Source organism: Oncorhynchus keta, chromosome 1 (assembly GCF_023373465.1).
Source record: "Oncorhynchus keta strain PuntledgeMale-10-30-2019 chromosome 1, Oket_V2, whole genome shotgun sequence".
NCBI lineage: Eukaryota > Metazoa > Chordata > Actinopteri > Salmoniformes > Salmonidae > Oncorhynchus > Oncorhynchus keta.
In genome coordinates this window covers 50,881,371-50,939,488 of record NC_068421.1, presented here as the reverse complement: position 1 = coordinate 50,939,488, position 58,118 = coordinate 50,881,371, and the positions used below count along the sequence as shown (strand labels likewise).

At 44.1% G+C, this 58,118-nt stretch overlaps 1 protein-coding gene across 4 annotated transcripts; it reads right to left on the bottom strand.

The window, feature by feature from the left end:
- Positions 1 to 20,649: 20,649 nt before the first annotated feature.
- ccdc50a (coiled-coil domain containing 50a) lies at positions 20,650 to 53,670 on the bottom strand. 4 transcript variants are annotated; one of them, XM_035775100.2, is made up of 12 exons: positions 53,313 to 53,660; positions 45,201 to 45,263; positions 38,146 to 38,275; positions 34,542 to 34,632; positions 33,721 to 33,823; positions 29,410 to 30,381; positions 28,551 to 28,711; positions 28,036 to 28,080; positions 27,357 to 27,494; positions 26,969 to 27,048; positions 22,416 to 22,525; positions 20,650 to 22,080 (listed from the first exon to the last, which is right to left on the bottom strand). In XM_035775100.2, exons 1-12 carry the CDS (start codon positions 53,359 to 53,361, stop codon positions 22,061 to 22,063), a joined length of 1,962 nt encoding a protein of 653 aa, XP_035630993.1. In that variant the 5' UTR covers positions 53,362 to 53,660; the 3' UTR covers positions 20,650 to 22,060. The 4 variants fall into 4 exon arrangements, with proteins under 4 accessions (XP_035630993.1, XP_035631010.1, XP_035631001.1 ...); XM_035775117.2 differs by lacking the exon at positions 29,410 to 30,381 and having other exon boundaries at positions 53,313 to 53,645; XM_052526846.1 differs by lacking the exons at positions 20,650 to 22,080; positions 22,416 to 22,525 and adding an exon at positions 22,553 to 22,951 and having other exon boundaries at positions 53,313 to 53,670.
- Positions 53,671 to 58,118: the final 4,448 nt, after the last annotated feature.

Genomic DNA, 58,118 nt, shown 5'->3' with positions numbered 1-58,118 from the left:
AACCATTTCTGTATGAACCTCACTTTGTGCAGTGGGGCATTGTCATGCTGAAACAGGAAAGAGCCTTCCCCAAACTGCTGCCACAAAGGTGGATGCATAGAATAGTCTAGAATGTAATTGTATGCTGTAGTGTTAAGATTTCCCCTCACTGGAACTAGCCCGAACCATGCAAAACATCCACAGACCATTATTCCTCCTCCACCAAACTTTCCAGTTGGCACTATGCATTGGGGCAGGTAGCGTTCTTCTTGCATTCGCCAAACCCAGATTTGGCTGTTGGACTGCCAGATGGTGAAGCGTGATTCATCACTCCAGCAAACGCGTCTCCACTGCTCCAATGGTGGCGAGCTTTACACCGCTTCAGCCAACTCTTGGTATTGTGCATGGTGATCTTAGGCTTGTGTGCGGCTGCTCAGCCATGGAAACCTATTTCATGAAGCTCCCGATGAACAGTTCTTGTGCTGACGTTACTTCCAGAGGCAGTTTGGAACTCGGTAGTGAGTGTTGCAACCGAGGACAGACGATTTTTACTCGCAATGGGTCCCGTTCTGTGAGCTTGTGTGGACTACCACTCTGTGGCTGAGCCGTTGTTGCTCCTAGACGTTTTCACTTCACAATTACAGCACTTACAGTTGACCGTGGCAGCTCTTGCAGGGAGAAACGTGATGAACTGGCTTGTTGGAAAGGTGGCATCCTATGACGGTGCCATGTTGAAAGTCACTGTGCTATTCAGTAAGACCATTCTACTACTGTTTGTCTATGGAGATAGCATGGCTATGTGCTCAATTTTATACACCTGTCAGCAACAGGTGTGGCTGAAAGAGCAGAATCCAATCATTTGAAGGAGTGTCCACATACTTTGTATATATAGTGTATGAACTGTCCCTTGGGCTGAGCGATATACCATATTTGACTATAAATCCCTTTTTTCATCAGCAGATGTCACACAGTGCTTATACAGAAACCCAGCCCAAAACCTCCAAAGAGAAAGCAATGCAGCTGTAGAAGCACAGTGGCTAGGAAACACTCCCTAGAAAGGAAAGAACCTAGGAAGAAACCTAGAGAGGAACCAGGTTCTGAGACGTGGCCAGTCCTCTTCTGGCTGTGCCAGGTGGAGATTATAAGAGTACATGGTCATTAAGGCCAGAATGTTCTTTAAGATGTTCAAATGTTCATAGATGACCAGCAGGGTCAAAGAATAATCACAGTACTTGTAGAGGTTGCAACATGTCAGCACCTCAGGAGTAAATGTCAGTTGGCTTTTCATAGCCGAGCATTCTGAGGTCGAGACAGCAGGTGCGGTAGAGAGGAAGCAGTGGCGACGCGATATTTTGCATGTTTTTGGGGAATTAATATGTGTCACATATCAGTTTGCAAACAATGTAAAAAGTTAATAAAGCCGCCCGCATACCAACATGGTCTCTTTTTTGTTTTCTTAAGTAAGGCAGCTTCAAAATGCAGGGGTTTCAGCCTATCTCAGTACTGTTGTGGTGGGGCAGCCAGCAGAAAATATGGAGCACAGGGGTTGGTAATGTTCTCTAGTTGCGCCGTGATTGACTCAGTGTTCTGTCACTCGTGGGGACACGACATCACTGAAAAATCTACGGGAGAGCTCGAAAATTCAACCCCCTTGGGTGATGCCATTGACTTACATCAGAAGTTGCCATCCAAGAAGGCTCAAGGTCATTGGCCACAGATAAAACAACGTCAAATCGCATTATTTCTACCGTAGCTTTGATTGGACAAATCATGTCAACACCATACTTTCAAAATCTTAGCCAGCAAGGTAGACAAGCAGTCTTAATCATGCATCAGGTCGGCAATCTACTGGCAAAGCCTTTTCAATATTTTTCATATGAAGATAAATTATAGATAAAACGTATCGGTGCTCATCGGCCATTGGACATAAACATTACACAAGTTGAAAATCTCAAATTCAACAATGAGTGCGAAGGTGCCACTTCAGTCCTGGGACATGTCCCCCCACATTCTTAAGTTGCATTTTTGTCCCCACCCAGTTTAGCATTGGAGTGTGATACAAACCGAGACAATGGTGTGCTTTAGGACCATGCGGATGCCTCAGAGCGGTCAAGTAGGCTGTTTGGAGTGTTTTTCTGACTGGATAAAAAAATATATATAATAATTATGCCCCCCCACTTCTAAAACCAAAGTTGCACCCTACTAAGATTACATGATAAAATCGCCACTGAGAGGGAGAAAGATTCGTCCCTCTCTCATTTCAATTTCAACTTTAAGGGGCTTTATTGGCATGGGATATGTTTACATTGCCAAAGCAAGTGAAATAGATAATAAACAAAAGTAAAATAAATAATAAACATTTACAGTAAACATTACACTGACAGAAGTTCCAAAAGAATAAAGACATTTCAAATGTCATAGTATGTCTATATACAGTGTTGTAAAGATGTGCAATTAATTAAACTACAAAAGGGAAAAGAAATAAACATAAATATGGGGTTTGTTCTTCACTGGTTGCCCTTTTCTTGTGGCAACAGGTCACAAATCTTGCTGCTCTGATGGCACACTGTGGTATTTCACCCAGTAGATATGGGAGTTTATCAAAATTGGGTTTGTTTTCGAATTCTTTGTGGATCTCTGTAATCTGATGGAAATATGTGTCTCTGATATGGTCATACATTTGGCAGGAGATTAGGAAGTGCAGCTCAGTTTCCACCTCATTTTGTGGGCAGTGTGCACATAGCCTGTCTTCTCTTGAGAGCTAGTTCTGCCTACGGCGGCCTTTCTCAATAGCAAGGCTATGCTCACTGAGTATGTACATAGTCAAAGCGTTCCTTAAATTTGGCTCAGTCACAATGGTCAGGTATTCTGCCATAGTGTACTCTCTGTTTAGGGCCAAATAGCCTTATAGTTTGCTCAGTTATTTTTGTTAATTCTTTCCAATGTGTCAAGTAATTATCTTTTTGTTTTCGCATGATTATGTTGGGTCTAATTGTGTTGCTGTCCTGGGGCTTTGTGGGGTCTGTTTGTGAACAGAGCCCCAGGACAAGCTTGCTTAGGGGACTATTCTCCACGTTCATCTCTCTGTAGGTGATGGCTTTGCTATGGAAGGTTTGGGAATCACTTCCTTTTCGGTAGTTGTAGAATTGAATGTCTCTTTCTGAATTTTGATAATTAGCGAGTGTCGGCCTAATTCTGCTCTGCATGCATTATTTGGTGTTCTACATTGTACACAGAGGATATTTTTGCACAATTCTGCATGCATAGTCTCAATTTGGTGTTTGTCCCATTTTGTGAATTCTTGGTTGGTGAGCTGATCTCAGACCTCACAACCATAAAGGGCATTGGGTTCCATAACCGATTCAAATATTTTTAGCCAGATCCTAATTGGTATGTCAATTTTTATGTTCCTTTTGATGACATAGAATGCCCTTTTTGCCTAGTCTCTCAGATCATTCACAGCTTTGTGGAAGTTACCTGTGGCGCTAATGTTTAGGCCAAGGTATGTATATTTTTTTGTGTGCTCTATGGCAATGGTGCCTACATGGAATTTTATTTGTGGTCCTGGCGACTGGACCTTTTTTGGAACACCATTATTTTTTGTCTTACTGAGATTTCCTGTCAGGGCCCAGGTCTGACAGAATCTGTGCAGAAGATCTAGGTGCTGCTGTAGGCCCTCCTTGGTTGGTGACAGAAGCACCAGATCATCAGCAAACAGAATACATTTGATTTCAGATTCTAGTAGGGTGAGGCTGGGTGCTGCAGACTGTTCAAGTGCCCTCGCCAATTCATTGATATATATGTTGAAGAGGGTGGGGCTTAAGCTGCTTCCCTGTCTCACCCCACGACCCTGTGGAAAGAAATGTGTGTGTTTTTTGCCAATTTTAACCGCACACTTGCTGTTTGTGTACATGGATTTTATAATGTCGTATGTTTTTCCCCCACCATCAATATGTATAGCAGACCCTCATGCCAAATTGAGTCAAAGGCTTTTTTGAAATCAACAAAGCATGAGAACACTGCCTTTGTTTTGGTTTGTTTGTTTGTCAATTAGGGTGTGCAGGGTAAACATGTGGTCTGTCATATGGTAATTTGGTAAAAAGACCATTTTACATTTGCTCAGTACATTGTTTCCACTGAGGAAATGTACAAGTCTGCTGTTAGTGATAATGCAGAGGATTTTCCCACGGTTGCTGTTGACGCATATCCCACTGTAGTCATTGGGGTCACATTTGTCTCCACTTTTGTGGATTGGGGTGATCAGGCCTTGGATCCAAATATTGGGGAAGATGCCAGAGCTAGGGATGATGTTAAAGAGCTTAAGTATAGCCAATTGGAATTTGTTATCTGTATATTTTATTATTTCAGTGAGGATACCATCAACACAACAGGCCTTTTTGGGTTGGAGGGTTTGTATTTGGTCCTGTAGTTCATTCAATGTAATTGGAGAATCCAGTGGGTTCTGCTAGTCTTTAATAGTTGAATCTAAGATATGTTTTTGATCATGTATATGTGTTTGCTGTATGCTCTTTGTTGTAGTGCCAAAAAGATTGGAGAAGTGGTTTACCCATACATCTCCATTTTGGATAGATAACTCTTCGTGTTGTTTGTTTAGTGTTTTCCAATTTTCCCAGTGGTTAGAGTCTATGGGTTCTTCAATTACACTGAGCTGATTTCAGATGTGCTGTTCCTTCTTTTTCCGTAGTGTACTTCTGGATTATTTGAGTGATTCACCAGAGTGAAGACATGGACTCAGGTTTTCTGGGTCACTATGTTTTGGGTTGGATAGGTTTCTCAAATTCATCAAACCATTTGTCAGTGTTGTTCATTTTCTTCGGTTTTCTGTTTGACCTTTTCAGATTAGATAGGGAGGCTGAGAGGTCACATATACTGTTTAGGTTTTCTACTGCCAAGTTTACACCTTCACTATTGTGAGTTGTGACCCGGAGATCTGGGAGAGTGTCTCGCTGGTCTGGTCGAGGTGTGTATTGATCTGTTGCTCCTGTGTGACTTGTTGGGGCTGCTTTTGAGGGCGATGCCCTTTAGGGTCCGGGCGAAGTTGGGAACTGCTGCCTTGTACAGGTGGACCTGGTCGTAAAGGCTGTTGAAGTCCAGGGTAGAGCGGTGGGCCAGGTAAACATTTGGTTTTGAGGCACAGTCACGGGAAATACTTGCGTTTACCCGCTGCACGGTAGACGGGTGGAAGTCTTTTCGTGGTAACAAGGTGGAGATAACCGCTTGTAGAAGAAGCTTTTTCAATTACTCCCTTGAGTGCTGTGGCCACCCTTTCCTGCTGTGCTCTCAGGTCGTTTGTGCCTATGTGTATTATTATGTGGCTGGGTAACCCTACCTTGTCCATCAGACAGAAGATCTAGGTCGCGCTGGGTGTTTGGACACCAGAGTTTAGACACTGTGTTTGTGAAAAAGTGTATGTTCTTGTATATATTTCCCATTTTCCCATCTCTCTCACTCTCTCTCTCTCCCTCTACACGCCGCTTTCCACGGAGACCCGTCCCGCCCCCCTGTCACTCAAGGAGCTCATTTGGCTCGGTTCACGTAAAATAGCCGCATCATTTGGCTCCCAACCAGCTGTTCATTCAAAATGCTTGAAAATCTCCCGTGTAAAGCTCAGAAAGTAAGCTACCATTATGCTAGATTGTGATATACACGTTCAAAAAAATGATAATAATAATACCTGACCAAATTATTAGAATGGCTGCCTAAGCTATAGCCCATGCTGATATTGTGTGTGTGTGGGTGGGTTCAGAATGTTCCCGCAGGAGAAGGACACAGTGTGGCATCCGTGCAGATCACCATGAACTTTATCTAGTTACACCAGCCAATACAGTGAGTTGCAATCTGACTTTTGATTGTTGTGGGTGTAACTCATGAACCTATTTCCCTGCTTACTGAAAGGCAGATGTAGAAAAAGCACAATGGTGAGGATTCTACATTGAATTGCTACAACCGTTGGTCTACTTTTCTGAATGCAAACCTAACACCTTTTCAGGGGGGGGGGGCTGATGATCAGTGATATGGAGAAAGTCTGATATTACTTGATTACTGACCCCCCCCACCGCCACCACTCTCTCTCCCTCCCTCTCTCTCATTCACAGTACCATTCACACATTCCAGTCACTCAGCCCTATCCAGAAGCTCTCAAGGTCCTACACTACTTCCTCCTACAACACCCTAATGCGAAGTAATACACTTGGCCCCATGACTGTATGTTTGCATATCTCTCTAACTCTGCTGTAACCTACCGTGCTGAGACAATCTGACTCTGGAACAGTATTACACTAAAAAAAATGATTGAATGCTCAACATTGATAATTCATCTCTCTCTCTCTCTCTCTGCCATCCTCACAGTTCACTCACTCAGATGGTATGTAAAGGCCAGTTGATGGCACCTACAGGCCTGTTTGAGGGACAACTGGACAGAGCATATCGGAACGCTTGAACCTCAGCTGAGACCCTCCTGTCCTTCCCTGCATGATGCTCTCAAGGTGTGTCTCTTTCTCATGTTGTGTGGTATTAACTATAGATGACTCCTTGACACTTTCACATAGTTTCCCGCTGAACTGGTGTCCACATCAGGCTAATTTCTTGTTTCCTGTGTGTTCAGAGTACTCAATCCCCTTTCACATCATTTGAACGATCCCTCCACTGCCACCTGTTCTCTTTCTCTCCAGGTTACATTAGGGGAAGTTGTTTTGCTGTCGGCACCAATCCCACGCTGCCAGACAACAATCGGCGACTTTATCCCCTTCATCCTAAACTTTGCCAACTCTTGTTCAACTTTGATTCAATCGGTTTAATTAAATGTTTACGGTCGCTTCAAGTGCGTTTTTTTTTTTTTTTTTCACTGAAAGTTGACAGATGACACTTGTATTGAGTTTGACATTTCAAAGGGTAACTTGAAGCACAAACCCCATTTTCCAGTTGGTTTTGGCTCAGTAAGACACATCAAACCCTGTACTAATTTCAACAATGTGTACCACGTGGTATATCGGATATTTCTTGTAGTAAATTTAGCTCATTTGTGCCCTTGGACTGGAAAGTTCAGTATCCAAAATGTTTTGGCTGCTCCCATAGGATATAGTAATTCCAAAAGTGTACAAGGCTGAAAGTAGGGGTTAGGTATAATAGATCTAGTATGGTATTTGTCATTAGAATTTAGATGGGCACTATGCTGGCCCAAAGAAACATGGCCACAAAGAAAAGCTAGATTATGAATCAGAATGTGATGGGAATGTTCTACCACAATTCATTTGACCAGGATAACAGAGGACCTACTGCCTGACACCTCTGGATCTGCAAATAGATACAGAGAGGATATTGGCTCAACACTCACCCTCCAATCGGTGTCGGCAACTCGATAGCATTGGAAATTACACCCTTCATGTACCGAGCAAATGTTAAAATTAACGAAATGCCCTTCATTTGCATGGCAAATGTTGCTTTGATGGTTGTGATGAACATTACGAATGTAAGAGTGGTAATGGAATGTAATACAGTGGCAGTATTTTTATGATCCAGCAGATGGCAGTAATTCACCTTCAATAACTGAGCAGCAGAGAGCAGGAGGTTCTGCTTGAGATCCAAAGGCTTTGAGTTCACACAAAATGTGCCTATTATCCAGGGTTTCCCAAACTTGGTCCTCGGGACCCCAAGGGGTGCATGTTTTGGTTTTTGTCCTAATACTACACAACTGATTCAAATAATCAACTAATCGTGTGGAAGACGACGGGATTATGTAGCTTCTTCCAACTCACTGCAGTCAGCCAGTAAATTAGTCTAGGTTATATTTTGCTGGCATTGTTTCAAATCACTTTTAACCTGATTTGATGTTTAACTCTGTTACAGTAATAAACTGAGTCCACCGTGATATGGAATAAGGGTTTATTCAACACATACATGATGTCACGTGTACTCCCTCTCCAGCCTCTAGGTCAGCCTCTAGGTCACTCTAGGACCGACAAGAGCTTTATGGACGATACCCTGGTGTTGGAGCTGGAATCCCCACACAACCCGTCTCCATTCCCATGGACGTCAGAGCGCTGGATGGGCACTCTATTGACAGTCACCCATACTACGTTTCCCATTAACCTAAGAGTGTCAGGTAATCACAATGAGTCTTTGCATTTCCTGTCCATTGAATTCCCTCATGCACCCGTGGTTTTGGGGTTTTCACATCTCCAGAGGCACAATCCTCTGATCGACTGGGCTAATGGGTCTATCATGGGTTGGAGCCCCTTCTGCCATGCGCATTGTCTGAAGTCAGCGCAGCCTGCCCTGGGACGTCTTCCTACGGGCTTGTGAGAAGTCTCAGATCTCTCCACCATTCCCGCGGAATACTAGGACCTTCGGGAGGTTTTCAATAAGGCCCACGCTACTGTACATATATCCCTCGAGCATACAACTGCACTGTCGACCTTCTCCCGGGTACTAAATCACCTCGAGGGGTGGCTGTATTCCCTGTCAGGTCCTGAGATCAAGACCATGGAGAGGTACATTGAGGATTCTCTTGCTGCAAGCAGTATTCGTCCATCTGCCTCCCCCGCCGAGGCTGGGTTCTTCAATGTGGAGAAGAAGGACAAAACCCTGCGTCTGTGTATCGACTACCGGGGCCTAAATTACATCACCGTTAAAAAACGTTACCCTACACCACTCATCTCCTCGGCTTTCGAGCCAGGAGGCAAGGATCTTCTCAAAGTTGGACCTTCGGAACGCCTACCATCTGGTTTGGATAAGGGAAGGAGACGAATGGAATGGACAGCTTTTAACATGGCTAGCGGGCACTATGAGTACCTTGTAATGACATTCGGACTGACCAATGCTCCCGCAGTGTTCCAGGCCCTGGTCAACGATGTGCTCCGTGATATGTTGAATCGGTTCATGTCTGTCTACCTTGATGACATTTTTCCCGATCAGCTCGTTTTTTCCCGGTCAGCTCAAGAACACGTCCTCCACGTCCGACAGGTCCTTCAGCGTCTCCTGGAGAACCAGCTTTTTGTTAAAGCAAAATAATGTGAACTGCATTGCTCCACCATCTCCTTCCTAGCGTACGTTTTTGCTGCTGGAAATATTCGGATGGACTCTGACAAGGTGAGAGCGGTGGTGGATTGGCCTCAACTCAAATCCAGAGTGCATTTTCAAAGCATCCTGGGGTTTGCTCATTTCTACCACAAGTTTCCATTCTCGTGGTCTTCAGCAGCTGACCGGGCATTCTCGGACCTCAAGCATCGGTTCACCACAGCTCCCATCTTAGTCCATCCAGAACCTTCCCATCAGTTCGTGGTGGAGGTTGATGCCTCGGACGTCGGAGTGGGGGCCGTCCTGTCCCAGCGTATAGAGAACCAGGGGGGGCCCGGCTAACCGGATGTTTGTCCCGGACTCTGCTTGTTCCCCGGTCCTGGAATGGACTCGTTCCTCCAGACTTGCCTGCCATCCTGGCTCCCGTCAGACCCTGGCCTTTGTACAACAACACTTTTGGTGGCCCACCATGGTTCCTGATGTCTCCGCGTTCGCCACCCCCTGCACTGTGTGTGCTCAGAATAAGACTCCGCGGTAAAGCCTCTTTCAACCATTCCATGTTCCTCACTACCCCTGGTCTCATATATCCCTGGACTTCATCAATGGTCTCCCTCCATCAGATGGAAACACCACTATCCTTACGGTGGTGGATAGGTTTACCAAAGCCCCCCATTTAATTCCCCTTCATAAGTTACCCTCAGCCAAGGAGAATGCCCAGCTCATGGTGCAGCACGTCTTCCAGATCCATGGACCCAAGCAACCTGGGTCTCTGATCGCACTACTCAGTTCTCTTCCCGGTTCTGGAAGGCGTTCTGCACCATCATTCGGTCGTCATCCAACCTATCCTCCACTGTTTCACCCCCAGTCCAATGGCCAGTCGGAGCGAGCCAATCAGGACCTGGAGACGGCTCTTCGTTGCCTCGTCTCCAACAAATCCTACCACCTGGAGCCAGCAACTCTTGTGGGTGGAATACACCCGCAACACCCTTCCCTGCTCGGCCACTGGTCTCTTGACTTTCGAGTGTTCCATGGGATATCAGACTCACAGGAAACAGGAAACTATTGGCCACAACAGGACACAATCAAGTCCTATCAAGCTGATATTTATAGACACTTACTCTGCAATATAGTTTTAAGGTTCCAGTAACTTTCCTGCTTATTCCCTCCAGGCTGATTCTGGGATCTTTCAACCAGTATTTCTGGAAAACCTGGACATTTTGAGAGTTATAGAATGTTGCAAACCAACTCTGCAGCGTTGTACTGTATATTGATAATGGTATATTATCAATATACAGTAGACATTGGCAATATTAGTAGATTCCTTACTGAATGCACTTACTTACTTTAGGTTGAAAACACATATGGCAATGGTAGGACTCCTTAAAAAAAATACTTTCAGGGGAGCACACCGACTTCCCAAATGAACTCTCACAATCATAACACAGTGTAAGCGAGTCACACACAGTTTCGTGCTTCAGTAATTACACGTATTCGGCTCTACACCTCCATAGTTTGGCTCTACACCTCCAACAGCTTCTGCCACTCAAAATGGAATTGATCTGGCTACAGTATCAGCATTTTCAGTCGCACAAGTGGCCTAAGGCAGCATTGCAGTTAGGTCGATGGGACAGAGCTGAGTTGTGTTACACCATTCGATAAAACTTTTGGCATTTCACTATGTAGCATGCACTGTTCAGAGCTAAGTAGATTGAACGCAGGCGATCACACAACAGCCGTTACTGATATGAAAAAGCCTACTGTACCTATGGTGATGAAGAGCACTTCTCCAGCAATGGCCACTTTCTCCTTCTCGTCCTCCTCCAGGCATCGGGTGCATCTCGGCATCGGGTGCATCTCACCCCCAGTGTAGGCACCAGTATCAAAACGGCTAAAAACAGGATACTGAGGATCATCAGCACTCGGGTCGTCTGAATCTCCGCTACTCACACACACACACAAGGCAGAGGTCATAATTCATACTCCCCACACTCTCACACATACCCAAATATTGAGTACGGCTACATTGAACACATCCATATCAAAGTCAGTCGTGTAAAACTGACTGAGAGAAGATATATACTTAAACTATTACTATTTGTAACAATAAATGGTTGCTGTCATCAGTTATATTTCTCAAAATGTATAGTGTATTACTCAGCTGTGTCTTTTACATTGCAATAGGACGTCAAGTAACTTAGCGCACCATTAGATGCTATATCGTGAGTGGCCAATGACCTTAAGGCTTCATGGATGGGCACTTCTATGTAAATCCATGGCAGCAACCAAGGGGGCTTGAACTTTCTAGCTCTCCCTGTAGATCTTTGCGGTGGATGTAGTGTCCCCATGAGTGACAGAACACTGAGCCAATCATGGCGCAACTAGAGAACATTACCAACCCCTAAGCTCCGTATTTTCCTCTGGCTGCCCCACCACCACAGAAATCACTGGACTAGGCTGAAACACCTGCATTTTGGAGCTGCCTCACTCAAGAAAGCATAAGAGAGACCATGTTTGTATCCGGGTTTGTTAACTCAATGTTGTTGTGTTTTTTAAAAAAATTTTTTACATTGTTTGCAAACTAATATGTGTTACTGCCAGATTATATATATATTTTTTAGCTAAACAGGTGGGGCTCAACAGAGGTGGGGCTCTGCTCCACCTGCCCTGAATGACGGGTCGCCACTGGGGGGCAGACACGTAGGAAAACTTACCCGGCGGCTGAAAGAACGACCTGTAATTGGCGCACATCGTGTGTCTGGTGGCGTCGACAGGCATGTTTCCTTTGATGTTACCGGCTGCTCTCTTTGTTAAAGTCCATTTCTCAGTCATTGAGCCACAGAGACCGATTAAAGCAAGAACATATCTGAGAAGCTGGTCATGGTATTCAGATGAGATGACAAGCTTCAGATAATAAAGGGTAGGCCTACTAAAATGTGAGTTGATAAAAAAAAGACACAACAGAAGGACAATAGGAAAAAACGCTGACAGATTGATACAATATCCTTGACTAAATGTCTATTAAATATCTTGAAGTAAACTCCTCTATAGTAAAATTCCTGACAGGGTGTGGACCATTGTCTTGCGCTCTGCGTTGCACCTGTGTTCAGTGAGTTATGCACTTTTGGCTGGATTGAAACCATCTGTAGCACAGCTGACTTGAGCCTGCAGGTGGTTATACATAGTTAGAAACTGGGTGATTCGAGCCCTGAATGCTGTTTGGCTGACAGCCTTGGTGTATCAGATCATATATACCATGAGTATGACAAAACATTACGTCTAATTACGTTGGTAGCCAGTTTATAATAGCAATATACCACAGGCTAAGGGCTGTATCCACGTTGACATGGGAGTCACCGTAGACTTTGTATGTTGGCCATATACCACACCCCCTTGGGACTTGCTTGAATATATTTTTGAATGAAAAGGTTGGCAATTTCTCAAAATGGGTGTCTTAGAAAGGGAAAGGCAACTCATGAATTAATTTCTTAAGAGATCAATTCAAATGAATTCACTCACCACTATACAAAACTGAAGTTGTAATACAGTACCAGTCAAAAGTTCGGACTTACCTACTCATACCAGGGTTTTTCTTTATTTTTACTATTTCCTACATTGTAGAATAATAGTGAAGACATCAAAACTATGAAATAACACATATGGAATCATGTAGTAACCAAAACAAGTGTCAAACAAATCAAAAATATATTTTATATTTGAGATTCTTCAAAGTAGCCACCCTTTGCCTTGATGACGGCTTTGCACACTCTTGGCATTCTCTCAACCAGCTACACCTGTAACGTTTTTTCCCAAAGGTCTTGAAGGAGTTCCCACATATGCTGAGCACTTGTTGGCTGCTTGTCCTTCACTCTGCGCTCCAACTGATCCCAAACCATCGGGTGATCGGGTGATTGTGGAGGTCGGTTGATTGTGGAGGCCAGGTCATCTGATGCATCACCTTGTTTTGACACAAAATCTAAATTCTACCAATGTGGATTGTAGGCTTACACTATGGACTTGATTAACATTTCAGGATTGCCCATTTTGATGCAAATTGATTGGAGATAAGCATTACATGTATGGTAGGCCTCCAGCTGTTAGAACTGGACAGCTTAACGAGGCCTAGTGACACATACCTAAAAGATTGTGTTAGTCTGAGGGAACTGAGGTCCTTTTCTTACACTATTTGTATGAGGGTACATGGACATAGCTGTTCATAAGGCCAGTCCTGAGATGGGGAAAAAGATAATTATCCTACAACGTTCCTCGGTCTTGGAACGACCTGCAAAAGACCTTAAAACTGGAGAGGGTTGTTTTTAGTGTATTGTTCCTGTATGTTATTTTGTACTTTATCTACATGCTGAATACTTCCTGCTGACCTCTTGCCAGGTATCCCTCGCGAAAGAGGTTTCTAAACTCAAGGGTCTTTTGGTTAAATAAATAATCGAATATGTGGTAAAAAAAAAATGACAGCCAGAGAAAGGGTCAGTACACACAAACATATACTTGATTTTATTGACAAAAAAGTGAGTCGTCTATTGATTTGAGACAATTACCATATAATATGGCAGTTCACTTTATGTACGTAGCCTACCTGTAAACTTGCAAAGCATAACCAATTAAAATAATGTTTAAAATGACGTACAATATTAACATGTGTGCATTTCAACAAAAATACGTTTATTTTTAGCACTCAAATACCATACGTTGCACCACAGAACTAGAATGGGATTCTATTTAGGGTAGCACCGCCCTATCCTAAAAAAACTGCAGGATAACTACAATACTTAAAACAGGCCTCTAATTTCTTATCATGTTACTTGGATACCGTCATCGCATCACAGGTTTGAGGCTGTCACCTTACAATCAATGAAATCAAGGCTACTCACTGTGTCAGGGAAGGTCATACTAGGTAAAACACAATAAGTGGTTAAAATTGTTTCCAGGTCAATTATTTTGCAGGTCATTTTGAATTATTGGGACTATCTGAACAATGGTGATTTAAAGTGATGGATAATTTCAGCCAGTTGTTTTGAAAATGGAGCCCACGAACCAGAAAAAACATAAATAATTCAAATATTTCATAAAATATGTTAAGTCCTGCAAAAAAATTGAATTCCCAGATCCATAAGAGAAGCCAGTTTAGTGAGGGTATATTGTATATTTACACATCTGTGGAGGAGAGTGCTGTCCATTTTCATTATATTGGGTTACGGTCGCCATCTAGTGGACTATCTAAGTAACACACCTAAGACACTACAAGTGACAAGTTGAGGTAAGATCTGTAAAAATGAATATCAGTCGATGTTAAGTTTATGTTCCCTTGTCTGTGTATTTCCTTTTTTTGTATTTCCCACTCTTTCCAGAAATGTAGTGTTTCAAAAACAATCTGTGACACTATTTACCTTCTTACTCATTGGGTCAGTTTCCAAGACAGAATATGCTCGTCTTGGACGCTCGCTCGTCTTGGCGCTCTCAATTGAGAATTTTCATTGAGAAGCTCCATTGAGAAGGCTTTTTAGTCCATGAAAGTATCTTATCTGCAGTTACAGACTAGCTGAGTAAGTTTAACAACCTGGTGTAAGAGTGTTATGTCAGGTAAAATGATAATGATTTAAACACTGCCAGTAGATCAGTACAACAAAAAATCAATTTGTGGTAGAGTGATTTTAAGCTATGCCTTAAAACAGATATGTGACTGAACACATGCGGACTGTCTTGGCATGTATTAGAAGTGACTCCCTCTTAGCACAGACACCAGGACTGCTGTAGTCAAACCAGTCCGATATCATTCCTGCATCAGGCACAGCACACAGTGCCCTGGGCCAAACAGCCTGTTGCCTATTTTTAACTAACACCCAATGATGGGAATGCTTGCATTTGATCTCTCTCTACCCGCATACCAGAATTCAGGGTGTCGATGCAGCTTAAATCACTATACAGGCAAATGTTTTATTTATTTAACTAGTCAAGTGAGTTAAGAACAATTCTTATTTACAATGACGGCCTGCCCAGGCCAAAGCCTAAACGGACGATGCTGGGCCAATTGTGCACCACCCTATGGAACTCCCAATCACAGTCAGATGTGATACCTGGAATCGAACCAGGGTCTGTAGTGACGCCTCTAGCCCTGAGATGCAGTGCCTTAAAACCGCTGGGCCACTCGGGAGCCCAAATAATAGGTTTCCGATCGACAACTTTTAGTGAAGGGACAGCCAAAATGAGATTATACAGACTGTCAAATTGTTTTTTTTGCAAATGGAAATCATAACACCAATGCCAAATGTTTATTAGTCAATGTCGTCGCCGTTTTCAATCTTGTCCTCATGCAGAAACCAAAAGGTGTGGCACCACACAACCACACCAGCTTTAGTTTAATGTAAAGGAATGTGACAACAGATTCAGAGAAAACTCTCAGATTCAGAGAGAGCTCTCAAGCCAACCTAATCAGAGGAAGGGGGACTCACATGGAACATGTTACTCAAGTTCCATAATCTTTCCCTCCTTTCTTATCCCACTGTTATCAACTGAAAAAAATAATAGCTTCACAATTTTGCGTGACATCTAATATTTCCACTGACACTTCATGGCATACCGCATGAGATGAAATGCTACAATGAAATAAGTCATGAATCTTTCTTCATAGCCTCCACTCATGAGGTTCAGCTAGAAATGGACAAACATTGACAAAATGGCACTTAACTGTAGTATAGTAGAAAAAAGGTAAACAATGCATATGTGTCAATGCTAATTGATAACCGTAACGTTTTAAGGGGAAATAGCAGACTAGGGAGAACTAATAACTCATTTCACACATTTTGAGTCAACACTCAAAGGCTGGTTTAATTAGGTACAGAGGTGCTTGTCTGCCTGACACATCCTCTGCCTTTGACCACTGAAGATGTGCCCAAGGCATATTAACTTAAATTAAGAAAAAAAGCGTAAACGGCATGAATTAAAGGATTTGGCATTTGGAATGGCAAATTCATTTGGTAAAAAGTATATGTTGGTCTCGCCGTCAACAACACAAGCGCCATCCCCTTACAAAAAAAAAAAAGATTGCAGTCTGAGTGAAGTATGAGGCAAATACTGCGTCCAAAAGAAGTGTTTTTTTCACTGCAGTAATTTTGGTGTACAACTGCAGTAGACTGCAGCTAATTCTGCAAATACTGCGTCAAAAAAAAATGCCACAGTCGACTGCAGTTACTGCACTTTCAAAACTCAATACAAAAAGTGTCTCGGGTGACTGTTTGAGTTGGCTGTCCTCTCCAATGATGAATGCGCGAAAGTTGCGCTGATTCAACTGGGCGTGTGTCTTTTCCATGTCTCGACAAGGCATGTTCTAGGTTCGGGACGGCTGCATTTACTTTCAATTCTCAGGTAAGGCAAGCCATACAACGAGTGACTGCTCTAGTTGACCAGCTCGACTTCATTATTTACATGATTATTAAAATGGAACATTTCGACGACACCGAGGCCACTGCAGGTGAGTTAGCCCACGCACACCTTGAACTGTCAAGTATGTTATATTCATTGCCATACGTCGTTGTTCCTTGACAATTTTCTAGTGTTTTAATAGTAATTCCAAGTGTTTGACTGACTAAGTTTAATCGGCACAGGTAAACATCTGAATAACCTGTCACTAACCTGAATAACATGTCACTAACCTACACATGACTGAAGCAATGGCTCCTTCAAAACGCCAAACTGTCGTAAAATGTTTGATCCTAGACAGCCTCATTAGATTTGATGAATTAAACAGGCTAAAATCCTTAATATATGTAACTAGTATAGTCATTGCATTGATCATGCCACATGGAATTACTTACTGCTTCAAGAGAACGTTTAATACTGTAGGACTACATGTATTTGATAACAGCAAAGAACCTTGATATTGTTGTATTGCAATAGTGGCAACCACAGTGCGTGCATTAATGATACAAATATCCACCTAGAACTGTAATAAATGTACAACAGTAGTTTACCTCTCTCACAGAGTCCTTTCCAAGTGTTACATGTTGCCCACACAGCTAGAAACCTTGCCTGAGATGTGCCAACAGATTTCAGTCATTGTTTCTGGTAGTGTGCGTAGCAGGTCCATCAACAGGTGTCAAGGCTTCCGGTTTTAAGTTGGAGAATGGAGACAAAGTCCACATAACCTGAGGAGTTTGAGTGTGATTGAGCCGGTTACCCAGACACAGAATAAACCTAGTTCTAGACTAAAAAGCATTGTCAATGGAGAATGTTTTAATCCATGTCTAGGAAACCGTCTTTTACTGTGTTTTTAAGACTCATACATACCTGTTGTAGCCAGGGGGCAGTAGCGTGTCTCAATCAAATAAAAAAAACTTTGACATAACGTGCAGTCTCAGTGGGAGAATCTCAATTGCATACTCTACACATCCTCTCCCCAAAACCCATTGGAGGGGGAAGATCAGACGGATCTCGGTCTTCCTCATCCAATGGGTTTTGAGGAGCCGAGGAGAGAGGAAGCGAGAAGTACACAATTGACATTCTCCCACAGTAGGTTGCCAAGGGTTTGTTTCTCCCCCTGATGTTGCAACATGCAAGCAAACCATCACTACAGGATCATCTCAATTGCGTACCCCTCGTGTCCTCTCTCCTCGCTTCCTTCTCAAAACCCATTGGATTAGAGAGCCAGAGGTCCCTCCCCTCTGACCTTCTCTTCTAATGGGTTTTGAGAAGGAGGCGAGGAGAGAGTATGCAATTGAGACAATTCCAATGTCTGGTATGTTGGTGAACCAGCTCCACTGAAGCACTCAACCCTCTTCCCTGTGGGGTTTAAATGAGGAAGGAGTTAAATGGGTTAATGTACTTTCCCAGATGACCGCAACCCAGCATGACTCACTTTTATATTTGATCAAATTGCCATGAACTCATCGCAAGGTTGCTCCCTCTCAACATGATCATGACAACCAAATGAGTAAATACAACTTGAGACAGATTTTAGGCTGTTAATCTGGAGATGGACAATGAAAGTTTTTGGTTTTTTTTAGCAAAAAAAAAAATCTATTTGGCTGACAATTTAGTGTAGGATACTGTAGAAAAAGATTAAGGACACCTGCTCTTTCCATTACATAGATTGTGTGTGCCATTCAGGAGGGTGAAAGATGTAAGTGCCTTTGAACAGGGTTTGGTAGTAGGTGCACCGGTTTGTGACAAGAACTGCCACGCTGCTGGGGGTTTTCCCACACTCAAAGTTTCCTGTGTGAATCAAAAATGGTCCACCGCCCAAAGAACATCCATCCAACTTGACACAACTGTGGGAAGCATTTCAGGTCAACATGGGCCAGCATTCCTGTGGAGCGCTTGACACCTTGTCGAGTTCATGCCCTGTAAAAATGTAGGATGTTCCGAAGAAGAAAAAATGGAAGGGGGTGAAACTCAATATTAGGTGTCCTTAAAAAAAAAGTGTACACTTTTCTTCTCCATTTTCATGAACGTTGAAGGGGGAAAAAAAGTGAGCAAATTTCACTGTTCAAACAAGGAAAAATAATGTGCTAGTTTTTTTAGTCATTTCAATCCATAATGATTTGAGTACCATTTCACCTCTGTGCACAACAAGACTTCGTATACGCATAGCAGTTGCAGGCCCTACAGTGAAAACAGGTTACACTTGGAACGAACTGGTGATACTCATTTGGTACATTTGCCTTGTAATGCAAATATTGATCAGGAGTCAAGCATGTCTGGTAAATGTCTCATAACTGCTTAGTTAGAACAAACACACGTGTGAACAGAGATTACAATTAGACTAGGCCTACATAAAACGTGGCTTTGTAACATTTGCCACTTCCTGTTAACGTTTGCATAGTGAACATGACCGAGGTCTTAACTTGTAGCCTAAAACATGGAATTGGCCCTTGGATAGTACTGTGTGTTGGAGACGGCCTTCCTCCATTCCACATTGTGGTGCAGGCAAAACCAGGGCATCAACAGAATGCTGCAATAAGCGTACACATGTCCTCTCTCTCTACAGGTAAGTGGGGAATCCCACCCAGACCAACCCTTTTCCCTGACAAGAGACTGAAAAGATGGAATGCAGCACAACATGTTCTCAGTGTAGTGTATGGTTGACTTTACACTGTGTAGTATATGGTTGACTTTACACGGACATATTTAATACTTGTGCTTTGATTGTCAACTCGTTCTGCAATACGATTTCAGTCACGTGTCGTACAATACCTGTAAATCGCAGAATAAACACTAAGCCAATTCCTAGGAGTCTGAATCTCGATTGATTCTTTTCGAGGGGAGCTACAGTAATAGAACCCAAATGCACCTCAAAATATTTAGGCTAGTTGGGGGGGGGGCCATACATAAACCATTCACTTGTGTGCCTTGCATCATGTTTTAGTCTCGATAGCAATGTGATATCGAACCCGGGCCTGAAGTTAGGATACAAGTGACGCAACAGAATTGGACATATGTTTAATGAATAAAACACATGCAAATATCGTTTTGAGATGGTAAAAGCAAAACGTTTATTCAGTTCATGATACAAAAGAGTCTCACAGTAAGCGCCAAAACACACACGTCTGATTTTGTAGGCCGCATACAGACCCTGGATCGCGAAACGGTTCAAACGTGACTCGATTTCAGTTCGTTTTGCGCTCACAGCATATAGCACAAATCAGTATACAGCAAATCACCAGTATGCACTCACTATCTGTTCGGATGGTTGTTTTAATTGTTTTTATTGTTCTAATTTGATATTCAATATGTCCACAAGGTGATCCTATTATCAGACAAAAGGATATATACACATCCCTTAGTTCTGGGAGTTTATTTTTTTTACACCGATCCTCCTCCACTGTCATTAATTTAAAAAGAGCAGGGATTCCCCGTTAATCGACAAGTCCCTGACAATAATCCTTAAAATGGCACAAATCTCATCCAGAACATTTTTACACGTCTCAAAATGTCTTGACGTGTATAGAAGAGTCTCCGGGGCAGATGCCACCAACTCGGACAAAGCACGCCAACACCATCGGACTTGGATAAAGAAGCTCGGTCAATGGGGGGAAAAAAATCTAAAATACGACAGGATCATAATTAAACATTTAATGTCGATCAAACTGGGAACAGTGTCTGATTTACTCATTCCACCTGTGAAATAAACAATTATTAGCGCCATGTCCATTTGCGGCACAATGTGCAATGTGTCTCCCAAATGGCACCCTATTCCCTACATAGTGCACGCACCCCCCCCCAGAGCACTATGGGTCCTGGTCAAAAGTAGTGCACTACATAGGGAATAGGGTGCAATTTGGGAGGTGTACTATATCCAAAAGTCCCTATAGTCTCCTGTAACCCCTTTTGATACATGCATCTCTATTATAGTAAGACGTCTGATAAGTGTGTTCTCTATTCCCACTATTGTGATCTTTATTCAATATGATGAGAAAATGACTCAACTGGCCACGAAGCAGTGAACCCTATCAACACAGCTGTCTGAGTCAATAGGTCCCTTTTGAGTAGAATGAAATCATGTTCTCACTTTCCCTGTTAATTCAGTGGATGACTGAAACTTCCCTCCACACTCTTATGCATGTCTACCCTGGGAATGTTTACTCATGTGACAACCCTCTCGGTCAGAGAGGAGTGGTGTGTGTGTGTGTGAGAGACAGAATGCATTTTTATTATGGAATGTACAGAAAACAAGATTTTGCAACGGAAAATGTTTTGCAACAAAAATCAGTTTCTATTTCTAGGAATTCAGTTAGGTCCCTCCTTGTTTTGTCCTGTTTGGTTCCAAGTGAATACAGCCCTGCCAAGACCACCACAATCTTAAGTTTGGCACAGAGGTGCAATATACATGCATTAAATTCTTACTGGTCAACTTGTCTTAGCGCTGAGAGCATGTAAACAGATGAGACTATCAAATACTGGATGGAACATACAACCAAATATATTAGGGCAATATTTACAAAAAGCATTTAGATCATCCACAAAACAAAATGGATGGAGTTCAGTGGCTTGGGCTCTCGTTGACTCACGGAGTGTCAGAGTTTCGCAGAGAGGATAGAAATTCAGCCCACAAGAGAGCACAGTCAGTAAGCATGCACGTAAAACACTCAACCATGGCAGTATGTCCCATAAAACCCCACTTCCACCTCCCAAGTCTTCATTCCAAGTAGGGAAATGCCCCTTTAGAAAGACACAGGGGAAAATACACGCATATGGTAACAGCATACAGCCAGCAACAAGTCAGAAGTCCACATACAATCACCATCCACTTCTGGACTGGAAAGCATTAAAACACAAAGCCAAAAGACCCAGCATCCTGATATAGTAGGTTCTCTCCCCCCCCCCTCTGTGAATAAAATGCTGAAATATGTCTTTTCAAAAGGAGTATTATATGCAACGCAGCACGTATGACTGGGCCTGTCACGTTGTTCATCCTAGATGCGCAGCACAATACGAGGACGGGAGAACTGGAGCCTGGGAGTGCAAAAAAAGCTGCGCCGCCAACATTTTTGCCTCAAACAAGCGTCGGCCATCTTGGCTCAAAGACGTACAATGGGTGGCCATTTCAGCTCCAAATACAGGCACATCCCATAGACAGCGTTAGATAGAGAGACGGAGATTGCACAGTTATACAGTATATCCAGCAAAGGATTGATTCACCATGATGAGCATGATCCACAGACGGACAGAAACACCAGAAAACGACAACTACAGCAAAACAGAAACGCCTTCATCTCCCCCATCATCTTCGTTAAAAGCCAGCAAGAGGATAAATATCACAAGGCATCTCCTTTGAGTCTTCTTGGCTGTTGCGCCAATTGAAAGAGGACAACCAAAATGGAAAAAAAGGGAACGATAAAAGAGTATGCTCTCAGCCGCACGCTTTCCCGAACTCCCGGTCAACTGGACATGCTGGAGAATCCCACCGCCAACGACTAGGTGACATTGTCCCAAGGCTCTTGGTCAATATAAAGTGATGGGAGTTTTTACAAATACAGCAACGATGAGTAAAAAAGAAAAAGAACAAGTCATGGATGGATAACTTAGGGAGCCTGGGTCACTGCCTGTAATAGGTACCTGGAAGAGACAGACATAAAAAAAAAGAGACGGCAGACATAAGCTTAAACTTTTCATTGAAACCACAACTGTGTGTGTGTGTGTGTGGTAGAGAATCCAAAACAGTGGGAGATCTCTTAGGAAATTAACTAATCCGTTCAGCGCATGTCAACAACGTGGTATGCTGGATAGTTAGCTCCATTGGAAAGAGGGTTAAATCTGCACTAAAACGATCTAAGTGATAATGGGAGTCCTACTGAACCAGTCTAACGTTGCACTCAATGTACACGCTGATCTAGTCGGGTAATGTAACTTAAAAACACAGCCGGGGGGGGGCCTCCGGTAGCTGGACTGACCTTTGTAAGCAGCCTCAGGTCTGGCTGGAGTGCGGGAAGAGTAGTGGCTCTCTGAGTAGCTGTAGCTGGTCTCCACATTCTCATAGTCATGTGGAAGAGGTTGAGGAGGTCTGAGAGACGAGAGAGAGAAAGAACAAATCATGTTGTAAGGGCGTTATATTGGTGTAAAAAGAGTTAATGTAACAAGGGGTGTATTTAATGTTGTAATAATAAGTGTTGCAGTGTTGTAAGGCGGGGGTAGATCAGCTTTAATACTGCATATATACACACACATGGTACCAGTCAGTTTGGACACACCTACTCATGCAATGGTTTGTCTTTATTTTTTTAAACTATTTTCTACATTGTAGAGTAATAGTGAAGACATCAAAACTAAGAAATAACACATATGGAAGGAATCATGTAGTAAGCAACAAAAATAAGTGTTAAACAAATCTAAATATTTTATATGTGGGATTCTTCAAAGTAGCCACCTTTTTCCTTGACAGCTTTGCACACACTTGGCATTCTCTCAACCAGCTTCATGTGGTAGTCACCTGGAATGCATTTCAATTAACAGGTGCGCCTTGTTAAGTCAATTTGTGGAATTAATGCATTTGAGCCAATCAGTTGTGTTGTGACATGGTAGGTGTAGTATACAGAAGATAGTCCATATTATGGCAAGAACAGCTCAAATAAGCAAAGACAAATGACAGTCCATTACTTTAAGACATGAAGGTCAGTCAATATGTAAAATTCCAAAAACGTACATTTTATTAAAGTGCAGTCGTAAAAACCACCAAGCTCTATGATGAAACTGGCTCTCATGAGGACCGCCACAGGAAAGGAAGACCCAGAAAATAAGGACAAGTTCAACAGAGTAACCAGCCTCAGAAATTGCAGCCCAAATAAATGCTTCAGAGTTCAAGTAACATATCTGAACATTAATTGTTCAGAGGAGAATGCGTGGAACAGGCCTTCACGGTCAAATTGCTGCAAAGAAACCACTACTAAAGGAAACTAATAATAAGAAGAAACTTGCTCAGGCAAAGAAACATGAGCAATGGATATTAGACCGGTGGAAATCTGTCCTTTGGTCTGATGAGTCTGCGCTTAGTGGGACTATCATTTGTTTTTCAACAGGACAAAGACCAAAAACAAACCTCCAGGTTTTGTAAGGGCTATTTGACCAAGGAGAGTGATGGAGTGCTGCATCAGATGACCTGGCCTCCACAATCACCCGATCTCAACACAATTGAGATGGTTTGGGATGCGTAGGACCGAAGAGTCTAGGAAAAGCAACCAACAAGTGCTCAGCATATGTGGGAACTCCTTCAAGACTGTTGGAAAAGTATTCCTCATTAGCTGGTTGATAGAATGAAAGTGTGCAAAGCTGTCATAGTTGAAGTGTACCTATGATAAATTACAGGCCTCATCTTTAAGTGGGAGAACTTGCACAATTGGTGGCTGACTAAATACTTTTTTGCCCCACTGTATCTATCTATGCATGCATGCATGGATGTATATAATATTTTGTTGTAAACCAACTCCCTTTAAGACCCTGTCTTTCAAAGATAATTTGTAGATCTTCATTGTAAAGGGTTTAAACACTGTTTCCCATGCTTGTTCCAAGACCCATAAACAATTAATGAACATGCACCCGTGGAACGGTCGTTAAGACAAACAACTTACCGGTAGGCAATTAAGGTCACAGTTATGAAAACTTAGGACACTAAAAGAGGCCTTTCTACTGACTCTGAAAACACCAAAAGAAAGATGCACAGGGTCCCTGCTCATCTGTGTGAACGTGACTTAGACATGCTGCAAGGAGGCATGAGGACTGCAGATGTGGCCAGGGCAAAAAATTGCAATGTCCGTACTGTGAGACGCCCAAGGCAGCGCTACAGGGAGGCAGGATGGACAGCTGATCGTCCTCCCAGTGGCAGACCACATGTCACACCTGCACAGGATCGGTACATCCGAACATCACACCTGCGGGACAGGTACAGGATGGCAACAACAACTGCCCGAGTTACACCAGGAACGCACAATCCCTCCATCAGTGAGGCTGGACTGAGGGCTTGTAAGGCCTTTTGTAAGGCAGGTCCTCACCAGACAATCACCGACAACAACTTCGCCTATGGGCACAAACCCACCGTCACTGGACCAGACAGGACTGGCAAAAAGTGCTCTTCACTGACGAGTTGCAGTTTTGTCTCACGAGGGGTGATGGTTGGATTCGCGTTTATCGTCAAAGGAAGTTACACCGAGGCCTGTACTCTGGAGCGGCATTGATTTGGAGGTGGAGGGTCCGTCATGGTCTGGGGCGGTGTGTCACTGCAACATCGGACTGACCTTGTTGTCATTGCAGGCAATCTCAACGCTGTGCGTTACAGGGAAGACATCCTCCTCCCTCATGTGGTACCCTTCCTGCAGGCTCATCCTGACATGACCCTGCAGCGTGACAATGCCACCAGCCATACTGCTCGTTCTGTACATGATTTCCTGCAAGGCATGAATGTCAGTGTTCTGCCATGGCCAGCGAAGAGCCCAGATCTCAATCCCATTGAGCACGTCTGGGACCTGTTGGATATGAGGGTGGGAACTTGCAGGTGCCTTGGTGGAAGAGTGGGGTAACATTTCATAGCAAGAACTGGCAAATCTGGTACCTTCGAGGAGGAGATGCATTGCAGTACTTATTGCAGCTGGTGGCCACACCAGATACTGACTGTTACTTTTGATTTTGAATCCCCTTTATTCAGGGGCACATTCCATTTCTGTTAGTCGCATGTCTGTGGAACTTGTTCAGTTCATGTCTCAGTTGTTGAATCTTATGTCCAGACAAATATTTACACATGTTAAGTTTGCTGAAAATAAACGCAGTTGACAGTTAAGAGGACGTTTCTTTTTTGTTGTTGCTGAGTTTACATGCATACACACACACACACACACACACACACACACACACACAGTGGGGCAAAAAAGTATTTAGTCAGCCACCAATTGTGCAAGTTCTCCCACTTAAACATGAGAGGCCTGTAATTTTCATCATAGGTACACTACAATTACGACAGACAAAATTAGGAAAAAAAATCCAGAAAATCACATTGCAGGATTTTTAATGAATTTATTTGCAAATTATGGTGGATAAGTATTTGGTCAATAACAAAAGTTTATCAATACTTTGTTATATACCCTTTGTTGGCAATGACAGAGGTCAAACGTTTTCTGTAAGTCTTCACAAGGTTTTCACACACTGTTGCTGGTATTTTGGCCCATTCCTCCATGCAGATCTCCTCTAGAGCAGTGATGTTTTGGGGCTGTTGCTGGGCAACACAGACTTTCAACTCCCTCAAGATTTTCTATGGGGTTGAGATCTGGAGACTGGCTAGGCCATTCCAGGACCTTGAAATGCTTCTTACGAAGCCACTCCTTCGTTGCCAGGGCGGTGTGTTTGGGATCATTGTCATGCTGAAAGAACCAGCCACGTTTCATCTTCAATGCTCTTGCTGATGGAAGGAGGTTTTCACTCAATCTCACGTGGCCCCATTCATTCTTTCCTTTACACGGATCAGTTGTCCTGGTCCCTTTACAGAAAACCAGCCCCAAAGCAGGATGTTTCCACCCCCATGCTTCACAGTAGTTATGGTGTTCTTTGGATGCAACTCCGCATTCTTTGTCCTCCAAACACAACAAGTTTTACCAAAAAGTTATATTTTGGTTTCATCTGACCATATGACATTCTCCCAATCTTCTTCTGGATCATCTAAATGCTCTCTAGCAAACTTCAGGCGGGCCTGGACATGTACTGGGTTAAGCAGGGGGGCACGTCTGGCACGGCAGGATTTGAGTCCCTGGCGGCGTAGTGTGTTACTCCTTTCTTCATTCACTAGGTCCCCCCGTGTGGTTCTGGGATTTTTGCTCACCGTTCTTGTGATCCTTTTGACCCCACGGGGTAAGATCTTGCTTGGAGCCCCAGATCGAGGGAGATTATCAGTGGTCTTGTATGTCTTCCATTTCCTAATAATTGCTCCCACAGTTGATTTCTTCAAACCAAGCTGCTTACCTATTGCAGATTCAGTCTTTCCAGCCTGGTGCAGGTCTACAATTTTGTTTCTGGTGTCCTTTGACAGCTCTTTGGTCTTGGCCATAGTGGAGTTTGGAGTGTGACTGTTTGAGGTTGTGGACAGGTGTCTTTTATACTGATAGCAAGTTCAAAACAGGTGCCATTAATACAGGTAACGAGTGGAGGACAGAGGAGCCTCTTAAAGAAGAAGTTAGAGGTCTGTGAGAGCCAGAAATCTTGCTTGTTTGTAGGTGACCAAATACTTATTTTCCACCATAATTTGCAAATTCATTAAAAATCCTACAATGTGATTTTCTGGATTTTTTTTTCTCATTTTGTCTATCATAGTTGAAGTGTACCTATGATGAAAATACAGGCCTCATCTTAAGTGGGAGAACTTGCACAATTGGTGGCTGACTAAATACTTTTTTGCCCCTCTGTAAATCGGTGCTACAACGTTGTAATAAGGTGTTCTACATTGTTGCAGCTAATAGAGTGAGACAAATACCTGGCAGGCTTTTGGTGGTTCCTGTGCCTCTGATACTCCTCCTCTCGGGACCTGGGACGCACTACCTCCTCTGAGTTGGGCTGGAACACACATACAGATAGTGTTTTCCTGTCTATCTGTGGTCTGGAATCCATTATCAACAAGTTGACAAAAAAAAACAGGCAACCTAAACTGTGCCAATACACCGTGGCTCTCTTACTACAGAACTCCAATGTCAAAACCAGATCATAATCGGCACCAAAGTTAAAATACATGCATCCATACATTACAGTATTGAACACATACCATATTGATTACTATCAAAATACTGTACATGTAGTGCTGAAGTCAGTGTTACTGATCATAAAGTCGTCTAGTCCAGAAAAACGATGCGAAGAAGACCAGTCACCTTGAAGTCTCCTCCCTCTGGCCGCCTCCTCTCTTCCAGCCTCATCCCCCTCTCTTCCGGCCTCATCCCCTGCTTCTCCTTCTCCCTGGACTTCTTGTACTCCTTCTTCTCCTGCTCCATCAGCAGCCGGGCTATCTCCTGACGGCGCCAATAAAACCTGGTTCACTACACAGCTCTAGTACAAGACAGACGCACTCCTTGTCCCAATGAATTAGAGCGCGGTGACACTTCTCCAGCCCCATCCCCCAGCGGATTACCTAAACAAGTGGCTTGGTACCCACCGTTGTTTTTCCAATCCCAGATGTAACTTTTCCGGCACATACAGTAGTGCTGCTTCATATGTTATCTGGCAGTATACACTGATTGGAGCTATTACCCATGATGTGGTGAAATGTGATTAACCCCAGGTTAAAACCGACCAAAGAGAATGGGACCAGGGTTATCATTTAGTTAACAAAGGCAAACCACTGTCACACTCAATAGCTGGCTTTATTGATGGGGTGAAAGTTGAGACTTCAGTGACCGTGAGAGACCGGGCAAGACCGAGAGAGAGAGAGAGAGAGAGAGACAGCCAAGAGAAAGAGGGCGATAAAAGTGAACGAGAGAGAGATTTGCAGTGACACGACAGTGTGTAAAGACAGACGTTTCCAGACAGAGAGAGAAGAGGCCACATCCTTACCTCATCCTGAGCCACTTGGGCTGCGCGCTTGTCCATCTTGCTCGCCTGGAACCCGAGAAAAACAACAATTAGAAGCCAAGTTTGAGTCACATTCTCTCCCCCCCCCTCGGGTACTGAACATTATTACCATAACATAGGTGGCCATGTCGAGACGAAGACCTTCCTCAAAGACCTGAGACATGAAGCTACACGGCACAATACAACGCTGAGATGTACTGAATGTAGACTCCGCTGTTTACACTGGTCAGGATATCGCCAATGCATAGATTCTGTTGTTAAATTCCCCAAGTTAAATTGACGATGAACCCCCAAAAACACAGCACAAATGACATCTATACATGCATCTATGATGCTGCTGTAACTAAATGCATCTAAAATAGGGGGCTAAGACCGAGGCCAACTGAATGGCGAGAGGGAGTATTACAGTACACGGTTGATCTTGAAAATAAAAGGGTGTTTTAAAAAAAGATGGCGGGGGGGGGGGTCGTCATTCACTCGCTGACCAGTCCTCTCACCTTGACCTCTTCCTCCTGTAGTTTCCGGGCCACCTCCATGTCCAGGATCTCCTGCTCCCTCAGGTCCAGCTGGGCGATGCCCTGGGTGGCCTCGCCCATCCCGTACTCCCCTCCTACCACCACTGCGCCGCGACCCCCTGGTCCCCCTTGCACGATACGACCTGCAGGGGGCGCCACATACGAGTTAATACAGCTGTATGTCGAGTCAATGATACAAACCACAGTATCCCCAACTCTGATTCCTCCAGGGCTTGTAGTGCAGTATCTACTAGATTAAGTCACTGGCATTTTTTAAATGTATGGTCCGAGACAGTAGATAGGTGTTTGGACAAATCGAATACAAATCAATGCCAGTACTCAATCAGTTGTGGAGAGTAGGGCTATAAACACTGCACACCGACGGAAGCCCGTGAGGACTAGAATTAGAAGGTTCGAGACAGAAATGTAATGTATACAAGCTGACAAATAATGGAATCATATCTGTTCTACACAGTACATTTCTATCTGGACCATCTGTCATGTTGCGTTTCCCGATGGAACGGGATCCACTGAGCTCAAATCACGACCCCCCCCCGCCATCAACCCCAGCAGCTGATTCACCACAGAGGCCTGTTTCCCACCCTGGGAATTGTATTGTGAACTACAGTGGAATCATCACCATAACGATAAATCAGATACGGGAAGGAGAGAAACCCACCACACCAAGAAGAGGAAGAAGATGACGAAGATAAGGGTATGATTAGTAATTATTGTGTTAGGGAGCCAAAACCACCACCAGCAGCTCCCAGCAATGGGCCAATCAAGGCTGCACATGCACACACAACACACTGTTGACCGTGGGCCCGGCGCGGCGCCGTACCTGGCTCCCTGGGAGCGGGGTGCGTGTAGGAGCGCTCCGTGCCCATGCTGGGCCCCTCCCCAGGGTCCCTGTGACCTCTCCTCTCCCCCCTCATCACGCCAGGGCAGGGGCTCCTTCTGGCCTCCTCCTCCTCACACAGCTCACTGGGGCCAGAGTGGAGCCTGGCCATGGGCCCCCACTCATCCCCAGGGCCCTCCACCCCACCAACAGTCCAGGCCCGGCTGCTGGGTATGGGCTCGTAATAGTCTTCATCAAGACCTCGCTCCCTGCTCTTGGTTCTCTCTCGGCGTCTGTCTTTTTCTCTGTGTTTGTCTCGGCCATGCTCTTGGTCTTGCGATCGCAGCCCATGTCTCTGTCCGCCTCGCGATCTCTCCTCGTGTCTTGGTGCGTCTCTCTCCCTCTCCTCGTCTCTCCTGGGTTCTCTTTGCCGGTCTTTCTCACACTCTCTTTTTCTCTCCCAAGCCTCGTCTCTCTCCACAGGGTTGTGGGACTGCGGGGGCGGCCGGCTGGGCCTCTCCTTCCTCCTCACCACCCGCTCTCCCTCATCCCCTCTCTCCTCTCTGTGTCTCCTGGGCTCACGGCTGTCTGGGTAGAAGGTGGACTGGGACCCCTGGGGGTCTCGGCCCCTCTGGTCCCCCTTCCCTTTACTTCTACCCTCGGTGGGGTGGTGGTAGTCTGGGTAACTGTCCCCACGTTTCCCCCTGCTATTGGAGAGGTGGTCCTCTGGGTATGGGTCTCCATGCTTGACCCTACTACTCCCTCCTCTACTCTCTAAATGGTGCTCGGGGGACCTGGAACGTCCACTGGTGCTAGGCTCCACAGAGTCGTATCTGGTCCTGCTAGGCTCAAAAGAAACATACTCGGGGGAGAGGTCGCGTCGTGAGCCTGGGGTAAGGGGATGCGACTCGGGGGAGTGGGAGTTTGAACCAGGTCGCCTGGGTTTGTCATCCAGGTCCAGAGGGGCTCGGGTGGCTGGGCCGAGGGGAGGGGGGGTCGATGTGGAAGGAAGACATGGATGGATGGGACAAGACAATGGCAGATGTGAGCAAACACTGGGTTAGTTAGTGAACACACAGGGTTAGTTAAGTCACAGCACCTGCATGTAAGGACCGTGAGGGTCCATCATGGAGCATGTTTAAAATGTTGAGCCATGGATATTTCGTACAGTTTCGGCAAACTTAAGTTTGATAATTAAACGGGTGCCATTTTGGCTCCAATTATTCCCAGACAATCGGATCCAAGTTAGAATGCAGAGTGGGATGTTATTATCATGGGAAGTTTGAAGCCAACACGGAGGTTAGCCGATCTCCGTACATCTATAGCCGAGGTAAAAACCAAGCTACTGCTCCAAGCACCTCAGGCAGGGAGAAGGGATGACATGCAGGCATTCATGTTATGACAATCAGTGAGTGACATCCACGAGAAAGCAATGGAAAAATATGGACATAGCAATACGTGGCATTTGACAGACAAACCTTTTGGAGTGCGTCGTACCGGAGAGATGCAAAAATCAATAGCTTCGTTCGTATTGAGCTGTGGTCGGAGGCACTTGAAATTGAACAGCTTTTTTAAAGCTATAAAAATAATAATCAGATGATTATTGGGTGGGGGGAGGTAATCTGATTTGAACAAAAATATATAAATACAATTCATGCTTGGTTCAAAGAACCAGTACCCGCCAAATGAGGTTGCAACAAGCAGATCGGTTTCTGTTTTCTTCCTACACGTGGCTATCTGCTGAACATTTTAAGCGACAAAATATTATGGCCCCATCACTGAAAGATAAGACCGTTTCCCCTCAAGCCGCGCAGGGCAGCACGGACAAGACCAGGCACGGATATCAGACAGGAGGAAAAAGAACAATCAACGACGCTGTTCTTTTCTACACGGAATATCACACAAAATGATTGCCTGATGACCATCGGGAACTTCCCTTTCTGATCCATTTCAGTCACTTCAAACCATACTTCCTTCAGATTGAAATACTGTCAAAAGTAGTCAGACCGATTTGTAATACAGTCATAGCCCCGCCCTCCCCCCACCCCCCCAAAAAAGTAAACAACGGCCTTTGATTACATCACTTTTTTATATGGTGGGGGTCGCCGGCCAAAAAAAGCCTGTCGTCAGCTGAATGGAATGTCGGCCATCCTGCAGCTGTTGCTGAAGCTAATCTCGTCAACTGAAACGACTGTTTATGTTTAACTTTTGAAACGAGAGCGAGGCGAGGGAATGTACAAACCTACGTTAAAACACATTTTAAAGTCCTAATGTTTCCTTAAAACGACACTGAAGTGAAGTCATCGTTGAAAAAACAAAAGTTACGCCCTCAGCCTGGGCTGCTCTCCAATGGTGGCTTGAGGATCGAGCCTACTTTGTGGTCACAGTCATCTGCCGAAGATGTATTAGCCAACTAAGTCGGTACAGAGTATCCCGAAAAAGGTGAGCAGTTGTCATGCTCTAAAACGCAACATTTTGGAAATGATTCTCTAGCCTATTTCTGTGGCTTAATTAAAAAAAAAAAAAAACTGAGGCAAAGCCTGGATATCTCGTCTTCCTTCCTTCCTCGGTCTCCTCTCCCTCCCTTCCCACTTCTCTCCCCTCCTCTCTTTCCAATGGCTTATCTGCGTAGAAGAGGCTGAGCATTAAACCAACCGTTTCTCTCCCGATTTGGAGGATTAAGACAAACATGGCAGCGCCCCCTCCTTTCCTCACTTCCTGAGAGGGGCAGCCAATCACACGACCTGCCAGAGATAAGACATGGCAGAGTGTGTGTGTGTATGTATGTATGGATATTTGAGATTTAAAATGCTCAGCCAGACAGCATGTACACACACAGGGTAGTACTGCATATGAGGCTTTAGTTCTTGGCCCATACTCACAAAGCATCTCAGAGCAGGAGTGCTGATCTAGGATCAGGTCTCCCTCCTGTCCATGTAATCTAAATCGTAAAAAAAGATCAGCACGACAACTCTGAGACGGTTTGTGGATACAGGAAAGTAGAGATCCGTGTGGAAAGACGAGACAGCAGTGACCGTCCCTTCAACCCTGTTCATGTCAACACAGAGACGGAGGGAAAACCTGTGTGTGTGTGTGTGTGTGTGTGTGTGTGTGTGTGTCGTCCACACCTAACCTACATAGTGTAACCACAGCCGTAGCTTTGTGTAGATTAGAACGAAATCCCTGAATATACTCTCTGTTCCTTTAAAAATAAAAATAAATCACTTTGAAGATTTAATCCAGTCGTTAGGTGAAATAGAGAGCGGTCCTGGGCAAATATTCATCCTTGTCTTCTGTCTAAATAAAAGTAGCTAGGTGGGGCTGGGCCTGCAGGAAAACCTCAGCCTACCGGACCCCACTGTGTGTGTGTGTGCGCGGGCGCGCCAGCTGCGGAGGAAGGTGGGTTTTACAGCGCGTTGAAGAACATTAAAGAAACCAATTAAAAATACCCCCTACACACACACACACACACCTGTGCCTCTAGCTATGAGGCCTGAAAGAGCTTCCACCACTAAGGCTTCAGTGAATAAGGTAAAATACCCACCAACACTTCCCAATGAGACATATTAAAATGATTTAACGACAAATGTCTTACTGTTTTTAAGGCAGGGGGATGAGGAGGCTGGAACCTACTATGACAAACATTAACTGCCAAAAAGACCCTTCAAGTCTCTTGATTATTCTGACAGCAAGCTTCTAACTGTTTAAAATGGAGCCTTATTGCTGCTGTCAAGTCAAAGCTGTTCTCCAGCCCTGCAAAGCACTGTCTCGGCTCACTAAGGAGCAAAACCACTGTGTGTGTGTGTGTGTGTGTGTGTGTGTGTGTGTGTGTGTGTGTGTGCAAGAGAGAAAGCGAGCGATGACAAACGACTCCTTTTTTTTCTCTACCTTAGTACCTACGCAGTACGCACCCTCAAGGTCAACTATGAAACAGCCCTCCTAAATCCTCGTCTGAAAGATCAACCCTACAGTAACTCACGCACCTCTCCACACACACCTCGTGCATCTCCATCCCTGACCAACACACACACACTGTATGACCTTTCCAATCCACCCCTCGCCATAATGACCCACCCTGACACACACGCATGTGTGAATGACTGCGTGTGTGCACATACCCCAGCCACTCTCACCCCAACCGTACCCCGGCCACTCTCACCCCAACCGTACCCCGGCCACTCTCACCCCAACCGTACCCGGCCACTCTCACCCCAACCGTACCCCGGCCACTCTCACCCCAACCGTACCCCTCTATCCAACAACAGAGGAATAGAATCCTAGATCCCTGAAACAGACAGGGGGCGCTCGACCCACCTCCTTTATCCTCGTAGTACTCCTCCTCAAAGTTGGCCTCCAGCTGCTTCTGTCGCTTCCTCTCCTCTTTCATCTCCTTCTCCTGCAGCTTACGAGCAATGGCCTGGAAACACACAAAAACAAAACACCTTCAAAACTGCTGACACCTCGCTTGTTATTTTTATCCTGGATTTCTCACACAGATGAGCTGCTTTTCACTGAGGATTACAAATGAAAAGGTTTGAAGAAGTAGCCTATGAGGAATCTTTAGTATGGCCCTGTACCTGCACAGTGCCAGTCAGACCTGGATTCAAATACAGGCCTATTTGAAACCTTTCAGCGTTTGCTTTAGCCTGCCGGGGCTAGCGCCGGATGGGCAGGGTGACGTTTTGGGACTATTCTATTGGTTGCATTGAAGTAGGTAAGCTAAAAAAAAAAAAAATCAAGCACATATGAAGTATTTCCAATGACTCAAAATAGTATTTGAACCCAGTTCGGGTGCCAAGGAGGTCACCATTAGGCTAGACATGCTTTACTAACAGTAAAGTGTAATAAACAAGTACAGGGTGTAACACCAGCAGTGGATTTGAATAGGCCAATCCGGTGACCCGCCTGTGGTGACCCGTCGATACTACAGTAGGGGTAGGATTGAGGAGGTGCACCCATGTTGATTGGGTGCAGGTTGACGCTTCCCCTAGACCCTGATCTTGGGTCAGTTTAGCATTTCACCCACTAACGGTTAATAGTTAGGATTGGGGAAAGGGGGAAGCTGGTCCTAGATCTGTACCTAGGGACACTTCACCCCAGAGCTGTTGATTGGGTGTGGGTGTAGTGTCACTTACCGCATCCTTCTCCTCCTGCTTGCGCTGCTGCTCCGCCTGTCGAACCAATTCCTCCTGTATCTCCTGGGCAATCTCATTGTCGCTGCGCTCTCTAGGTGTGTGTGTGTGTGTGTGTGTGTGTGTGTGTGTGTGTGTGTGTCGGAGACAAGGAGACAACATTAGAAGCAAATACAGAACAGTCAACTACCCCAAAACCTGTACCCTGCCCAAAGTTCTTGTATGGATAGTAGGGCTATTTGTATCTTGTCCACACTATCCCACTCCATAACACTAGTGGCAAAAACAAGGGCTTTCACAGAACACAACAAGGACGCTAGGTGCTTCTATATCTGCATTGCTTGCTGTCTGGGGTTTTAGGCCGGGTTTCTGTAGAAGCACTTGGACATTTGCGGATGTAAAAAAAAAAAAAAATAACACAATCGATTTGATTGACTAATCAAGCGCGACCTCGATAGCGTCTCTCCGTTTCCTCTCAGCCTGTTCAGGATTAAGAAAGACAGATTTATCCCGTGTTGTAAAGCGGTGAGGAGACCTGTCACAATGTGGCGGCGACAGCTAGGCTAACACAGTCGGGCTGCGATCGTTAACACGTTGAACTGTAGCCGTGTTGGCTCAGGGTGCCAGGGCAGACGACGTCGGGTCCGAGATTAGGCAGATGGGACGTCTTCGCTACCGATCTGTCACGCATATAGCCTCCACTCCAATGACCTGCGCGTGTGTGTAAATATGTAGGCCATTTTCTTTTCTGTTTTATAATGCCTGCTCCCTTTGAAAACAGTGGAGACTACCAATAACAGTATACGTGCATTACCAAAATTAATAGACTTCCATTTGAACTTCAGAAAACGGCTCCTATTTCAATTTCAGGTACCCTGCTTGAAATGCACATATTGGAAATAGATGCTATGAATTACACTGCCGAGGTGGCAGCCGGGCTGCGGGGCCCCCCCAAAAAATTGTATTACCAGCACCTGTGGCGTGCTCTCCCCCAGATCACCCTCTCGAAGCCAGCAGTGACGTTGAGAGGCCATCCCCTCAAACACCCACAGCTAGCCGTGTGGCTAAAGGAGCTAAGCGAGGCATGGGGTAAGAGAGCGAGCGAGACAATAGGCCTGGGAATTGCCAGGGACTTCACGATACGATATTATTGCGATACTTAAAGATGCCGATATGATATGGATTGCGATTCTATACGTGTTGTGATTCGCTACTGTGATTTTACTGCGATTCGACATTCTAAACATGTTGCTCACCACGTGTCTGCTGCAGAGGGACAAGAGAGCCATGAGAGAACTCGTTTTGATTTGATTTGTTGTGGAAATAAGAAAAGTGCTGATGAAAGAAAAATACTAGTTTTGGTGCAGGTACAGCCAAATAGCGCAAAACATATTGCGTGTAAAAAAAAATATCCGGTATAAAAATAATATGTTAGGTAACTATCGATTTTATCCCACATCACTACAAAACAGCCTACAAAAAAAAGGTGAAAAAGTGGGGGGGCGAGAGGGACAGAGGGACAGACAGACACACACACTGGGCAAAGGCAGAGAAGATGGCAGCAGGAGCTCCCAGCATGCCAAGCAGCATTAGCCGGGCTGTATGTGCGGCAGAGCATCTGGCCTCTCTCTTGGGGGCGCTGCCCTGCTGCTAGTGAGCGTGTGAGGAAGACTCACTTCGGAGCACAACTTTCACTGCGGCATGAGCCAGCATATTTGGCACGAAAAAAAAGAAAGTGGAGCACTTTCTTCCACATCTGACACAATAAAATGTGGCTGTGGCTCGGTGTTTAGCATCATGTAAACGGTGTGTATAATACAGTATGTGTGCGATTCATACGTACCGGTGGCATCTAGGACTTTAGCGTTCATGTGTGGGTTAGATCATGGTTCTCTAGGAGTGTCTCTAGAACCTTCGGCTAGGTTAAGATAGCAGTAGTTTGTGTGGATGCGAGTGCGTTTTCCTACATTTGACACCCAAATGTCTGCTGCCGTGTTATGGTCGTAGTAGAGTCCATGGTCGAATGATATATAATTAAGCAATAAGGCCCGAGGGGGTGTGGCATATTTAAGCAGTAAAGCACGAGGTGTGGTGTATGGCCAATGTACCACAGCTAAGGGCTGTTCTCAGGAACAACACAGAGGTGCTTGATTGCTATATAAACTGGTTACCAATGTAATTAGGGCTGTAAAAATAAACGTGTCACACCGTTGGTATACCGTCTGATATACAGTGCATTAGGAAAGTATTCAGACCCCTTTGCCTTTTCCACATTTTGTGACGTTACAGCCTATTTCTAAAATGGATTAAAGAAAAACATTTCCTCATCAGTCTACACAATACCTCATAATGACAAAGCAAAAACACATTTTTAGAAATGTTTGGAAATGTATTAGAAATAAAAAAAACAGATACCTTATTTAAACAATTACTCAGAACCCTTTGCTATGAGACTCGAAATTGAGCTCAGGTGCATCCTGTTGCCATTGACGATCCTTGAGACGTTTCAACAACTTGATTGGAGTCCAGCTGCGGTAAATTCAATTGATTGGACATGATTTGGAAAGGCACATACCTGTCTATATAAAAAGGTTCCACAGTTGACAGTGCATGTGTGGGAAAAATTCAAGCCGTGAGGTTGAAGGCACTGACAGTAGACCTCAGGACATCCATCTCTGCAGCACTCCACCAATCAGGCCTTTATGGTAGAGTAGCCCAGACAGAAGCCACTCCTCAGTAAAAGGCATGACATTCAAATTGGAGTTTGCCAAAAGGAACCTAAAGGACTCTGACCATGAGAAACAAGATTCTCTGGTCTGATGAAACCAAGATAGAACTATTTCGTCTGGAAGGAACCTGGCACCATCCCTACAGTGAAGCATGGTAGTGGCAGCATCATGCTGTGGGGATGTTTTTCAGCAGCAGGGACTGGAGGAAAGATGTAAAGTACAGCAAGCTCTTTGACGAAAACCTGGTTCACCTTCCAACAGGACAATGACCCTAAGCACACAGCCATGAAAATGCAGGAGTGGCTTCGGGACAAGTCCCAGAATGTTCTTGAGTGGCCCAGCCAGAGCCCTGACAAACCCGATCGAACATCTCTGGAGAGACCTGAAAATAGCTGTGCAGCGACGCTCCCCATCCAACCTGACAGAGCTTAAGAGGATTTGCAGAGAAGAATGGGAGAAACACCCCAAATACAAGTGTGCCAAGCATCATACCCAAGAAGACTTGACGCTGTAATTGCTGTCAAATGTGCTTCAACAAAGTACTGAGTCTGAATACTTATGTAAATGTGATATTTTTTTTCATTTTATTATATACGTTTACAAAATAAAACTTTTTGCTTTGTCATTATGGGATAGTTTGTGTAGATTGATGGGAAAAAAATGTAATCAATTTTAGAATAAGGCTGTAACGTAACAAAATGTGAAAATGTCAAGGGGTCTGAATACTTTCCGAATGCATGGTATACCATGGCTGTCAGCCAAATCAGCATTCAAGGCTGGAACCACCCAGTTTATAATGTCTGATATACCACAGCTTTCAGCCAATCTGCATCCAAGACCCAAACTACCCGGTTTATAATAGTATCTGTGTCACTCACATGTCCCGGTGTTGTCTCTTGGCCTTGGCCTGGGCCCTCCGGTCCTCCTCCTCCTGCAGCTGCTTGGCCAACGCTACGTCCTGCTGCACCAGACGGCTCTTGTGGACGTTGGATGCCAAGTGGCTCTCGACTGCAAAGGACAATTTTTTTTTTTTTTTTAATCAACAAACACCATGCTGACTAGTACACAATCAAGGCATGAACACTAATTGCTCTCGCAAGCTGCCTCCCCAAACAGCACCCTCTGGTCAAAGGTAGTGCACTATGTAGGGAATAAGGTGCCATTTGAGACAGACAGTCAGTTCATCTGGCCAAATTGCAACGCTGAGGAACAAGATGGACGACGTCAGTCACAAGCCTCGGGTTTATTTGTTTTGGTGCCTTTTAAACCGCAGGACTGGGACGCAAGTACTTGGAGTTGAGTGTGTTTATTTAGCGAACAGTTTGGGTATACATTTTGAGGAGTAGAATGGCTGTTTTAGAGTTCACTCTGTGGATGAGACGAGAGGGGGGGAAAAAAACACTGACACTTTGGCTCACTGAGCTTGGCTATGACGAACTAGCTCGCTTGGATCAACTTGAGGAGCTGCCAATTCCAAGGCTGTGAGTGGCTGCACGTGACGAGACAGGGCCGTGGACTCGAACAGGGCAGGCTCGAAATCCTCGTTGCCGACGCACTCCCAGCCCAAAACGCGTGAAGGAGCGTCGCTCACTCCTTTGCTACTCATTCAGCTCCACTGGACTGGCTATTTGATTCACTCGTAGGCTTCATGTGAAAAAGACCAAATTACATCACCATTTACTAGAGGCTCCATGAAGTTGGTGAGGTGACAAGATGGGAAGCAGTGAATCACAGAGAAATAGACTGACATCGATTTTTAGGACAATGCTGATCGATTGTGTGGTGGGTTTACGGTGCCTCTGTTTTTTTTAGGGCAAACACACGACAACAGAGAACAAAATATATTGTGACGTTCAATACTATTTTTTTCCTCCGGGGTAAAACCAGTTTGCTGTTATCTTGAATTTCTAAAGAACACAGGATAAAGGCTTCTTGTTAACTCAACTTGAGAGATCTGATATCCTCCTAATCAGTGGGCCACATTCTGGTCTAAGACACTACAACTAGCTTAAGTCTATACACAGCGTAGCCTGGGAAAAGGAGTTTCTGTATGGGCTACTTTGTCCAGTTCTGTGGCTGGCATCCAAGAGGACCAGACAGCATTGGACAATTGACAAAGAACGCATGGGACAGTGATGCTGGACAATGAAAAGTGGACTCATTCAGAGGCATAAACAAAGCTTAAGTTTATAGGACTAATGTGATGGAGAGACTAAATGTCAGGCCTAGCTGGCCCATCTGGCTTCTGCCTGGGTTAAGAGGCATGACGGATGCTTTCTGAATGCAGCCTATTTATTATCTCAACCCAAGGCCATTCATGTCTTTTGGTGCATGACTGTTCTACCAGGGTTTTAAAGCAGTAGGCCCTATATCCTACCATGACAGCCATGCACTCGGCAGTTCTTCTGAGTGAACCACGCCTTGCGTGCAACAATCCCTCCTCGAGGCCTTCCGAGTCAAAATAACCGTTGTTAGAGTTCCTCTCTCGCAGCAGATGCAAATATGCCAAATGTTTTGGTTAAGCAGAGCTGGTCGTGGGGCAGTAGCCATCTGTTAGTTAGAGTGAGGATGACACTGTGCAATGTAGAGGACAGCCAGGCTGTGTAAGAGTAATTCCCAGTGACCTCCAGGACAAAGGAACACGCAGACGGACTGGCTGCTAAAACCAGAACGGTTGCTGTGGCAAAGAGGGGACACGCCCTGTCGTGACGCACTATAGCAGTAGAGGGCGGAGGACTGATACAAGGACCAACCCAAACAGAATCCATAGGCTCTTCAGATTGAGGTATGGATGGATAACGGACGTCCTATCATCCAGTGTAGAATTTCTCTTACAAGATAAAGTTTGGGTTGAAAATACTTTTTTTTTTTTTTTGCAACTTTACAGATTGAAAGACATTATTGCTGGAGTGCTACATTCTGTCCTCCTTGGGCACTGGGAAAGCAATGGGCTCCCAACTAAATAGTCAAGAGGTCCAGATCCATAGATCTTAAAAATCTCCCTGGACTTTTCCTGGGAGTAGCTGTGGTTGAGGGATAGCGCTGGGACGATAAACCGAAAATGATTGACACCAAACATACAGATCACTCATCGCAGACATTTTGCGGATATGGTTCATTACAATAGTCGAGTTCCGTTTGAAATGAAATAAGTTTGCTAATATGTGTGATTGTTAAATGGGGCAATTGATGGCTACAACCATCGTCGTCGGTTGTCGTCGTAGTAGTTTAAACAGGGCCGGTCCTGGCCATACTGTCACTCTAAGCAAGACCAAAAATTGCCTGCCCCTACAAGAATAGTCCCCGTAAGCAAAATGGCGTTGAAAAGACGTCTAAAATATGTATTTTTCCAAACGTTGAAGCTCGGTTCAATATGTATTTTCTAGAAGTTTTAATGAAGTTAATTTTCTGTTCTGAATGAAAGTTGAAAATAAGTCATTTATAGATGTCCATGTTTGGGCCAAATCAAGGCTGGTCCAGACCAGACAAAATATGAACAAAAAATAATGTCTGACTGTTCCAGATTCGGTCTGGACTGGAAATCAAGGCTGGTCCCGACTGCCGCCCCCCCAAAAAGAAGGCCAGTCCAGATAAGACCCAAAAAGATGTCAGCATCGGTCCGTGATTACTGAGGTATAGCCTACAGCAGGGATAGGAAACTCCGGACCTCGGGGGCCAGAGTGGTGTAACTCCCCCCCATCCCTAATCAAAACAGCTGATGAAACTAATTGCATTCTAAACTGAAGATCATGATTAGTTCATTATTGGTGTCAGATGTGTTAACTGGGGCAAATATGTAATAATAATAATAATATAATATATGCCATTTAGCAGACGCTTTTATATGTGACACCAATTAGGCCCGAGAGGACTGGAGTTGCCCCACAGTGTTGCGTGAAATGTAATTTTAGGATTGTCCATCTGTGGTAGGCCTAAACACACACAACAACAAAAAACATTGCCTACGGACCGTGCTTCCTGGGGTGTAGACTACCTTGTCAGCCTGTTATGGAATTTCCTCAATGCCCGTCCATATTAGGCCCTCTGTAAAACAGGCCGTTGTAAATGGCTTTATTAGTCCTGATTCCTGTAACTAATCAAATTGGCGGAACGTCAGCTACCCAACTTTATCAGGAGTTATCCTGCGCCTATTTGTAATGTGATTACATAGCGGGAAATGCAGAAGCGCTTTCTTTTTCGCTAAGATCAGCTTGTAAAACATTTGCAGATACAAACTAAATGACACGGGATGAAACGCATGGACAGCAGTTTTGAGTAGCCCGATTGTCCATTCCATATTGTACATTTTACTTTGCCCTGTCCTGTTTTTGGGATATGTTGTTTGTTGATTGGGCACTATTTATTTAGGTCAGGCTATTTGAGCGGAGAAACCTCCATGATGTAAAAAAAAGTGTCCGTCTCATTACATTGTCATACAGGCTGGAGATAAATGTAGGCTACAGAAAAGGCCACATACTCTTTCTACCATATACGATATCTGCGGCCGCCTAATCCTGCCTAAATGAGCGGGCCGGCCATGAGTTTAAAGGATGTTATTATGTTTTAAACTGAGGTGCACATTGTTAGAAACTTACCGTTATCGAATCAATTCCAGGCAATTTATCACAATATGGATTTTTGTCCATATTTCCCAGCTCTACTGAGGGACACGAGGGCTGTAATCCCCGGCCATCTGGGGGATAATGTTTATTTGTGGAAGTAAGTAGGAAGTAGTAGTTATGTCTGGCCTGGACTTTAATCTATTCTGGGAAGGGTGACTTTTTCACCTCAGGGCCTAATGAATAGTGGGAGGCAGCCAATGACAGTGCTTACAGTCAGATAATTTCACTCAAAGCCTAGGTTTCTGTGTGGGAAAAAAGGGCGACACTGAAAAATGAACGACACACATTCACAGCCTAATTATGATTAGACACACACAGACAAGTACACACCCAAGGGCAGACATAAAGAAACTGAAATGTCAAAGATGACACATTCATCTAAAAATCAAACACGCAGGCAAGAATTTGGTTTCTCAGGACAAGTTGAAGAGTCCTATGAGATTCAGTTTAATAGTCACATGTACAGGGTTTGCAGGTGTGATTGCAGGGAACAGTGAAAATCTTAGGCTTCAACAACATGCAGTGCAAGTGAAATATAATAATGAAAATGGTAATAAAAACAATATAAAATAGCACTATATACAGTGCATTCAGAAAGTATTCCGACCCCTTGACTCTTTCTACATTTTGTTACATTACAGCCTTAATCTAAATTGGATTAAAATTGCCCCCCTCCATCTACACACAATACCCCGTAATGACAAAGTGAAAACAGGTTTTTAGAAATGTTAGCAATTTTTTACAAATTAAATAATTTTATTTACATAAGTATTCAGACCCTTTGCTATGAGCTTCGAAATTGAGTTCAGGTGCATCCTGTTTCCATTGATCATCCTTGATCTTTCTACAGCTTGAGTGGAGTCCACCTGTGGTAATTTAATTTGATTGGACATGATTTGGGAAAGCACACCTGTCTATACAAGGTCCCACAGTTGACAGTGCATGTCAGAGCAGAAACCAAGCAATGAGGTCGAAAGAACTGTCCGTAGAGCTCCGAGACAGGATTGTGTCGGAACAGATCTGGGGAAGGGTACCAAAAAAATGTCTGCAACATTGAAGGTCCCCAAGAGCACAGTGGCCTCCATCATTCTTAAATGGAAGAAGTTTGGTTGGAACCACCAAGACTCTTCCTAGAGCTGGCCGCTCTGCCAAACTGAGCAATTGGGGGAGAAGGGCCTTGGTCAGGGATGTGACCAAGAACCCGATGGTCACGCTGACATGGCTACAGAGTTCCTCTGTGGAGATGGGAGAACCTTCCAGAAGGACAACCATCTCTGCAGCACTCCACCTTACAGACCTTTATAGTTGTGGCCAGACTGAAACCACTCCTCAGTAAAGGGCACATGACAGCCTGTTTGGAGTTTGACAAAAGGCACCTAAAGTCTCTCAGACCATGAGAAACAAGATTCTCTGGTCTGATGAAACCAAGATTGAACTATTTGGCCTGATTGCCAAGTGTCACGTCTGGAAAAAACCTGGCAAACCATCCCTACGGTGAAGCATGGTGGTGACAGCATCATGCTGTGGGGATGTTTTTCAGATGCAGGGACTGGGAGACTAGTCAGGATTGAGGCAAAGATGAACAAAGCAAAGTACAGAGAAATCCTTGATGAAAACCTGCTCCAGAGCGCTCAGGACCTCAGACTGAGGTAAAGTTTCACCTTCCAACAGGACAACGACCCTAAGCACACAGTCAGGAGTGGCTTTGGGACAAGTCTCTGAATGTCCTCGAGTGGCCCAGCCAGAGCCCAGACTTGAACCCAATCTAATATCTCTGGAGAAACCTGAAAATAGTTGTGCAGCGACGCTCCCCTTCCAACCTGACAGAGCTTGAGAGGATCTGAAGAGAGGAATGGGAGAAACTCCCCAAATGCAGGTGTTCCAAGCTTGTAGCGTCATACCCAAGAAGACTCATGGCTGTGATCGCTGCCGAAGGTGCTTCAACAAAGTACTGAGTAAAGGGTCTGAATACTTATGTAAACGTAATATTTCTGGTTTATATTTGTATACATTTGCACAAATTTCTAAAAACCTGTTTTTGCTTTGTCATTATAGGGTAGTGTATGTAGATGTATGAGGAAAATAAACCATTTTAGAATAAGGCTGTAATGTAACAAAATGTGGGGGAAAAGTCAAGGGGTCTGAATACTTTCCAAATGAACTGTACATAACAACAACTGTGGCCGTGATGAATAAAAACAAATAAATAAAACATTTCCTTGTGGTAGAGTCAAGAATGTTGCAGGGCTGGAATGACCATAGGGGGAACAATCAGCATGATCATTGAGTGAAGTAAAAAAAATATATACATATTAACAACTACAATAGTGATTGTCATTTGTGTGGGGGCAAGTTGACAGTGAGTGTGTGTTTTTTCGGGGGGGATGTCCGTATTGGGGGAATGTCCATAGGGGGAGTAGCAGGGGGGAGAAGGTAGCCCAATGTTCTGAGGGTAGAAACTATTGGCCAGTCTTTCAGTTTTTGCCATGATGCTCCTGCACTGCCCGCATCGGAGCGATTGAAGCGGATGAGACGTCCCCGTCCGATGACATCGCAATCCCTGCTAATCTGATTGTGCTGGCCTTAACGTCCACCCAGACTAGACTGTGTTGTTGTCCTACAGTAGATGGGCATTAATGTGATCCAGACACAGTGTGCAAACATCAAGCCCACTAACACACACCAAAGCCCCCAAAGTGCTATTGTTGTGGTTGCAGCCTAGCAGGAGTCCTGCAGTGCCAAGCCTGCTGGGTGAAGCACACTGTGGCTAGGCTTGTGTTTTATGGCTGCTTACTGCCTTGCTTCCACTGACGCTGCGCATTACGCTGTCAGACGTGACAGATTTTCAGAGGGAAAACTTGTGGATTCATTAGACCTCTAAATTCGAAATATTTGGGAAAAAATTGAGAGTCTGTATTCTCGTAAAGAAGACAAATGGGAGCTTGGAATACTTCATATAAAATATGCTGCAAAGGAAGCTCAAAGTGCTTTTTCTAGACCGGAGGAGCAGTTTGCATGAAATAGTTGCGGCTATTATGGACAATATATTGTAAATGGCTTTGACGTAAATGAGATTTCAAATGTGCATGAAGCCGACTGTCTGCATCCAGACTTAAAAGTCAAATAATGCCCAGCCCAGATCCCAGCCCAAAGCACTCCGCCTTTACTTGACACATTCGAAAATAGGGGTCTGTTCTCTGTTGCACTGAGAGCTCTGCTTTGGGAACAGCCAGGACAAGCTGAAACCATAAGGGATGGGCGGGAGAAGCGGATGTCCAGGTCAACCTGAAGTGTAGTGGTAGTGTACTTACTTTCCTGCTCCTGGAGATTATGGGCCAGGCAGTGGTCCTCCAGCACAGCAAAGTCTCGACACACTGTAGACAGAGAGACAGGAACACAAGGTTAGGGAGCTCTTCTGAAGGTTTATTTAAAAAATAAAATAAAAAAATGTAAATTATAATTTTAAAAAAAATAGATAAACTTTAAAAATTAACTTTTGTAGTGAAAATAGACAACACATTCCTGCTGCAACAAAAGTTCTTGTTTTGCGATACAGCTGAAGGACTTACAGAAAAAACGCACCAAAGGGCCTTTTGAAAAACAGTTTTTGGTGGTGTTCTATGACACAGAACATTTGAGACATTGTGCCCGCCTACACATGATGTTCTACTACAGAAAACACTGAACAGTCGCCCCAATCAAGGGCAGGAAACTTGAACAGAGCACGCAAGACTAAAAACAAGCTCCTTCAGTTTAACCTTAAGCTAATCAGATGGAGGCTATTGTGACTAAACTACAGCATGAAATGGAGCAGTGGCAAGGCCATTGGAATGATCACACAATGCCGACAGAGAGGAAGTCCTTGTCTGCTTTGTGGCCAAAAAGGATGATTGCTGCACTACAAGTGTTATCTGCCAGATAAGAGCAAAAAAAAAAATAAGATCAAATAAAATAAAAGCTAAACTAGACGGTCTCAAGCAGGGCCCCTGAAAGACATAAATAAATATATAATAAATAAATAAATAATAAATAAATATAAATAAAGAGAACAGCATGAAGTAGAACTGTGGTTGAGCAAGCGGCGTCACCAAGATTTTGGTTTGAGTCAACAGCGTAGCTCATTTTGAATTAGGCTCCGCGCATCCCTTTTCTGAGCCGTATAGCCTAAGCTTGCTGTGGTAAATCAAAGTATTTAAAAAAAATATATATATATTTTTATTTTTACAATACATCAAAATACTGAAGAACGCACAGGAAAACCAGTAACAACTTATCAAATCTTCTAAGAACATGAAAGTCACAGTAGCGAGACACTAATAGGCTCACATCCAATGCACAGCAGCATGGCAAAGTCAAAAGTGTCTTATGCTGAACCTTCCTACATGTCACTCAATCAGAATAGCAATGCTCTTGTTATTGGCAGTATCTGGCACACATTCAGCCGTTTTTTGCAGAGGACATGCAAACAGTTTAAAATGAGCTTATGGGGGAAGAGGAGGGAAGCAGCAGCTTCCAAACAAATAGTCAGCGGAAGGCTAACAAAAACCATTCAGACCGTCAGACTGAGGCAAAGCAGTTGTGAAACAGCAAAGTGCCACTGTTTAAGGCAAATCAGATGGAGAACAAGCAGAATCACAGGGGTAGAAAAGAGAGAGAGTGGAACTAATGGAGGAAATCTAGGGCTGCGTCCTGATTTGCACCGTACTCCCTATATTAGTGCACTACTTATATATTATTATTTTTAAAACGGGGCCCATGGGGCTCTGGTCAAAAGTAGTACACTATGTAGGAAGACAACTAGATTCAGCTGCAGGACGATTTTTGTCTTGAGCGGATGGTCAGGGGACTGGAACATACTAAAATAATTTGTAGACTTCAAATTGACCCAAACATACAGTGCCTTCGGAAAGTATTCTGACTCCTTGACTTTTACCACATTGTTACATTTCTGCCTTATTCTAAAATTGATGAAGAAAAAAATAACCCCTCAATCTACACACAATAGCCCATAATGACAAAGCACAAATAGTTTAGAAATGTTTGCTAATTTACTAATATCACTTTTACATAATTATTCAGTACTTTGGTGAAGCACCTTTGGCAGCGCCAAGTCTTCTTGGGTATGACGCGACAAGCTTGGCACACCTGTATTTGGGGTGTTTCTCCCATTCTTCTCTGCAGATCGTCTCAAGCTCTGTCAGGTTGGATTGGGAGCGTCGCTGCACAGCTATTTTCAGGTCTCTCCAGAGATGTTCGATCGGGTTCAAGTCCGGGCTCTGGCTGGACCACAAGGACATTCTGAGACTTGTCCCAAAGCCACTCCTGCGTTGTCTTGGCTGTGTGCTTAGGGTCGTTGTCCTGTTGGATGGTGAACCTTCGTCCAAGGCCCTGAGCACTAATCAAGGATCTCTGTACTTTGCTCCGTTCAGCTTTCCCTCGATCCTGACGAGTATCCCAGTTGCTGACACTGAAAAACATCCCCTCAGCAAGATGCTGCCACCACGCTTCACTGTAGGGATGGTGCCAGGTTTCCTCCAGATGAGACGCTTGGCATTCAGGCCAACGAGTTCAATCTTGGTTTCATTAGACCAGAGAATCTTGTTTCTCATGGTCTGAGAGTCCTTTAGGTGCCTTTTGGCAAACTCCAAGCGGGCTGTCATGTGCCTTTTTACTGAGGAGTGGCTTCCGTCTAGCCACTACCATAGAAGGCCTAATTGGTGGAGTGCTGCAGAGATGGTTGTCCTTCTGGAAGGTTCTCCCATCTCCACAGAGGAACTCTGGAGCTCTGTCAAAGTGACCATAGGGTTCTTGGTCACCTCCCTGACCAAGGCCCTTCTCCACCAATTGCTCAGTTTGGCTCTAGGAAGAGTCATGGTGTATCCAAACTTATTCCATTTAAGAATGAAGAGGCCACTGTGTTCTCAGGGACCTCCAATGCTGCAGACATTTTTAAGTACCCTTCCCCAGATCAGTGCCTCGACAAAATCCTGTCTCGGAGCTCTACGAACAATTCCTTCAAACCTCACGGCTTGGTTTTCGCTCCGACATGCCTATAGCGCTCATAGCCTATAGCACGCCAACACCCCTGGAAATCTGGCGGATTATCTGCTTCAGCATCAAAGGACAGTTGGAAAGAAGGAAATGTAGAAATGTTATTTTAAAAAATTAAGACTCCTCTAGCAAAATTGCTTATAAATCATTAGTAAACACTCCTGTTATTAGGTCAAGTTTATCTACGTGAAAAGGTCTACATTCATTTTAGGATAAAATAAATTATATATTAATGGTTTTGACGGCTATTTTAAATTTTCACGATGGTCTTCATCCATAACTGTCTGTTACACGTTATTCAATTACCATCACAGCCCTATTAAAATTACTTGGAGCTGATTTTCTGGTGTTTAAGTTATGTCCAACATAACATTTAAGGGCGGCGACAAATAAAAAATTATGCACACGGGCCAGTTGGGGAACCCCGATGTAGGGAATATGGTCCCATTTGAGACACATCCTAAATGTCCGACAGGTGGGTGTCTTTGGAAGACATGCACTGTAGCCTGTTTTCCCTTGTGCAGAACTTGAACAAGAATTTGACTGACGGTCGCTAGTGTTATCAGTAATGCTGATATGGATATTCATATGATTACCGGCATTATTTTTAAATCATTGAGGGGGAGGGGGAAATCAGACAGATTACGTAGGCAAACCCTAATCCCGAAAAGTCTGTCCTAGCAAACAAACCATAATTTGGCATTAGGCCCTACTGAACAGCCAATCAACTGCATGGAACGTTCTAAATCCCTTTCATACAACTGTATGCACCAGCGATCTCAAATCAGTCGACGTTCAGCAAGCAAATGATGATTCAAAACGGTCCTTCTGTAGCTCAGTTGGTAGAGCATGGCGCTTGTAACGCCAGGGTAGTGGGTTCGATCCCCGGGACCACCCATACGTAGAATGTATGCACACATGACTGTAAGTCGCTTTGGATAAATGCGTCTGCTAAATGACATATACTTACTACTATACTACTTACTACGTGCTAATATCTTTTTGCATTTTAACGCCGTGCGTCCAATAGACCTGTGCAGAGCTTTGCTACCGTAGGGTCTGTTTTGATCTCGAACATTCTCAGGGTGAAGCACAGCCAATGTTTGCTGAGGAACATTCACATGTGTTTCATAAGCCGGGTAAACTGTACTTAAGCCCCTTCTGTTTATCTGTGGTGGACATCTTTTCTCCCTGCACTGTGACTATGTTAGAGGATACAAGTAAGCTGTGATTATAAATGTGTAATTAACCATGTTCCCATCTGCTACTGGCAGTGGGTGGCTGACGTCTAGCCTAATTTTATCACCAGATCACAAGTTCAGATGTTTTCTACACCGAAATGTGCAGAAGTTGCACGTCTAGCAGCACTTAGGTCTAGTTTTGAAAGAAACTGTGTGGGCTAACTGAGGGTGTAAATAAGTGATTTTTTGCCCTGTGAATATGAATCCTTGTCATCTATAAACCGAGAGATTAACCAATGGGGGTTGGGGGAGGGATGGAACCATCTCCGATGACCATAATGAATCACGTGGATGGTGCTATGGAGACAGCCGCAGAGCAGTGGAAAGGCACGTTCTCCCATCATGCACTTTTCTAGACCAGCATCTCAAATATTCCACGGAGTTGGATTGGAGCAGCTGTTTTGCACACGCAGGAAGAGTTCGTTACACTTCTCCATTCCGATCAGATTGAAAACATGCAGAGGAACAGGAAACGTGCATGAGATATCCAACCTGGGATCTGTCCAGTGGCCACACAGCAGCTGTAACGTACTATTGTTTTAGGGAAGAGGTAGTGCTTTCAGATTTCTCCACCACTCCATTTCTGAATAACATTTAGGTCATTTTGAGGAAACATTGGGATTGTTTTGCACACTGACATGGAATATTTCTGTCAACATACCACTATTAAAATAAATGAGATGTTTTCTCCATGAAGTAATTCAACACTGTGTATGCTGCCATCTTGTCTAGGCTAGTGTTAACCCGGGATCCTTCGGCCGTCCCTACCCTAAAACCTAACCCAGTGCTATTCAAAGTCGGGGTCATGATCTCGAAGGGTTGCGGGGGAACAAAAAAATTAAGAGAACAGATTGTATGAGACAACATACAACATGAGACTTTTTTTTTTTTTTTTACTATTTTGAAAAAAGTATTTATTGGCTTCTTTTCATAGTTTTTATTTTTATTTTTTTATAAACATGGGCGTCAACAGACATTCTGGTAGAAAACAAAATGGGGCCCTCGCTGAAAAAGTTTGAATAACACTGTACTTAACGCTCAACCATAATCCTTAACCGTTTTAAATGTCAACTTCAACAGGGGTGATGGCAGAGTTGGGAGGTCCCAAGGAATCCATTTACACTTGTCCATCTTTATTTCAAATATTCTTAATGACTGAGACAGGTGGGATTTAGGTATATATATACACAGTACCAGTCAAAAGTTTGGACACACCTACTCATTCAAGGGTTTTTCTTTATTTTTTAAAAATGTTTCTACATTGTAGAATAATAGTGAAGACATCAAAACTATGAAATAACACCTATGGAATCATGTAGTAACCAAAAAGCGTTAAACAAATCAAAATATATTTGAGATTTTTTCCAAAGTAGCTACCCTTTACGCACTTTTGGCATTCTCTCAACCAGCTTCACCTGGAATGCTTTTCCAACAGTCTTGGAGTTCCCACACATGCTGAACACTTGTTCGCTGCTTTTCCTTCACTCTGCGGTCCAACTCATTCCAAATCATCGCAATTGGGGTGAGGTCAGGTGATTGTGGAGGCCAGGTCATCTGATGCAGCACTCTACTCTCCTTGGTCAAATAGCCCTTACACAGCCTGAAGGTGTGTTGGGTCATTGTCCTGTTGAAAAACAAATTATAGTCCCACTAAGCGCAACCCTGATGGGATGGAGTATCGCTGTAGAATTCTTGGCCCAAGCAAGTCTCTTCTTATTGGTGTTCTTTAGTAGTGGTTTCTTTGCAGCATTTCTACCATGAAGGCCTGATTCACTCAGTCTCCTCTGAACAGTTGATGTTGAGATGTGTCTGTTACTTGACCTCTGAAGCATTTATTTGGCCTGCAATTTCTGATGCTGGTAACTCGAATGAACTAATCCTTTGCTTCAGAGGTAACTCTGGGTCTTCCTTTCCTGTGGCAGTCCTCATGAGAGCCAGTTTCATTATAGCGCTTGGCGGTTTTTGCGACTGAACTCGAATAAACTTTTGTAATGGTGAGAGGTTAGCATGTCTTGGTGGTATGATATTTGTGGGTCTGTAACTTTCGCACTCATTATTCATGATTAATTAACTCAGAATTATCGTGGTAGCATCCACATTAATGTAGACATTTTTAGAAACATTCTATTATTAGACTCAAATGATACATTATTTACCATTAATTTCTACTGGGCACAAAATACACAACCAAAACAAACAGCAAATGCATCCACCAAGTTTGTACAGTCACAAGCTTAATGTAGTCATTGCAGTGCTAGGAATATGTGAACAAATACTTAACTTGTTTATACTTGTGAATTTGTCCCAATACTTTTGGTCCCCTAAAAATCGGTTCACCCGATATGGATGAAAATACCCTCAAATTAAAGCGGAGTCTGCACTTTAACTTCACAGTCCTTGTATCATTTCAAATCCAAAGTGCTGGAGTACAGAGTCAGAACAACAACAATAATGTGTCACTGTCCAAATACTTTGAGCTCACATTCACACAGTTTATTAGGTACACCCATCTGGTACCGGGGTCGGACCCCCCTTTGCGTCCAGAACAGCTACAGATATGCTGTAACGTCCAAACATTGCTCAATAGGTATCAAGGGACCTCACGTGTGCCAGGAAAACATTCCCCACACGTTGACACCACGCAGGATGGGGCCATGGACTCAAGCCGCTTACTCCACTTCCTGACTTTTCCATTAGCATGACACAACAGGAATCCGGAATTCGTCAGACCAGGCAATGTTTTTCCCACTCCTCAATTGTTCAGTGTTGGTGATAGCGTGCCCACTGGAGCCTCTTCTTGTTTTTAACTGATAGGAGTGGAACCTCGTGTGGTTGTCTGCTGCAACAACCCACAAGGACAAACAAGTTATGTGTTCCAGGATGCTGTTCTGCACACCACTGTTGTACTGCGAGTTATTTGCCTGTGTGGCCCACCTGTTAGATTGCATGATTCTTGCCACTCTCCATCGACCTCTCTCATCAACAAGCTGTTTTCGCTCCCACAGGACTGGATGTTTTTGGTTTGTTACACCATTCCCGGTAAACCGTAGACACCTGTGCATGAAAAGACCAGGAGGCCAGCCATTTCTGTGATACTGAAACTACTGCACCGGGCACTGACAATCATACCACGCTCAAAGTTCCTTAAGTCACTCGTTTTGCACACGTGAACGTTCAATCGAACAGTAACTGAATGCCTCGATGCCTGCTTTATATAGCAAGCCACAGCCACCTATGATCTGTAGGAGCAAACCATTTGTGTAAACTGGCCACTGAGTGTATATCAATGTAGAGCTAATGTAACCGTGATTGACCACACACTGCAGCACAGTAGGTGGCGGCATGTACCTTAAACGTTTGTTTGCGGACCGCCACCATAGAAGAAGAAAAAAAAAGACAAAGGTGAGTCCACCCCAAACGCTGCATGTCATGGTGACACTCATCTGTCTACTCTAGAGCAATGAGAGAATATTTGAAATAGACAAGAGGGCGCATTGTTGTATTAGCTACTTAATGGAGAGATGAAAATCTAGATAATTTATGTTTTATCTTTATTTTATTAACAGAACATTTTCTAAATTCAAAAAACGAACCACCTGCAACTGGACATACGCATTTCAGAAGATACGTGTTTGGCCAAATCGAGAATGAAGACACTATCGCCAAGTTAATATGGTTGGTCGAAAATACTCCGCGTTACGCCAAACAGTACCTATCCTGCCCTAATGGAGCGTCACATTAGCCCGCGTCACAATCTGCTAGCTAGGCTGGCTGCCAGGCAGGCAGCTAAAAGCTCACGCTAACAACGGGGGATACCTACAGTAGCTTTATAAATAATCCCGGATACAGTAAAAAAAAAAAAAAAATCTGCACCAGGCTAGATAGCAAATAAAACATAACGAACGTTAGCTAGTTACACTGGCACGCATGGATTCGAACAGTAACATTACTGATGCCCTCATAACATCAGTACTAGTACTGTAACGTTATTAACTGGCTAACAAAACAAACAGATGCACGCACTTGACACCTGAAATGTGGAAAACAACTACCTGGTCACAAGTAGGTCTAAACACGAGGCTAGTTCTACAGATGAACGTTGAATAGATCACGCTCGCCAGCAAACGTTACCTTCTTTTACTCCAGGCAGTTTGTTTTGATCGATGGGAAACTCAGCCATGTTGTCAGCGACGTGTCAAAGCCGTTCCCGTTGAATTATGCTTCCGCGATGTGCCGAAGGTTACCAGAGCAGAGTCTGACCGTCTGTTGTCATAAAAACCATTGGTGATTCCGGTACTAACATTACGGGTGTCCCTTTGATCCTTGTCGGCACTGTGGCTATCCAGTCAGATTTGGTGAGCGAGCCTCCCGTCTTCCTCCGTTCTGCAGCTGTGGGTTTGATTAGCGAGCTAGCTAGCTGAGGGAAGGAAGAAATGAAAAGAGTCCAGCTACGGATAGCAGGCGGGCCAAATCATTCACGGTTAAATATGTAAGGGATGAAAGAGAGAATAGAGGAGATATTGCGTTCGCTCAACATACACACACACAATTACACAATCATAACCACTATTACATCCCTGGCTGTATATCAGGAGTAAAAGTCATGCGGCACGGTACGGGCAAAACGTAAGCCTATCACAATTATTACAACGTGCCCCAAAAAACGATAGGTTATAACCACCATTATTTAACATGAAAAATGTGCCAGTTGACAGGAAACCGGGTGGCATATGATCCAAATTTTTAAGGTTTGAAGGGAACAATTACAATTGGTCATGGCTGATAATTGAATGTATTTTTTTTTAACCTTTATTTAACTAGGCAAACGTTTTAAGAACGCATTCTTATTTACAATCACGGCCTGCTTATTGTGGGATGGGGGCTGGGATTCAAAATAAAAGTATAGGACAAGACAGACACCACAACACTACATAACGATAGACCTAAGACGACAACATACCATGGCAGCAACGCATGACAACACAGCAAAGGTAGCAACACAACATGACAACATGGTAGAAACACAACATGGCAGCAGCACAAAATATGGTACACACTTTATTGGGCCCAGACAACAGCACAAAGGGCAAGAAGGTAGAGACAACAATATATCACGTGAAGCAACCACAACTATGATTTAGTATTTGAATGAAGCGATCGAGATAGAACTGTCCCGTTTGAGTGTTTCCTTACAGCTCGTTCCAGTCGCTAGCTGCAGCGAACTGAAAAGAGAAGCAACCCGGGGATGTGTGTGCTTTGGGGACCTTTGACAGAATGTGACTGGCAGAACGGGTGTTGTATGTGGATTATGAGGGCTGCTGTAGGTATCTCATATAGTGGAAGTGAGGCCTAAGAGGGTTTTATAAATAAGCATCAACCAGTTGGTCTTGCGACAGGAATACAGAGATGACCCGTTTACAGAGAAGCTCCAGACAAGGGAGGATGAGTGGCCCAGACGGATGCGTGCGTGGACAACAATTTAGGCCACAAGTGTAGGCCTAATAACAATAATGTTACTGTTTGTGGGGTTGCCGGTTTCGCATGTTATTTTCGCATTAATACGTGTCTCACATCAGTTTGCAAACAATGTAAAAAAAAAAATAATACAAATCATTGAGTTAATAAAGCTGCATACAAAAATGGTCTCTTTTTTTGTTGTTGCTTAGGACAGCTTTATGTAGGTCCTAACAGTTTGTGGCCACCGTTTGTCACCGCTATAGTGCAGTTAATGTATTGTTTAGTGTTGTGTAGTGGCTTTGCTGGAATGCATATAAAAACATTTTTGGGGAGTTTGCCCCACCTAGATGTACATACTAAAATTGCCACTGCGTAGGCAACTTGTCAATAAGACTAGGGGAAGATAAGCTTTCCCTAAAGTAAATTACATTACACTGAACAAAAATATAAAAGCAACGTCTGAAGTGTTGATCCCATGTTTCATGAGCTGAAATAAAACATCCCAGAAATGTTGCATAAGCACAAAAAGCTTATTTCTCTAAAATGTTTGTTTACATCCCTGTTAGTGAGCATTTCTCCTTTGCCAAGATAATCCATCCACCTGACAGATGTGGCACATCAAGAAGCTGATTCAACTATAATCATTACACAGGTGTGCCTTGTGCTGGGGACGATAAAAGGTCACTGTGCAGTTTTGTCACATAACACAATGCCACAGATGTCTCAAGTTTTTAGGGTGCGTGCAATTGGAAATCTGACTGCAGGAGCGTCCACCAGAGCTGTTGCCAGATAATTGAATGTTCAGTTCTCTACCATAAGCCGCCTTGGTAGAATTTGGCAGTACGTCCAACCGGCTTCACAACCGCAGACCACGTGTAACCACGCCAGCATCTTTTGCAGGATCGTCTGAGACCAGCCACCCTGACAGCTGTTGAATCTGTGGGTTTGCACAACCGCCTCAGGGAAAGCTCATCTGCAGCCATTAGGGTTCAGAGGTGGAAACTTTCAGTGGGAATTAACGGGAATATATGTGAATTAAATTAAATATATGCAAATTAATATTAATACCATTTCAATTTTGATGTTTTTTTGCATTGGATATATTTACAAATGGTAATATGGACATCAGACTCTGAGGCCTCATCTTCACTGTCCGTGCAATGGCTACTGCTCTAGGTTTCAGGAGTTTAAGGCTGCCTTACCACTTTCTCCCAAAATACCAGGAGGATCCTCTTGATGGGGCTGTCCATATCGGCAGACTGTGATATGGCTATTTCTTTGAGAGACTCCTTCCCCTCCAGGAGACTGTCACACATGATGACAACAACACCACCCAAACAGGTGTTGCTGGGCAGCGTCAATGTGGTGCTCTTTTTCTTCTCACTTTGCTTGGTGAGGTAGATTGCTGCTATAACTTGATGACCCTTCACATACCTAACCATTTCCTTGGCTCTCTTGTAGAGTGTATCCATTGTTTTCAGTGCCATGATGTCCTTGAAGAGGATATTCAATGCATGAACAGCACTGCCAATGGGTGTGATGTGAGGGTAGGACTCCTATATTTTAGACCAAGCAGCATTAATGTTCACAACATTGTCTGTCACCAGTGCAAATAACTTCTGTGGCCCAAGGTCCTTGATGCCTTCCTTCAGCTCATCTGCAATGTAGAGACCGGTGTGTCTGTTGTCCCTTGTGTCTGTGCTCTTGTAGAAAACTGGTTGAGGGGTGGAGATGATGTAGTTAATTATTCCTTGCCCATGAACATTCGACCACCCATCAGAGATGATTGCAAAACAGTCTGCTTGCTCTATGATTTGCTTGACCTTCACTCGAACTCTGCATCCAGCAAATTAGTAGATAAAGCATGTCTGGTTGGAGGGGTGCATGCTGGGCAAAGAACATTCAGAAATCTCTTCCAATACACATTGCCTGTGAGCATCAGATGTGAACCAGTTGCATACACAGCTCGAGCAAGACATTCATCAGCATTTTTCTGACTACATTCCTCCATTGAGTCAAAAAAACTTCTGATTCCAGGAGGACCATGAGCTGTTGCTATTGATAAGGTGTCTGATTCATAATTTTCACCTCGAATAGAAGTACAGGGAATTTTGACAGAGGTTGCTTGTTGTGAGCGCTGAGGGAACTTTATGCACTTGGCCAGATGATTCTGCATCTTTGTTGCATTCTTCACATATGATTTGCCACATTATTTGCAAATGTACACAGTGTTTTCTTCTACATTAGCTGCAGTGAAATGTCTCCACACATCAGATGGTGCCCGTGGCATTTTCCTCTAAAGATTATAACAAAATGTGTATGTAACAGAATAACTTTACGTCCGTCCCCTCGCCCATACCCGGGCGCGAACCAGGGACCTTTTGCACACATCAACAACAGTCACCCACGAAGCATCGTTACCCATCGCTCCACAAAAGCCACGGCCCTTGCAGAGCAAGGGGAACTACTACTTCAAGGTCTCAGAGCAAGTGACGTAACCGATTGAAACGCTATTTAGCGCACACCGCTAACTAAGCTAGCCGTTTCACATCCGTTACACTCACCCCCCTTTTGACTTTCCTCCTTTTTCCGCAGCAACCAGTAATCCGGGTCAACAGCATCAATGTAACATTATGACTTTACGTCCGTCCCCTCGCCCATACCCGGGCGCGAACCAGGGACTCTCTGCACACATCAACAACAGTCACCCACGAAGCATCGTTACCCATCGCTCCACAAAAGCCACGGCCCTTGCAGAGCAAGGGGAACTACTACTTCAAGGTCTCAGAGCAAGTGACGTAACCGATTGAAACGCTATTTAGCGCACACGGCTAACTAAGCTAGCCGTTTCACATCCGTTACATGTACAAAAAAAACAAATACAATTCCATGTACAGATAAATAGTTAAGCAGTTGGATTAAACAACTCCTTTGTAAGATACATTTTTTAAATGAAACATGTATGGAAACAGGTTCATTAACAATCCTCAGTTAGCAGGCTCAAGCAAGATAAAACCCACATGGTAGCAAAAACTAACCAACAGAAATTGTTAACAAGTTAGAAATGATTTCAACACACTTTGCTGTAGGCTACTATTTACTAATTAAGAAAATAATCACGTATGTCATAACAAATATATTCACCCCACCCAGTATTGTAATCAGAACTTACCAGAAAGCATGGAGTCCTTGGCTCAGACAGTGTAGTAGTGTGGGCTCAATAGCATCTCATTAGTGTGCAAGATCTTGGGAATCAGCTGTACGTGTGATGGAAGAGTACACTGCACATGTGATAGAAGACTGCACTGTGCATACAGAGGGTTGCAATTCCATTGTATTGGGGATAGTTTAACCAAAATGTGCCACAAGACCTAGAATTGCCTTATGTGTATCCCACAAAAAAGGTTCACTGTTATAAGCTCACTTTTTTTTATTAAGTTAAGCAAAATTCCCCAAATTCCCAGGCTTAACTTCCCATGC

Coding starts and splice junctions, on each gene's coding strand:
- ccdc50a (XM_035775100.2), bottom strand. CDS start 53,361: ATGGCTGAGTTTCCCATCGATCAAAACAAACTGCCTGGAGTAAAAGAA. Junction 45,264..53,312: donor ACTGCCTGGAGTAAAAGAAG/GTAACGTTTGCT, acceptor CTCTGTCTACAG/TGTGTCGAGACTTTGCTGTG. Junction 27,049..27,356: donor CAGAGGGAGGAGACTTCAAG/GTGACTGGTCTT, acceptor TGTGTGTTCCAG/CCCAACTCAGAGGAGGTAGT.